The sequence below is a fragment of the Lonchura striata genome, chromosome 8 (genome assembly GCF_046129695.1).
Source record: "Lonchura striata isolate bLonStr1 chromosome 8, bLonStr1.mat, whole genome shotgun sequence".
Lineage (NCBI taxonomy): Eukaryota > Metazoa > Chordata > Aves > Passeriformes > Estrildidae > Lonchura > Lonchura striata.
Window position 1 is genome coordinate 26,312,611 of NC_134610.1, and position 51,415 is coordinate 26,364,025.

General features: G+C 42.8%; 2 protein-coding genes across 2 annotated transcripts; one reads left to right on the top strand and one right to left on the bottom strand.

Annotated features, from left to right (window-relative positions):
- Nucleotides 1-3,774: 3,774 nt before the first annotated feature.
- On the bottom strand, nt 3,775-6,775 carry METTL21A (methyltransferase 21A, HSPA lysine). Its single transcript, XM_021538852.2, has 3 exons — nt 6,570-6,775; nt 5,287-5,398; nt 3,775-4,254 (listed from the first exon to the last, which is right to left on the bottom strand). The coding sequence occupies exons 1-3, from the start codon at nt 6,714-6,716 to the stop codon at nt 3,857-3,859; spliced, it is 657 nt and encodes a 218-aa protein (XP_021394527.2). The 5' UTR covers nt 6,717-6,775; the 3' UTR covers nt 3,775-3,856.
- Nucleotides 6,776-16,708: 9,933 nt separating this feature from the next.
- CCNYL1 (cyclin Y like 1) lies at nt 16,709-50,200 on the top strand. Its single transcript, XM_031505379.2, has 10 exons — nt 16,709-17,025; nt 29,139-29,213; nt 31,458-31,492; nt 33,119-33,219; nt 34,686-34,721; nt 35,454-35,505; nt 38,864-38,983; nt 40,983-41,149; nt 45,487-45,649; nt 48,425-50,200. The coding sequence occupies exons 1-10, from the start codon at nt 16,776-16,778 to the stop codon at nt 48,539-48,541; spliced, it is 1,116 nt and encodes a 371-aa protein (XP_031361239.1). The 5' UTR covers nt 16,709-16,775; the 3' UTR covers nt 48,542-50,200.
- Nucleotides 50,201-51,415: the final 1,215 nt, after the last annotated feature.

The window sequence follows — 51,415 nt, forward strand, 5'->3', positions numbered from 1 at the left end:
AAAGAGAGGACTGTTTTTAATCTTAATTTAATTAGGTTAGAGGTTAAGTTCTGAAAAACACAGTTCCTCTTCCTCCTGATATTTTTAAATCTGTTTTCCGGTACCCATTCTGATGGCAGTTCTGTTGTTTAATAATGTTTGAAAGGCTTATGCCTTTCAGTTTAAATATGCTGCATGTCTCACTTTTAAGCATTCCTGTAAACCATGTACTACTGGTCTTTAGAACAGAAACAGAAGGCAGCAAACACTGCAAGGATCACAACCCTATTATGTAATCTGCAAGGCTGGATCCAAACACTGGGATGGAAGCCAGGATAACAAATTCAGCACTGAGGTAAACACCTCCAGTGAAATCAAGGGGAAGCAGTAAGGTCAACTCATTACAGCTGGGATTTTCTCATTTTTATAATGCCATTCATGTTCTTGCTCAGAAAAACCTACAGTAATGAGAGAGAATCCCAAATAGGGTTAGTCCCTGAGATAAAAATGCAGTTTGGCTTGAATTTTGCACTGAAAAAACTGGGTAACAGATCCCTGTGTAGTCAAGTGTGTATCTTAATATCAGTCAAACATTACCTTGGCTGCAATTGCGTTTCACAGAAGTTTGTTCTCTTGCACATGTTTCAGGGATGGTTTCTCAGTGTCACAGCATGGTTGTGTCTTGCCTGGTCACATTCCTGTGGCTTGGACCCACTCCCTAGAGCGAGTTAATTTCTCAGGAGTTGTGCATTGCCCCACTACTCGGGGATGCATGCCAAACACATCCTTCTACAGGTGAGCTCAGATTCTCTAGTGCTGGGATCAACAGGATGACAGAAAGTGCTCAGGCAGGGTGTTGGTACAATTGCCAAATTGCTGGCAAGAGCTGTTGTCATGCATCATCTCATGCTAGAGCAGGAGCTCCCGTGGGACCCGTGGGTTGGGACACGCGAGTTTGCAGGTACCACTGCAGAGGCTGCTCCCTGTGCTCCCTCAGCAGCAGTTACACCTCTGCTGCTTGTCCTGCACGCCTGGCGTGATTCACTTGCTCCTGACTCACTCCTGACCTCTCCCTGAAGGTAAGCGTGATGGGAATACAAAACACTTGTGAAGCCAACCTGGGACAGCAGAAGGCAGCAGCACTCACTGCCTGGTGCATGTGGGTGTCAGCACTGCCCAGGGGGGATGGACTGCAGGTTTCAGCTGAGCTACCTTCTCACATGCCTGTGCCTAAACACTGTAGCTTTAAATGCAACCAGAACTGGCATGCACATGGTTGCAGCCTAACTGCAGTATTCCTGGCTCTGGTCTTAATCTAACAGGACATGTGTCCCAGTAGCAGTCAAAGAAGGTGTCCCCTTGGGAGGTGCCACTTGCTGGGCTGGGGGGCAGCCACCAAGAGTTCTGCAGGGCAGAGGCAAGGCACTCACCTGAGCCGCCAGTGCCATCTCGTGCTTTTCTCCACAATTCTTTATGGGCAGTAGCATCGCTGCAGCCTTCAAACATACTCCCTTGGGTGTGCATGCAGCTGCTGTGTAACAGCAGCATGGCAAAAGAAGCCAAGCCTGGTCTCCACTGGCACATGCCTGCATTGGAAGGATGGCTGTGGGCTGCAACAGCAGCAGTGGGAAATCTGACACTGAAAACGGTTAGAAAGAGATGGAATTAAACTGCTTTGTTTTAAAAGTACAAAACTGTTTCTATCGTCAAAGCAAGGGCAAAACCCCCTTCTTAGAAGTGTGCAGGTCACTGCACCAGCCTCTATTCTGTGCTTTATTCTGTGCTATTTCAGCAGACTTTTTAGCATGTTCCTGTGATGGCAACAGTGCAAGCTGCTATGGCTGTCAGTGCTGCAAGCTCCAGCCTCTTGCAAGGGCTGAGCACTGCCAGGCTTTTCCCACAGAAATAAAGTTCCCTTGGGCACTCAGGAGCCCAGGCACCATCACACTGCTTTCTGCCAGCTCCAGCCCTGGGAGCCTGAGCTACACATGAGCCTAATGCCTAATCCCAGACGAGTTGGAGACAAGGATACACCTTGGGGAGGAAAAGAAGAAGAGAGGTGAGAACTTAAAGCCACTCTGAAAACTAGAACCAGACAGAGGTGGGAGAGCTCATAATTCTTTTCAACCACTGCTCGCCCAGCTGATAGGACAGAAGGAGCTACACCTGACACATGAGAGCTCATCTCATGATTGTTTTCAATTAAAGGCGCTGTCTTCCTTCCCCCAAACTGACTCCAATTCCAGTTTCAGGCTGCGAATTCCCAGCCAGCTGCCTAAGCACGGTTTTAGTGACACCATGTGGCTTCTGAGGATACTGTTACAGCAAGTGTTCCAGAGCAGCAACTCCCAGAACGGATCCAAAGCCAAGCAAGGAACTTCGCTGAAAACACGCAAGAGAGGTGCCAGGGAGGAAGCACAAACCTTAATGATAAATATGTCATTTTCACATTACAGTCAGCACAGCGTTTCTGGACCGCCAACCAGGAAGTGTGACAGGAGCAAAAGTGACCAAAACATCCAAAATGTCCATGGCCCAAAGCAGCTGCTGCTTTGTTCAGCAAAACTGTTTGCTGTTGCCAGTGCCAAATACATGCACATGTTTAAAGTCTGAACCTGACCTGAGGCTTTTTGAGTTTAAGTTTAAAGCAAAAAATGTTCCACATCCACACAAAACAAGAGAGTAGTAAAGCAATTCCTGCATTTAGAGGTGTAGCTGTCTTCTGTTAGCCCGTTGTTTTCATCAGTTTCACTCTTCCAACACTAGAAAGAGAAGGAAGCGCTGCTGCTGCGAGCTGGATTCCAAGATCTTGTGGGATAAACACACAGATGTGTTTTACAAGCTCAAGGTATGAAATCTGTTACTTAGAGCAGTGCCTTAACCACTGAAAGCACGCTGAAACTTAGATGCTGCCCCAAGGTCCCAAGTAATGCAAGAGTACTTCCCCTCCTGCAAAGACTTTACAGAGCACCCTCCTGTCCTAAATAACAGCTCTCAGAGCCAGAGGGAGCACAAAGGCACAAAGCAGAACATTATCTAGTGGTACTTTGAGAGTCAAGGGCTGATTTGATATTTTACGAACAGCTTGAGTTTCCTCGTTGCACTTTCCCACTGGCACATGTGCATGTGTATCTCCTCCAAGGAGCAGACTCGTTAGGGACAACTCGGAAACCACAGCTGCTTCAGTACTGCAGCTGTAGCCCACTCACTTGCAAATCAGGTAAAAATAACACTGATTTCTAAGCTGGCTTACTTGGCAATCCCTGTTCCCAGTGCCCCTCCAGATTTTGTTCTTTGTTTCACTGTGCCTCCTCAATGCAGCAGTGACAGCAACAGAACAACTTTATAGCATCTGCCTTTGGTTCTTTTTGCCTTTTAAGTGGTTTCTTTTACCACAACTTCTAAGATGCAGAAGTCCTGAAGAGTTAAAGCATTTAGAGCTGGAGCATTAGCTTTTATTTCATCCACTCTCCTACTCTTCTAGAGTTAAGGAAGTGATAAAGGGAAAAAAAAACCCTTGCAATCTCTTTAAGTTTCCCCCAGAAGTTAAATGTGGTTTGATTTCAGACATCAGACCTTTTGATAGAACAATTTTGATGCTGGAGACTTCTGCAACTTGAATCAGTTTCAAAAATTGCATTTGATAAAAAGACAGTGGAACACCATATATTACTCAATTCAGATATGAAGCAGAGATTCAATATGCAGAACAGAAGTACAATCCTGGCTCTATCAGACCCAGTGATCAGACAAGACCATCAGAACAAGAAGCCAGTGAAATAACACAACTGCAACTTCATGCTTAGGAACAAGTGTATTGAGTAGAAACAAAGGGGAGAATTGAACAGCATCAGTGGCTTATTAACAAAGCAGAGAGTCAAAAGTCATCCTTATGACTACCCCTCTGTGCTTTGTAGATATGAACATCCTTACTGGAATCGTAGTGGACCTCGGACACAGAGAAACGCTCTCTCAGCATCTTCAGGAACTTGAGGTCCCGCTCATAGCGGATCCGGCAGGAAAGGAGAATCACTGTTCGCTCTGAGCACAGGTGCTCCAGCGTCTCAAGCAGTTCTGCAAACGTTTCTTCCAGATAAACGATGTCTGCACCCAGGATTAAGTCAAATGCTCCTGGAGAGAAGTTATCCAGGTCTTTTCCCCATGTCAGCTCCTTCACCACTGCTCTGGGACATAGTTCAGGGGGTAGGTTCGCCTGCACATTTGACTCCAGGAACTCCAGTGCTGCCGCCCTGTCTGTGATGGTAACACGGGCACCTAAGGGGACAGGAGGACATGGCTCACACTCACAATCCACATCCCTCAATACAGCATGTGGAATACAATGCTCTAACTCTAGCAAGCTCCTTAGTTCCTGTTAAACATTAACAGCTCCCCTGAGCCGCATTATTAAAAACAAACAAAAGAACAAAAAAAACAAAATCCCCCTGTCTACAGACATGCTATCCTTCATCAGTTACTTAAGAATATAAAGTGTACTCTACATGAAGATTAAGTTGAGTAGGGAAAAAAACATGTTTTCTGGTGCTTTTTCTTAATGCATGAAAGTCAAGGAGTTACTTTTGGCCTTTTCATATGCAACAGAAGAATAAATTACAGGTGTTACAGTTAACCTGCTCCAATTCCGTATTTTTCTATAGGAGAGAGGCAGCTAGAGAGTCTCTTTCACAGGTCAGACAAAAGTTATGCCTGTGTGCTTTTTCATGGCATGACTGTATTTTGTCAAACTGTTTTGTTTCTATGATTTCAATAGGCACCTTTCACAGCCACTAGAGCTTTGAATCAACAAAGTTAACCTGGGAAAGACTGCACAATTTTAACACAGTTAAAAGCAGTTCCTGCTTCTGCCACAGACAGATCAGCAGCAAATCACTTCTCCATGCCCTGTCTGCAAGACAGACTAATGAAAGGCTTATGCAAGCTCGGAGAGTGGTTTCTGTCTGTAGCTTTATCTGCACTGGAGGACAAGTGGAAGACGTGAAGCACAGCTCTTGCTCCCTGCGGGGGAATAGCTGCAGAGCTGAACGCTGCTGAGCTGCCTGCCATGGCAACAGGCGTCAGCCTCAACAGGGTCCCGCCACGGAGCAAACTGCAGTGGCACCAGCACTGCAACAAACACCGCAGCAGCCTCTCGAGTCTGACAAGGAAGGAACAGGACTCAGAGAAGAACCATCACAGTTCACACATGCAGCTTTGGTGCTCACTTCAACACCAGGCGTGTACATGTACAAGAGCTAGTTTTACTACAGTTGTGATTTGCTTTTAAAGAGGTAACAAAAAGGCCCTTACCTAGTAATGTGACCACTATTCCCAGCAATCCAGTTCCAGCTCCCAGCTCAATCACAGACCGATCCCTGAGATCAATGCCTTCCATCTCCAGATAAGCACACAGAACAACAGCCTAAGCCAAAAGACAAGGGCGATTAAGTACAGGGTTTCAGTCATACTGAACACAGGATTTCTGGTTTAACCTGAGAGAGAAGGTTATGGGAAGGGTCAGGTGCTTCAGGTCTGCAGCAAACTTCGTTCAGCACCTCTCTGCCTCCTGTGTGCACTTTTAGTCTTTTTAAGCTTTATGGAAGTTTTTTATAGAGTTTTATGGAAGACTCCTACTGACAAAAGGAAAAAAGAACCACAGAGGTTACAACTGGGATGTGGTAACTGCTCCATGAATCCCCAAACATAACAGGAGATAGAGTTGTATTTGGAAAGGAAAAGTTGTATTGGAAAGGAAATACAATAGTTGTATCTGGAAAAAAATTTCCTCAAAGGAAATTTGAGGGGTTGTCAAACACTAGCGAATGAACACAGTACTGCAAAAGTCCAGAATAAGGTTTCATAGTATCTTTTATGGTATTTCAAAAGGTTTCTGCACAACACTGGTATGCCCTTGGGAGGGACACAGGGAAAGTAAACTAATGACACTTCTAGCTGGTTGTACGTAGCATGACCTCTCCCACAGCAAGTTCTGTCAAAGCTGATGTCCAGAAAGATCAGAAACGCTGTACACCAATTCATTTGAGAAGTTTGCTAAAAATGCTACACTTCTTTTAAACTAGAGGTAAAAGTGCAATTTGTGTGTGGACTGAAATCCAACCTGACAGAAAGCCCTTGGCTTACAGTGATGCTGTGAGCGACTGCCCTGTGGCCTTGGACCCACCACAAACCCCTCTGTTTTGGACGGTTCTTATCCCCAAGATAAAGTCTATCAGCAGTCCTGTTTGAAGCAATAAGCAGCGGGATCTATGCTGTGCTCTGAAGGGTGCCAAGCTAACACCACCAGCCACTGTAAAGAAAGGTGAGTTATCCAAAGTATTTTCTGTATTGGGCACTGGCTGTGCAGGGTTTAGGTGGTGCATCTCCCTTGCATTCCTGCAGGATCTCTTATGGGGGAAGAGTGAAAAATAAAGCACAGTTTAACGTATTCTTTCCTAACATTAAAAAAAAAAAACCTTAAAGCCTTCCCTTTTCAATTCTACGGTAAATAATTTTCTACGGTGAATCTGAAAGCTCGACAAGAGCCACAGGAAGCCACCGACTGCGGAAAAGCTGCGCTTGCCACGAGCACCTACCGCGTCCCAGACCACGGCCGCCACCCCCAGCCGCCGCCAGTCCTGCTGGAGGCGGATGGTGCGGCGGGCGAAGTGGAAGGTGGCCCAGGGGCTGTGCAGCTGCCGCGCTGTCCAGCCGCCTCCCTCCTCGTAGGGCACCAAGGCCATCCCGCCGCCGCTGGGCCCTGCCCGCGCCGCGGGCGGGAAAGCCCCGGGGCCGCTGGGGCCGCTCCGCCCGCAGCCGCGGGGCCGCCGCCACAGCCAGGGGCGGGCGCAGGCGGCGGCGGCTGCGCTCAGCCGGCGCGCAGGGCGGTCACTTCCCGCTGCGCAGGGCCGGGCCGGGCCGGGCCGGGCCGGGGGTGCCCGGAGCGGGGCCGGGGGTGCCCGGAGCGGGGCCGCCCCGCGGGCAGGTGGCGGGCCGGCTGTGCCGGGGCCGGCCCGAGCGGAGGAGCGCCGCGCTGCCTCCTGCGGGAGCCGGGCCCCGGGGGGCTCCTCGCTGCTCACAGCACGCGGAAAGGAACGGGGGAAGGCCCCTCGCCTTGGGACACCGCCAGCTGCCCCCGCAGCCTCCTGCGGTTCCAGCCGTGGGCTTTTGCTGGGGGGGGTTGGAGGGCAGTGCCCGCGAAAGGCGTTGGTCAGCTCTGTCTCCATTGCTGCTCTCCATTGCTGGCGCGGAGCAGGATCGCTGCGCAGCCCGCAGCGCCGCCTCAGAGCCCGTAAGCAGCGCACAGCAGCTCTGCCTCAGTGCTGCACCACCGGGGCAGCACGGCCAAGGCTGCCCTCGGCTGCCCGTGCGGCCCAAACGCTCCCCGCGCTTTGTGCAGCCGTGTTTCTTCACCTTTGGCTCCATTTAATCTGTTGCTTGGCAAAACAACACAGTGCTCTTCTCCTGCGTTACTTGAACTAGCTCCAGAGACTGCTAAAGGCCACGGGAGAGCCGGGGAGGTGTCCTGGCAGCACTCACGCTCTGGCTGCCTGGAGGCACTGCTGCAGGGCCCCACAGAAAGGCACGGTGCCTGCAGCCAGCTCCTCAAACCCTGAGAGGAGCATGGGGCAGCAGGGGCAGGGACGCATCTTCTCTGCCCCATCTCTAGTGGCTCTGTGCCCTGACAGCTCCCGCTGACACTACCGATGGAGCAAGGCCGGCCCTCGAAGGTGGGGACCGTAACCAGCTCCAGAAAACATCCCCTTTCTTTCCCACAGGGACCAGCAAATCTGTCTGGCAGTCGGAGGCAAATGTGATTACATCTAAAAGCTCTCAAGTTCAACAGAGTGGCTCAAGATTCGTGAAAACCTCTGTGGAGGATCATTACAGGTTGCACAGGGGTAGCAGAGAGTAAAGCTGGTTTTACAGCCGCTACTGTAGGAGAATGGAACCCAAAATTTGCCCAAAACCAGCCTATACTTGTTTTATGGCAAATCAGACTTCTCCCTATAAACATGCCAGAACAGGTGTGATGATTCAGTTTTCTGTGGTTTTATGTCCTAAAGTGCTGGTCCCTTGCTACTATTCCTGCTTTTGAGAGTTTGAAATTGCATGTGCTATTACCTTGATTATTATTTATTATTATTTATATAAGTTGTGTGGGAAAAAAAGCCATGAGAGTCATTACATTTGAAATGAGAACTCTGGATGACTTTTTGTGTCACCTACACTCTGCCTAAACTACATCAGCAGGCAAATAGAGGGAAACTCCCAAATGGCACAAAGCTTCCACCTCCTGCACCATATGCCAGCCCAGGGATCTCCAACAAGAATATGGAGGAGTGTGGCAAGGGTCCAGTGCTCCCAACTGCCTCCTTTCTATCCCCAGATGAGTTTTCTTCCCCTACAGTATTTCATAAGCCCAAGTTATCTGGCTGAATAGCAACTAGAGTAAAAAAAGGCTGCATGTGAAAATACATTGTTCCTGAAGATGATAATGCAGTGAGTGCTTTTATCTCAATAATGTGATTTTGTTAGTCAGATATCCCTGAATATCTCAGGAGCGCAGCAGGTTCTCTACCAATCCTGCCCTGCTTCCCAGAAATATTTCCCCTTCTTACCTGATAAAGTTGCTCTGATACTGACCTCACAAGCCTTAGACAGAAGATCAGAAATTACTTTCCAGATCATAATTGGGCAGTGAAGCTATTAAGAGAGAAGCAAGTCCACTAGAAGTTTAGTATGGGCCCTGATTCCCCGAATTCATTCAGAGCCTATATTTACCTTCTCTACACCTTTTCACATCCATTTTCTAAGAAAATGGAGTACCTGGGTATTATAGTGGCAGAGAGACATGCTTGGTTCTTTCTACCTTTCCTGACAGTAAAAGGGACAATAAGGAAAACACAACAACACAGAATTGTGGCTAAAATAGATGTCCAAAGATGGAATGCCTTTCTTCCAGCAGGGCTAAAGCTCAGCACAGCAGTGAAGTGGTGAGAACGTAGCCTGGTTTGGATTTTGAGCACTGCAGAGGGCTGTAAGGACACCTAAGCTGCAGGTAATCTTGCAAAGTAGGAAACAGCTGATTTTAAGGTAAGCAAGAATGATTTAAAGTATGAAGAAACACTGATTCAAGTCCATTCTTACCTCATTCAACCACTTGGTAAAGCAGGTATAATGTAGCCAATTATGAGTAAATCCCACCACCTCGGATTTGGGTAAGCTGCTCAGGGTGATTAATAAGAAGCGTTTAAGCACAGTGGTCCTTGAAATACTTAAAAGATCAAAGAAGAAAGTAAGTAGGTAAGACAGAAATGAGTACAAATTATTTTGAATCTATACTAAAATAACTCTCTTACTGCAATCTTCTCTTTGCTGCTTAGTATGTAAAATTCTCTCTTAGAAATGAATGTGACAGTTCTTGTGGTAGCTCTGCAGACACTGGATGCACTGCATGTCTACGCATGGATTTTGGAGACATCCGTAATGGGAAAATACTGCATCCCTCACACAGTCTCCGGTTACCAAGGCAAAGGCAGATATAAATAGAAACAATCTGATTTTTTAAAAATTCTATCTAGAAACCTGTGTTGTTGATAACCCTATGACAGCAACGCCTTATTCCAAATGGTTCTGTTCTACATTTGTGTGGAAACTTCTGGCTTAATCCTTTCCTCCTGAAATAAACAGCAGCTACTTCTGGTTGTCATTCCACTGAAATATGAAAATTATCTTGGAAGTAAAGTTTGGACAAATAGTCTGTTTTTCTAAGAGCTTTCATCAACCAAATGAACAAGAGATAACACAAAGCTTGGAGGAAAACTCAGAAAATAAAGCAGTCTTTCTCCCTATGTATCACTGTAAGTAGCCATTCAGATGACTAGCACTGAAATTATTTAACAAGTTTTACATTTTCATCTTCACCAGTAGAAGAATCTTCCAGATTCTCCACACCAGTAAAATAGAGGGGTGGTGAATCACTTGCTGTTAAATACAAAGGGAATAAAGCAAAGATTAATTTGGTTGATGACAGCTTGCAGTTGCAGAATCAAGACAGCCTCAGCTTGAAGTGATTTGAAACTGATGGGGTGAATTAAAAATAAAAACTTTTGTTTCTGCAGAAACTGGTGAGTTATCAGTAGACTTTAGAATTTGCTACTTCTGCAAGATCCTTGCAGGAAAAAGTGAAATCTTGAAATAAATGTATAATCTAGTGTTTCATTTTCTTGTAACATTAAACAGTGGAAGTAATGATCAAAAATATGAAGATGTATAATTTCATAAGTGCTTGAGTTGAAACACAGGAAATTTCTAGACCATCTGAAGAGGGAATTGTTCCCATCGGTAATATTACGTTTATGTCTTCAACCTTGCATCTTGATAAACTGCCACATATAATCACCACATTTATTAAAATGTCTTGTTATAGAAAGATCACTTATTTTTTAGTAGGATCATGTGAGTGAGCTCTCAAAGGCCATACAGGTCTGAAAGCTGACATTGTTCTGAAGTTTTAGTTAAGGAACAAAAAGCAAATGGAGTAAGCTCTTCTTCACAACTAACTACTAGATTTCCAGCTGCACTTCATTAGCTGGAAACCTCCCCCCACTTTCAGATGTTCCCAGAGCTACAGCCTTACCCACATCTCCAGCTGCTGAACTTCCAGGACACGAGATGCTGGTGTCGGGTCTTGGGAGGGGAGAGTCCATAACCCGTGGAGCAAGACTGACACGTGAGCAGACGCTGGAAAGGCTGCTCCAGCAGCACTCCTGGTGCACAGGGCTGTGGTGGGGAAGTGGAAAGACATGTGGCAGGGGAAATGCTACAAAAACCTTCCTTTTGTGGAGTCTGAGTGTGGATCTAGAGGCTTAACATTAGGTGGATAAATTTATTATATGCTCTATAGGTGCAGTGTTTTGCAATTTGAGAGGAAATTGCAGTGCAAGCAATGTATTGTATTAATTTAAATTAACTAATTTTAAACAATTTAAAAAACAATTATGTGGACAGGCAGACAACACCTATAGCATTCATACAGATGCAAAGGCATTTCCCTCAGTGCAGTTGTTACCCTTTCAAAAGAAGGAAGAATCAAGCATATGAAAAATGAGGGGGATTTGGTGTTATTTCTAATGGTAATGCCAGTGTTTCTCAAGTCCTTAGAAAATCAGACAATAGAGAAGATGGAAGAGTTGTGTCTAAGCAATTTCAGGTACCTTGAAACTAACTGGGAGGGCCCTTAGCACCACTGTCCAGGCTTTGGTGGCCCAGAGTTGGAATTAGAACTGCAGAAGGTTACACTAAATAAGCTTGCTGCAGGACTTTCACATGCACAGTTAGGCTTTTCTGAGAACAAACTATTTATATTAAAGTTTATGTTAAAATACTGAAAAGTATTTTCCTTTTCCACATAAGAAATCTGTTTCCCTGACCTGCAGTAACAGCTATTTCTAATACTAGAAAAATCAACGTGGTGGTTCTACCAGCCCAAAGTACAGCTTTGCAGGTCTCTTGTCTTGGCTCCAGCACACCTCAAATTTTCTTCTCAGGTACTAAGCTTCATTAACATGAATTTAAGTCTTTGGGAACTGTCAAGCTGGTTTTATTTTACCTGGAGACAAAACAAAGGTAGGAGCAGAAAAGAGGAGCTAAGATAAAGAAAGGTTTACTCCCACATGCCTGTGCTGTTGGTGTTCCTGCAGCGATCCAGATGCTCGCATGCCAGCCAAGCAGCTTCTGCATTGCCTGTAATGACACCTTAGATTGCAGCAAAGGCAAAAGGAGGGATTTAATCAATGACAGCAGCACTGCAGTCTGTCGTTATGCTTTCAGGCATAAGCTGTCAACAGCTCCCCAGCCCTGGTTTGCTTGTATTCACTGCTAGCCAAGGTAGTACAGGAGATTTAATATTGTGCAAAACATTAGGGCTACTAAAAATCCACCTTGGGTGTTTTGGATAACCTCCCTGGTTACTTTTCTCCCCCAAACATTGGAATATTCTATTTCCCTAACTACTGTTTTGCTCAGGGATTTTTCCCCTAAATGGCTGTAGTCTTAGGTTACTTGTCAGCTTCAGAAGACATCACACCTGCAACATTTTTGTCCTGTCAGCTGGTAGTAGTTTTCAAAACAGGATGCCAATTTTCCCCCTGATTATTTCCAAGTGAGACACAGAAGTCTGAGCTTTTGTTTTCAGTTGGTTATACAGTTCAACCTGGTGATTCATTCTTCCTGCAGCTACATTTCCAGGAAAAGACAAAGCCCTGGCTCTTCTCCAAGTTATCCAAGTAAGATCAGAAAGCACTCCTTCCTCAGCTGTGACACTTTCTAAGAAGGGAGAAATTGAACAAAACACATCCCAGAGTTGGTGTCTTCACCCTGCAGACAGGCAAGGAGGTGCATGGCCTTGGACAGGCATGTGCAGTACCAAGTCAGGGTGAAGATAACAGCAGAGTTTACTGGATTTAAGATTCTCAGCCCTGTGAAGCACAACCAAGAGTGTGCAATGAACCACTCTCCATTTCTGAGACTGATGGTGACTGTGAAGCTGGATGGTTTATGGGAAATTCTGCAATTTCATTTCAGGCCTTTTAGAAGACTTTAATCTTCTTGTTGCAGTTGGTATGGATAAGAAATATGCTTGGAGTTGGGAATTTTTCAAGAGTTATTACTCATAAAGAAGCTGGTAACTTCAGCTTCAGACCTCTCCTCTTAGGGATACTGCTGCTTGGAGATGAATGGAAGCCTGGTTTTGCATAATGAGGCAAAGGATGACACGGTTGTGTGGTTCTGAATGCAAGTGCTGAGATTTCAGAGAGGGAGTTAAATAAAAACCTGCACAACTCTACCTACGAGGAGCCATCGCAGGAAATGTAAAGACTTGTCTGAGAAGTGCAAGCAGACAGCAGCTCTCATTTACTCAGCAAACAGGCCAAGTAAAGAGACAGAATTACCTCCCCCTGTAAGCCCACAAGCCAAAACACAGCTGGTAGCACTAATATTAGTCGTGTCAAGCCTGGTAGTCTTCATTTATTATGCATCCTGCAAATAATTATACATATAGTTAAGTTTATAGCTCAGAAGCTGCATTTAGTGGTTGGCAGGGTGTGCTTCTCAGTTGGAGTAGTTGGCAGGGTACTGCTCCTCTGACCTCATTGGACTAACATGAGGAGCAAGTCTGGTCCTTTGTATAGTCAGAACAAACCACAGCTCTTTCTAACCTCTGCATATTAGGAGCAGAGGTCACTACTCCTTTGGCTGTCATCACAATCTGATTTAGGCTTTGTTTCAAGATGCTGTCTAGCCTTCCTTAAAGGCTGTGTGGAGTTCTTCTGAGGTTTGCAGCAACTTCCTGAGAGGGCTTAAATTAGGATTCATTTCCCACATTTTGAAAGTTACTTTGCTTTCCCTTTTGTGAAAATTAAAACACGGGAGAGTTGCTGCCCACTAGGTGCCCTGCTCAGACACAAGGAGTGGTAATTGAGAATCCCATGGCACACACCTCTCTTTCTGGAGCAGGAGGAAAAGAGGTTGAATCCCAACAGTCCATACAGTAAGCTATTTTCAGCTCAGCCATTCATTATTGCCACGATCCACCATCCAAAATGCCTGCTTATGCAAAATGTGGATCTAGGTATGTGCTGCCCATTGTACATCAAAATAACTGATTTTTTTAAATAATGGAAACTGTCTGATGATTCACTGGGGTAAATCAAGCAGAACAGTAGAAAGGTGAGACAGAAAATAGGAAGAGAACCAGGACCAGTAATAAATCATGATAGAGGGTGTTCAGTGTATTGCTACAGCAGAAAGTCAACAGAATATTAAGCTGCATAAATAAAAGATAATGTGTTTCATTTCTGCAGGGTGTTACTCATGCTACACCTATTAACAGGATCGCCTGGTTCTGCAGAAAATACACATAGCAACAGGTTTTGTCATATTATCCTGGTAAATCAGATCTGAATTAAGACTTTAAGAGTTACTTTGCCAAAATGGAGCAGGAAATGAATATTCCTTATCACTGTGGCTAGATGAAAACATGCACATATATGGAAAATTACTCTTTACTGGTGTACTGAGGTATGTGGAAGCGGAAGCTTAACTTCTCCTGGAATGACAAGGAGGTGGGACAGTTTGCTGTTTCTGTGACTTCCAGGGATTAAATTCAGCTTCCTCTTGCTTAAGACCTACATGAATAAGTCCTCACAGGGAAACAGACTACTGATTTCTTTCCTCCCTCTGCATGTTTGTATAAATCCCGATACTCTACAACAGCACTAGCGCAGGGGAAGAGCAGCCTTCATCTCTCCCCCTTTGCACAATTATACACTGAGAACAAGTATGAAACCCCATGGGAAACTTCAGCCTCTGGTGTGAAGGCAAAACCTTCACACCCAAACAGCAGTGAGGCATGTCACATACTCCAGCCATTCCAAGTTCCCAGCATTTTTCACCTATTGGTACAAGTATGTGAATTTTTGCCTGTTGGCCCAAATGGCTTGGTCCTGGTGCTCAGCTGCCCAGTGAGCCACTCTTGCTCACTTTCTCACCCTTGAACAAGGATTTTTCACTGCCCAAAACCACAGCTTTGGCGAAGGATTTCCTTGAGGCTGCTCCACAGCTGAGAGTTAGCAGAGGTCCCAGCAGCAAGCTGTCCCAAGGCACTTGCTGCAGCTGCACCTCCCTGTGCCGAGGCCAGGCAGCCCCACAGCTGCAAGGAACAGGCGGCCCTGGCTTTAGGCAGGGACACTCGGCACGGCTGCTGTCCATCTGAGGGGTGCAGATTTGCCTGTGGCTCCTACTGCTGCTCTGCATGGAGCAGCTCACCTCCATTGGCATGGAGCCCCTGGAAAAGACCCAGCCGTGCAGCAGGAGTGCAGCTTGCTCAGCCTCTCCAGCTTTTGAAAATAGTCAGCCAGGTGCAAAGAGTGAAGGAAGGTATTGCTCTTCATGTGCAAGAGTAAATTATGCCAGCTTTCATATTAAATAGTGCAGATGCAAGCCAACTCTTATTCTTGCTTGAGAATTAATTACTTCAGTAAGTCACGCTAATCCTCTAGCTTCTTTCTGTTCCCACCATCCTCACAAAAAAATCAGTGGGTGCAATGCCATAGGGAAGAAAACACCAGTCTCTCAATTACTGTTTTTCATTAAGCCTCTTTTTCTCTCCGTGGTTCAGGTCAGTCTCCTGTTCCATCCAATGGTTAAGCCCTGGCCTTTCCTAGAACTGGGAGCAGGACTGGCTGGCCTACAGCTTTCTAAGCAGAGTGCAGAGGCTGCAGAGGGACTTCAGTTGGCCTGAAGTGGTTCAAGAAGTGCTGAAAGCAAATCTTCCCCAAGGCCTTCCTGTAATCCACAGCAAGGTCAGATTCCTCTGGAGTAACAGGGCTTTGCAAACTGTCAGTAGCATGTAGACAATCTTAGCTAACACAATTTAGAAAAATTGCTGGTAAGTGAAAAGGTATCATTCATCAGTCTGAGGGAATAATCCCCATATAAGACTATAAATCATTTGGTTTGTCACTTTATTGTGCCTGGGATTAAGTTGTACAAATTCTGGAAACACAGCATCTCTGACTTCCTCTCTTCAAAGAAACTACACATGGTTTGCCCAAAAACTCCATGTTTGTCATCACACGGGACAGCCAACATGAGGATTTCTCCTGCAAAATTGAGTAAAACCCCGAGCCTGCTTATCTTTGGAATGACTGCCCCCATGATAGCAGAGTTTTGTAATAATTTTGTGTGTTCCTAAGTCTTCCGCAGACCCATTCTTCTTATCAGGGGCCAGAGTTAAATTTTTGCAGCGATAACGGGTTGTTTCATTGTGGAACAACAGCATGTTTGTGTTTATCAGGGCCTCTGACTGCTGTGAGTATCTCGCCCTCTAATCCATCTTCCCTGGAGCGTATTTGAACATTCCAGTCCTCTGAGGAGCTCTCAGGTAGCAAACACGCAGCTGCTGGGGACTTCCAGTGGTCCCGGGGGATGCCGGCGGCCCCGTGCAGTGCCGCCTTCCCGGACTGCCGGCAGGCACCGCGGCCCAGCAGCGACCTGAGCGCGCAGCGAGGGCGGGACGCGGCACCGCCGGGGCTCCGCCGCCCGGCCCGGGAGCCCTCCGGCCCCTGGGAGGGGCGGGAGGAGGGACACGAGCGGCTCCAACTGCGGCGGGGCTGCCGGCGCGGCAGCGATGGCGCTGTGGCTCGTGTACCTGCGCGGTGCAGTGGCCGCCGCAGTCCCGGGGCTGTCCCGGGGCAGTCCCGGGGCTGTCCCGGGGCTGTCCCGGGGCTGTCCCGCATTCCCCCCGGCCGCTCCCGCGGCGCCCGCAGCACGTGCCCGCCCGGCCAGCGCGAGCCCCCCGGGGGCGGAGCCGAGCGCGCGGCGCCGAGCGGGCGGGGCCACGGGGCGCGTCTGAGGCCTCGCGCCGGCCGTGCGCGCGCGTGCGCGCGGGGAAGGCGAGGGGAGGGGAGGACGGGGCGGCGGCCGCGTGATGAGCCCCGCGCCCATTGGCGGAGCTGCCGTCACGCGGGGCCGCGGCGGGAGGCGATTGGGCGGCGGCGGCGGGGCGGGGCCCGGGCTCCCCCCGGCGGCCGCTCGCGCGAGGCCTGTGCTCGCCGCGTGCGGGAGGCGGCGGGGCGGTCGCGCGGCCGTGGGGGCGGGCGGGGCCGCGCGCGGCCGGGGCGGGGGCGGAGGCGCTGAGCCCGCCCCGCGCTCCGACCCGCCCTGCGCCCGCCTCCCCTCCCCCGGCCCAGCCCGGAGCCGCGCAGCCGGGGCCCGGCGGGGGAGCGCCGAGCTCCATGGGCAACACCGTCACCTGCTGCGTATCCCCGGACGCCAGCCCCAAGCTCAGCCGGGCTCGCGGCGGCGGCGGCGGGGCAGCACCGGGGCCCGATCGCTGGGCGGACGCGTACCAGGCGGCGGCAGCGGGCGGCGGCGGCGGCGGCGGCGGCTCGGGGTCGGCGGAGGCCGAGTCGGGGGACTCGGATCCCGGCGGCGGCGGCGGCGGCCCCCACCTCCAGCACATCAGCGACCGGGAGTTCCCGGATGGTGAGCGGCGGGCGGGGAGCGGCGGGCACCGCATCCCCGTGCCCTCGGTGCCCCCGCTCCGCCCGGGCGGGCACCCGGGGGGCACTGGCGGCCCGAGGCGCGGCCCCTTTGTCCGGCGGCGGGGCAGCAGCGCGGTCCCGCCGGCCCCGCGGGGCTCGGCCCCCGCCGCGCCCCAGCCAAAGTTCCCCGCGGCTGTCACGGCGCCGGCACAGCCCCGCGGCTCCGGGCTCGGGCCGGCACCTCCGCCCGCGGGACGAGCCTCGGGCCGCTCGGCCAGTCCCCGCCCGGGCCGGGAGCGCCTCCCCTGCCGGGCAGCGCCCAGCCCTGCCCGGGTCCCGGAGAGGGGTCGGGAACGAGAACGTGGCACAGCCCCCGGTGCTCCTGGCTGAGGTGGGGAAGCGTGGCTGCTCCCTTCTCCTTAACTATGGAGTCGTGACTCGGTCGTAGTGTTCGGGCAGATCGCAAAAGCTGCTGCATTTCCAGTCTCTGTTGAACAGGAGGAAGGAAGAGGGTGTGTGGGGAGTGAGGGAATTAAGAATTACAAAGATTGTGTGCATATGACATCACCTTGGCTGGACGTGAGTAATTTAGCCTCTTGGCTGTGCAGGGTTGTAACTGTGGACTCATGACACCGGCGTTCCTTGTCGCGTAGCTCTCGGTGTTCCTCATTTGCTTTCCTTGGACTGATGGGGAAGTACGCGTGTGCTGCTCGGCTCCCGCACAGACCCGCTCCGTAAGGCATCATCTCCTCCGGGGCCGGGAGCGCTGCGGACTGTGCTGCGGGAATTCCCGGGCCTTGGGACGGCTGCGGGGTGCTCCTGTCTGCCCGGGCGCTCACGTGGTGCTGCTGCAGCCGCACGGCGCAGTCTAGCACCTCATGATATTTAAAACTTAGTTTAATTAACATCTTGCTATTCCCATTCGCAAATATAACCACACCTATGCGAAATATATTAGCTTGGAAAGAGAGAGCCTGCCTGACATCTTTAATGTACGGTGCATACAGTAACAATAATCACTGTAATCCATACTCTTCTTGAACTTAAGAAAAAAATTTTTGCTAACGGACTCGCTGCAGAAGAGTGTGAGGAGACCTTCCAAAATGGAATTGTTCAACTTGCAGGGTTCTGCACAGCACCATATGGTGCAGCTGTTCCAGAAATGACATGGAACAGTCAGCCCCTTGGAGCTCCTCTGAGACAGCTGTGCAGTAGTAGAAATTATGTTTGCTGCCTAGGAGAAATAAACCTTTATTTTTGCAGGAAGATTATTACAGAATTCTCTCTCAACTCATTACGGGAGGAGGAGCTAAACTCTAAAGATTCTAATAAGCCAAGTAAAAATGCCTAAGCTGAACAAATCTCCTCAGGAATAAGGGTTGTATTTGTTTGAATCTTTACTATGTGATCATGTCAGCTGTGCTGAGTAACAGATTTAATTGTGAATTCATCTGTGTTTCAAGACTGGCCTTGAAGTAGAGAAGTATTCATTTTTTTAGAATTTGCAAGCCTGAATAAAAGTGTATAGTCCAAGAATAAAATACTAGCTATCTATCAAAAATTTTACTTTTGTGGCTATAGAAACTTGAGTCTTGAGGCAGGAGGTAATCCTAAAATTAGAACTGCATAAGTGGTATACGTTTAAGATGATTTTAAAGATCACTTTTACAGTGATATGTGGTTCGCTATAGCCCTCCAAAGTTGATGTGCTGCAAATGATGGATTATATTTGAAGTTTTCTGATTGATGCAATTCTCTAGGGGTGCAGAAAGTATCAAAGTTTGATACCTTTATTAAAATAAAATTCTGGATAGTCAGTCTTAGAAGTAAAACTCCTTGTGTTGATTTTTGTATGCAAAAATGTATGCACTCTGTGGATAGATTTGAAGCAGTTAACTTCAAAATGTAAAGCACTATTTTTGAAGTTTGAAATCAAGTGTTACAGGCTTTATGAAGAAGTTAGAAGCGAGACAGCTATCTGTTTAATTTAATACCTCCTATGAAAGACTAAATCTGTAATAAACCAGATACCTGTGCTTATTCCTCTTAAACTCTAGGATGTAAAAGCTGTTGGCATACCCAAACCATACAAAGAGCCTGCACCTTTCTGTGCTCTTGACTACTAGAAAGTATTCCTTTCATTTTGGGGATAAAATGTATTTCTGTAACTGATTATTGTATAATATCATAGGCTAGCTAAGATGCAAACTTCATATGTAATGGGAGCGAGGCTGAGAACCTACTAACTGCCCTTTTCTTAAACCCTTTGGCAGGGAGAAAGGAGAAAGCTGCAAGGAAAAAAGTCAAGATCATTTTGGCTATTTTTGTTCCATGCTGCCCAGTTCTAGGAGTTTCTAAGAAAACAGCTAAATATATCAGAGAGCTAGCATCCGAATGGGATGGAGATGCTTCATTCCTTACATTTCTACCTCTGTGCTGTTTGTTGTTCTAAAGTCTTAAGTACTTTTGCACTTGTTTTGCTAAAATTTAATGTTTTTGTTGTATCAGGAATGCAGAAGGTTCCAAGAGAGATTTGGATTTTTTGTTTTGTGTTGTTTCATAGCTTTGTGTTGCTCTTCCATAGCAAGTGGAATGTGTTCCCCACAGGTCTGTGCTCTTAAGTGAGGATTATTCTGTAGCTTCTCCTTAACAGGCACTACTTTCCAGATAGCACTGCTTAGATTGCCTGTATTAGAACAGAAGGAAACAAGAAAATTCTCACTTAAAATGGACAAATTACGATGTGGTGTTTATGTATGACCAAAAAGTCAGTGGTAGGTGGAATGGAGCTAAAACACCGTAAAACTGAAAGTCTTATGTTTCAACAAAGGTTAATTCAAACAGGAAAGGTTTGTCAGATCCTCTACTAAGAGAATTTAAAACATGACCTTGTATTTTATGGCGCCCAAGATCCTGAGCCATAACCTGTTTGGTACACACTTTCTCCAAACGAGAAATAAGCCTGAATTTGTGATTTGATATGCTAAGGCAAGTTGGATTAAGTAAACAAGGAATAAATATAACTTTGAAAACAGAAGTTTCTTCCAAATACGTTGATGCCTACTGCTAATATTAAATATCAAAGTCTGCCATGAATCTAAAGCAGCTAGTTGACTTTTCAGCTGAGCATTAAGTGTTCCTTAAATCAACAGTTCAACACAGTTTGCATTGACCAAAAAGGCTTTCCTATCTAGTTTTAGTAATTGTAGCTCTTTGATCTTAGTATGCCATTTGGGCTGTGGTGATTGGATTGGTGTTTGTTTGGGTTTGTTTGGTTGTTTGGGTTTTCCCCTCCAAAATGAGTGTCTGCTAATCTTTATTTTGGGCTTCCTTTTTATTTCCCTGAGATTTTTTTTTCTGGTTATTTGGGGGAAGAACTTATGGCTGGCACTTTCTTGCTATATCCCTATGTTTAAACATAGATATACTTCTTGAAAAATTCTTTGATCCTTGGATAAAACTAGAACAAGACCTTGCTTAGATGTTTCTCACTTGTACTTGAAATCATCTCCCTGCACTGCTGCTGTTCACCAAGTTTGAGCAGAGGTTTGCGCGATTCCCTTGAACCAGGGGGAAGAGTGTTGCCCTGCTGGAGTGGTGGGACAAAGCCACCTCGTACCCTCACCTGAATAACTGGAGATGGAGAATGACAAGGGAAAAGTCAGTCAGGGATAAGAGGGAACAGCAAATGGGATCAGGAGAGGAGCTGATTGGAATGTGATTGTCACACACTGGTTAGATGGGAAAGCAAATGGAAGAGAGCTTAGAAGAGGAGAGTTAAAAGGGATGTAGTGAGGTTTACCTGGCTAGTGCCTAGAGTAACTTGAAAGCTTCAGGGTGTCTGCATGCTGCAGTTATTAAATAGTGTTGAAGATGAACAGATATTTTGTCTATAAACCTCCTTGCAGAAGGTCTACATACTGCTCATTTGTTTCTCTTATATAATTTCATCTTATTTCAGGAATGTGGGTGGAGGTTTTTTCCTGGTTTATTTTTTTAGTTTGAGATTTGTTTGTTGTTGGATTATTTTTAAAATCCTAGTTAAAATGTTAGTTAAGTTAAAACAGTTTGGTGCAAAGAATCAGCTTTTTGGTGCCAGCAGTTTCACCACAGGGGAGGCTTAACCATCTTCTGTTGGTTTTTGTTCCTCTGTATTTGAAGATTGGTAGCTGCATAGGTTGAAAAATACTGTTGTCTGGGCAAACATGAAGCCAGAGCTAAAAACCAAATGATGCCTTTTCTTAGTATTCCCCCTCCTTTTTTCCTTGTTGCTACTGAGTTTTTGACCTAACTTAGACTCAGGCTTGGTTCCCATAACTGTCAATATCCCTTTCCAAAAACTGACTAGACATTCATTACAAAGGTATTTGTAGCGGTTGCAGATAGTCTGTGATCTTGACAAGTATGAAGTATTGGACTTGCTGTAAGCCTGAAGCACCTTCCATGTTGTTACCTTAAGAAGCTTGATGCCATGGCCTCTAGAAACAATCTGTGAAGTACCTGCAGTGGAAATGACTGAATCACAAAGTCACCCAGGAACAGCAACGAAATTTACCTACAGAATTGGGAATTTGAAAAAAAAAAATTCATCAGTGCAGTATTTTTATTTCTGTTTTTTATGCTTGGATGCTGCTGGCAACTAAGGAATCCTTTATCCTTTTTTTTTCCCTTCAGGAAGTCTTGGAGACTTTTGCAGCAAGCAAGTAAACCTTATGTTTTTAAGAGTAGTTGGTATAGAACATATGTACATGAAGCTCATGTGGAGGGAGACTGATTTGTGTTTCTGGTGTGTTTCTTCAGGCTTTCAGCATAACAGGTATTGAAAGGAAATATATAATCAGAGAAGTTTGATGAGACTTACAGAACTAAGGAAACTGAATTCATTTTTAACTGATTCTGTGAGACTTAACTCTAGCATCCTTATCCTCTGCTGGCTTTCTTCAGGAGATTTTCTGTTTTCCCTCCTACCTGCAGGGTAGATGTAGAACAACAGAAGTTCTGTGGCTAGAAGTATGTGTTCTCTCAAGTGTGATCATTGTGGTGAGGTCATACCAAAAAGCTGACTAACAGGGGAATGAACTCCTGCACAGCCAACAAAACACAAAACCCTACTCCTCCCAGATTCATATTGCACATTAAATTAACATTTCTAGCCATGTTTCTTCCACATACAGGGAGAAGAAAAAAGTTACTGTGGGAAGCAGGAGGGAAATTATACCAAACATTAAGAATCCAGACCTTGCATCTGTAGATCCTTGCCAGCAAATTTATGTTGAGATTTTTAAACCCATCTGTTTTTTTTTTTTTCATTACATCTAGAGTTTGAATGTGCACTTTTATTTCACTCATTAGAAAAATAATGTTTTCAGAAGAAAACTCTGAATGTTTTGATTTCAAGAGATAAGTGAGGATGGTAATGATGTAAAAAATCTTGGTGCTATTTCTTTAAATGTGTAGTAAAACCAGATGAATAAAATTGAAGCTTTTCCTTGCAGGTGGTGTGAATATCAGGATTACCTTAACAGCTTACACAAAAATCCCCCTGTCAGCCAGGTAGTGTTCTACAATGTTTGATGAGCTGTGTGTGTATAGCACAGCTTTGCCTCTGTTTGGAGTTCTGAAAGGGTCTCATATTATTGCAGTAATCAAACATTGCTGATTTTTTTCCAGTATGAAAGCTAACACTGGCTTGTTATGAAATGTGTCCGTCAGGCTCAAATAATAAACTGCTGAATGCCAGTATATTTCAAAGACTAAAACAAGCTTTTCTGTAAAGCTCTTGGACATGTTTTGTTACGTGGATAGTTATTTTTCTTTCACAGAACAGACTGCAGGTGAGGTCCAGGCTTCATTTGAAATTTGCAAATGTGAACAATTGGAAGAGGTGAAAAATGTACCACGTGCCAGTCCATCAGGTGGCATGTGACACCAGCAAACGCTGCAGTGTGTCTTGCTTTGGTCACCTGCAGGCACAACCTGAGACTGGAATTTCTGGTACTCATCTGTTCCGCTTTCTGAACTATGGCTTGGAAGTGAGGCAGAGAACATGTGAGGAGTGTTTCCTTGTGCCTGCTGTTGTCAGCATGGATCTAAGATTCTAAAATTTGATTACTCTTTAATGTATAGCTAATTTTTTTTTTTATGGTTTGGTGGTTTTGGTTTTGTTTTTTGGGGGGCTGGGAGGGGTTTTGGATTTTTTTGTAGGTTTTGTTTTGGTCTTGTTTTGACTTATTAGTTAGAAAATTAGAGCTGTGGACTTTGACTTTAACCTCTGGTGATAGTGAGTTGTGTTACCTGTGAAGGTCAGTGTGGGGAATAAAAAGTGACAGCATAGAACTAATTCTTTCTCCTTGTCCTTTAAATGGTCCTAAGTTAAATGCAGTACAGGAACACATCCCTAACAAAATGTTAGTTACTTCTGCATTCTAGTTTGTGAGCTACTGTTTTCCTTCTAATTCAAAGATAAAATCTTAGGGGCATCTTGTTTACTAGTGTTTTAACTTGTTCTGCTTTTGCTGTGGAATTTGGGGCACTCCTGATAGCCTGCCTTGGCTGAAATCTGTGGAAGTGGTTATAACCCTGGCATGTACATCAGGAAATGTGTGGAAGCCTCCTGAGCTCCGTTTGGTCCCAGAAGGGGAGGGTGGGTGTTGTGCTGTGTGCAGTTGAACAGATCTCTGAGCCCTGTTTCCCCAGCAGGGGCTGTGAACAGGGTGCAATAGGATCACGTTGGGATGTCCTGTGGAGGCTTTACAGAGTGGTATGGAGAAATTAAAGAACATGTATTAATATGGTATTGAGTTTTTTTAATCCACAGAAAATAACAAATTACTTAAACCCTAGGTAGTCTCCAGTATTTTATATATATATATATATGTGTGTATATATATATATATATATATATATATATATGTATGTACTTTTGCTTTCTGAAGTTAGTTTCTCCAGCCCAACTCTACAGTGTGGTGTAAAAGAGCAAATAATCCCTTTCTAATTAAGAGAGCTTGTTGTGTATTGAAGTAATTTCTGCATCCTTCAGAAACATCAGTGTGTACTTAGATATGTGCTGGGTATTGGTAATGATATTACTGTTTCTGTAGTAGTGCCACAAAAATTAACTGACAGCTATTAAATAGCTTTAGAATATCTCTGTTGTGTCTATTGTGTAAATTCACAATATTTAGAAATCATCTTTTAACAATCTTTCAACAAGGAGAGTTGCAAATAGAAATTAACCTATGTGTGCCAGGCTCTCTAGTGCATATGGAGTGGCTGGGACAAATAAACAGAGCAAGTTAAATGCAGAAATCAGAATTGTAACTTTCCTAAAAGGTTCTGGGAAAAGAATTAGAGTAACATAATTTGAAGGAGAAATAATTTTATATTAAATTATTGTTAGGAATAACAGACTTTCTGAAATTGATTGGCAGATTAGATCATCTAATTTGTTATAATTTTTACATCTTTATTGGGAGTGTTAAGTGGCTTGTATCTTTACAGCATAAGGTAATGAAATACAAAGGAAACTCAAGCATTAGTCACAGCTAGTAAGTCATTGAGCAAGTGACAAAATTCAATTTACAGCAAAGAGATTATTGTATTATTTAATGCTTTAAAGTTGTGCTGTATCAAAATGTTACTGCTGTCTAGCAAAGCAAAGGATGGGGCTAAAACTGCTAAAGGAGATGTAATAGTTTATTGTTCTGAAGTAGTGAAATTGTCAAAGGGCTGCTACTTAGTGTCATCTTTGACTGTCAGCTTTATTCACAGGATAATACGTGTAGCACGATGCAATGTGTAAAATGTGTTTGTAATAATTAGAAATCACCCGTGGAGGTGTGTAAACCGTAGATAAGTAGCTAGCATTATAAATTCCTAAAACCTACACACATTCTTAGACAGCGTGGATAAAAGTAATGTCTTTATGTGGGTTTTGTGTTGTGGAAAGGATGTGAGACCTTGAGCTAGGGCAGAGGATTGCCTTTACAGCTGATGTGATCTGCCCTGTGGGGAACTGTTTGTGCTGAGATTGGCTGAGATTGTCTGAAGTGCAAGCGAGCTGCAAGGGATTCCTCAAAGGGGGATCTGTGGCAGAGGGAAGCAAGTTCAGCCTTCTCTCTGCTCCACCTGGAGGCAGGGTTGATCTGACAGGCTTGGTAGTACACATGAGTAAATGGCTCTGAGAGATGCAGAGAAATATTGTCCTGCTCTCATAGACCTAATTTCTGGTGGGAATCTTCCCTTCTCACCCCTTTATCACTAAGTGTGAGTGTCTGATAGAAAGTGTGTTGATTTCTATTGAGTTAATAGCCTCTAGAACAAAAATGTTCTGGGCTGTTTTCTTGCTTTTTATATCATCCTGTATTCCTCTCATTTCTTTAATTCTTGTTTCTGCGTGTTTTAATTCCTATTATTCCTGTTTATTCTGTGTCATACATGTTTGTTGTGGGGTTTTTTTTGGGTTTTTTTATATTAGCTTAGTGTGAAGCTTGAGTTTTCTGTCATACAACTTCTAGTGCAACTCCTGCTCAAGGCTTACCCTTACCTTCAGGGCTTTGGACTCATAAATGCTACCAGGATGAAGTATTAGGAGTTACGCTTGGTTGTGAGTCAAATTGTTTGCAGACAGATTTATCTCTTCCTTTGCCTTTCCTTTTGCTGTTTCCCATTAAATTTTACCTCTGCTCATGCCCTTATCTGTCTCTTGCTTTATGTTTCCTTCAGCCGTATTGCTGTTGCTTTTTGCTATTTCATGAGCAACACTGGCAGTTTAGGACGAGCAAATTACATGGCTGCTTTTTCCATTGCTTAGAAAAAAACATTGTCCAGGGGAAATGGCACAGGCAGGATGGTTAAAATTCTCTGGCAGCTTATATGGGGAAAACTACAGAGAGGTGGTCTGTTAAATGCATCTTTCTTTGCAGTCTCTTGCCAGACCAAAGCAGGTACACTATGTCTGCTTGTGCCATGTTATCCTGGAATAACAAACGCAGCTGCAGTTGGTTTTGATCATTTCTGATGTGATTTCCTACTGAGATGATGTGTCTTGTACTATTAGTACCTTAACTCTGGTTGTATAATCTGTGTTGTGGGTTTAATGTGCTATGGGTGCTGTTAAACCTGGCTTCATCCAGCAGAAAGCTCCTGGTGACTGGCAGAGCCATTATGGAACTGGAGCCACTGAAGTCTATGATCCTTTCAGTTCTGCTCCTCTCCTTAAATGTGTGGGTCTGCTTGGTTCAGGGGTTGACTCATGTGGCCTTGTCAATTTTTGTGTCATCAGTGCATGCTGCAGTGCTGTGCATCTTCTTGCGTGGAATGACAACAAGATACTGCAGACACTGCTTGTCTGGGATGAAAGTTGGTTATGTTCATTCTTGTGCTTTTAGTCCTAGACCTGATTTCTAACATGTAAGAGGCATGGATATGGGACTGGCAGAGCACAAGAAGAGGCAGAAACAGTGTAAGAACTGAGCATTAACAAGTCACATGGTTTCAAAGTAAATCAAAACCATAGGGACGTCAAGATAGTAGTGTATTTTTTAGTGAGGTGAGGGAGGATGGGTGTTATCCTCTACTGTCTCTTCCCTGGGAAAAAAAAATCTGTCCTGTTTAATATTTATCAGTGACCTGGAGGCGGTGATGGAGGATGCCCAAATTGCAGATGACAGCCAACAGTCAATGTGCTGGAGGCTGCTTATTCAGAGGGACCTGGACAGCACTGGGCCAACACCAACCCTATGAAATTCAGCCAGGAGAAACATGGAGTCCTGTGTTAGGAGTTACTGACTTCAGTTGCCTTTTAATTCACTTCAGTTGCCTTTTAATTCAGTTTTCCTGTGCTTTTTCCTCCCCAGTTTTCCTTGCTGCCTTTCCCTAAATATGGCCCAAGACTTGTACAGTCCTACAAGCTCTTACCTACCATTCCATAGTGAGTCTCATAGGCCTGTAGGTATTAGTCCCCCAAATGGGAAAGGTGGTCTAGGCTCTGTGGACCCTCATTGGAAGTTTTCAAGGCTCATGTTCTACCAAAAGCTGATTCTGTTTTCAGCAAGAGGTTGAATTGGAGACCTCTGAGATCCGTTCTAACTTGACATACCCAGTTATTCTAAAAATTAATGCTGAACTGTAAATAAGTAAGTTCTGAGTTGTTTGCTGTGTTTGCATCATAACTTGCTGATAATAATCTATATTTTAAGTCTGCATATTCCAGTCTTGTTTGGCCTGTTGATGATACTTCAGTCACTTGTACGCTGGCAAAATACTCACGCTTCTGAATCGCTGTTTGTGTTGGGTTTGTTTGTTAATGCAGTGCTAGCATTAGAAGCTGTATGCTGCCTCTTAAACATAATTTTGTTAAATCTGTGTTAGAAACTTGTCAGACTTGTGGACAAGTTTTAAACAAGTTATACTATTTTGTTAAGATGCAACAAGTGGTACTTAAAATGTGGGAGTATGGCATGATAGCTATTGCGTGCTGGGGTTTTTATTTTTTCAGAGAATCAGCTGTGTATCAGAAATACTTGAGGTATGAGCTGCAAGGCAAATTCTGCTCTAGGGCATCTAAGCCAGGACTTTTTACGTTTTGCTGTATGAATAAACTCAGGTATCTGTTCACTGTGTGCTGAGAATGAGCACAGTGAGGTGACAGTAGAAATACTGGTTTTGAAATTTAGCTTTTTAAAATTTCATAAGATGGTCTGCTTTCATGGCTGACTGGTCTTTTTGAGAGGAGGGGAGAATTCTCTTTTGAACACTCTTGGTGTTCCTAAACAGATGTTGGCTACTGTACTTAAACAGTAGAGATTGAGAATTATGTGGCCCACATCCTCGACTGGTGCCAGAGCAAGAGGGCTGGACTGAGGTCAGCAGTGTTGCAAAGCCCAGCCCCTGCAAAGCACGGGAGGTCTGACAGGGTGTTGTGCACCAGTGGGACTGGGCAATGCGGAGTGCTGGGGACTTCTGCAGTTACGGTCCCTTGCTGGAGCATGGGGGCTGTGGCTGGGTTGTGGGGAGGTGCAGTAGCACATTCACACAGTTAAAACTTCAGCACCCAGGCAGCCTGTGGTTTGGCAGAGTTCTGTTGGTTGAGTGCATAAAAGATTATGGGGTCTTTTAATTAAAAGTTGATGGCAATTCTTAGATGGCGTTTCTTTTTAGGGGTGTGGCAGCTGTGTTGGTGTCCCAGATTGAACACTGCAAAGTGCAAGTGTTCATGCACAAATATGTGTGCTTGTATGGCTGGCATGGCATAAGAGTGACAACTGTAAATGGATGCAAAATTGCCCTTTGCAGGACTTAGAGGATCACAGCCCTAGATTGTGTTCTTGTGTTCACATAAGTCACTGTGTCTGCAGCATGACTTCCTTGGAAAAGCTGTTTCTTCTGTCAAAGCTAAGGCAGCTCCGAATTTCATCTGGACGGCCACAATTTCATCAACCAACATTTGTGATCACTTTCATCTTAATCTAAGGGAGCAATATATCCTCTTCTAATGCCATCACTGCTCTGTTGTGGCAAAGGATTAAAGCAGTCGTTTGGTAGTTTTAGCTTTACATGGTTTTATTTGAAATTCCAAAAGAACTGCATAGTTAAGCTTCATGTTTTGATATTTATCAGAACTGTAAATGTTACTTATTAGGTTCTTTTGTAAGACCACAGAGATTGTTTCCTGCTGTATTTGGTACATAAAGCATAGAGGGAAAGACTACAGAGTTCCGGAAAGATAAGAAAAATTATCAACAGTGATAATTTTCTGTTGCTTTGGTATGTTTTTTTTTATTATTCTCTTGATAAAGTTCTCACTTTCTGCTTACTACTGAGCACATGCCCCACACCCAGCTATCCTAACATGCAGGGGCACAGATTGACTTTTGAAGATAAATGGGTTTTTTGAGATCTCCCTGTTCATTTTTTTTTTCCTCAGAGGGAAGAATGTAAAATTTTTATTAATCTTGGCAAAAGTACAGTTCTGTTTCAGAGAGACAACTCATTCTATGTGACGCTGATCTCGTTTCCATCACTGTGCTTGAGCAATTTGAGGCTGGGTGGGAATTGTTGCAGTTATCATCTTTTATTAAAGGTATCTCCTTTTTTTTGTCCTTCCTATTTCAGATTTAGCCTTGGAATCTAATCCATCTGATCATCCCAGAGCAAGCACAATTTTCCTGAGCAAGTCACAAACAGATGGTAAGCTAAGGTTTTTTCCAATTTAACAAAAAACAGGAAAAAATTGGAAAAATAACCAAAAGTAACTGCTCAAGAACAGTGCTTCAGTTCTTTCAAAGCATAGCGATTAGTAATTTATGTATTTACACAGAAACGTGTTTGTGAACCATTTTACTTAACACTTAAAATCACTTGATCTTTAAAAGCTTAAGTATCAGATTTCAGAGTGCAGATCCTAGTAGTCTGAAGGAGCAAGGGTCTCTTCATTAGTGTAATTCAAGTTTCAAGCAATGGTGGGTTTTTTAACAACCAAGGACTGTTTCAAAAATTGTTTTAAAAGGAATTGTAGTTGGAAAAAAACTATGCTTCTTTAATAAATAAGAAGTCTCAGCCATTAGTCTATACCAGTTGCTTTTGCATATGTCGTTTTAAAATGTTTAAATAGTTTCAGAGGATAAATATTCTCCAATCCCAGTTTTAATTATATAGATGTATTGGGAATCTCAATTTCTTTGCAGATCCTTTATTTACATAGTAACTCAATTTTCAATTTTTGCAGATGCTGTTTTTACATAGTAACTAAATTTTGAAACAATTACTATAGCTTGTGCATTCCAAAAGGCTGTTAGAAACTGGAGGCATTTCTATATTGCACATATAAAAATTCTGTTGTCAAATTCTGATAATAGGATATTTTGAAGTTGCAACCAAAAAAAAGTTTAAGATAATATTTTTAAAATGCTGTTTCTTTTATAGTTGGTTCTTGTTTGAAGCACTGTTTTTCTAAGAAAGTGATGCACTTGAGGTTGGATGTGTTGATGGAAAGCTGCAGTGTGTCTTTTAACTTGGCACAGCTTTGCCACAGAAAATTATTTTGACAGGTCTGTCAGTTGCTGTCCTGCTATTCAGTCTTGTGGCAAGTGGTAGAATTGTCAGTTGTATCAACTTTGCAGTGCTCAGATAATCTGTGAGCAGTGGGAACAAGCACTAGCTGGCTCTCCAGAAAAGATGATACCAAGGAAATGTAAACACCTCTTTTTTTTGGGCCTCTAAGGTCAGTCTTCAATAGCCAGAGGGTGTGACCTGCTCATTTCAGACACCTCTGAGATGAGCAGTGCTGAAGGAGCAGCTCACACACTGACAGAGTTCACAAACGCTGTCACTGTGCAGCCTTCCAGCCTTGCTGCAGAAAATGCCCAAACTAGGTGAAAAGCCTTCTTGGGGCTAGTATTGCTTTTAATTGGATTTTTCAAATAAAATGTATTGAATTGCATAGACTTGTGTTCATGTAGAAAAAGGCTTCTCTAGGTGAGGTAGTAACTATTAAACTATTGTCTGAAGTCTGTATTAAATTAGTTAATTTTTATGGAAAAGTTGGGCAGAATAATTTATTTTCTAATTTTCCTTGTTCTTCTTTAGTTGACCTTCCATAGAATTAGTAAAATTAATATCCATAAGTTCTCTCTCAGTGAGATGTTATCAGGATTGAGTTTTGATTTATGAAGAAAGACTAAAAAAATGTGGATACTCTTTTCCAATTGTCAATTTTTCTACATATGTAGGAGAATGTGTCCTGCTAAAGAGTGGTAATGATCTGAAGTTAGAACTTTGGAAATGTGCCTGTCCATGCTGGTCACATTTGTGTACTTTGTGCATGTATGCAGCTCTCAGCACTCCCTAACATGCTGTTGTATTGCTGCTGTCACAGCTGGAAGTTTAACCTTGCAGTCTCTCTTGAAAGACTAACACAGTTTAAAATTATCAAATGACGTGGTTTCAGTTATATGATAAATAGGTGCACAGCTTGTGCCAGCATCTCCTGTATATGAAATAACCTTTTACTTTCTGCAATAGGAGAAGAGAGAACACCTAAAAAATGCTGGGCACCTTACTTCCTCCTTGTGTGCCTTTGGTAGGCTCAGGGTGTGCTGGTTTTGCTTCTGCTTGCTGTTGGATGTTGGACATTCTGTTTGAACTATCTGAAATCATCCTGGTTTTCATGATACACGGCATCTTTTCAAAGCTGAGACCTTTTCCCCTTAGTGTGATGGGAAATAGTTGTTCCTAAATGTACATGTGGGTAGACAGAAAGACATGTAGCTTACTAGCTTGATAAAACATGGTGTTTTTTCCTCCAACTACTTTTCCAGATACCTAAAATAATATTTGAAACTCCCATACTTCAGAAAACTAGGTCATTAGAATTACTTTATTGAATGTAAATTGGGAAACTTTTCAGTTCACGTTTTTTTTCCTTCTTTCTAGTGCGAGAGAAGAGGAAGAGTAACCATATAAATCATGTAAGTAAATTGGATTCTGTGTAAATATTAGGATATGGGCCAAAGACAAATTCAAGGAAACAACTGTAGTAGTTCTAGGTATATAGTCTTACACATGTTCCAAATCCTCCTTAGAAAGGTAAAACTGAATTATCTTCACCCATCTCTAAGCAATAAACAGGTCCAATATCACAAAGCATAGAATGGCTGATGTCAAAATAATAAAGATTAATTTTTGTTGTCAGTTTTAAGTGTTTCAGAAAGAAAATATAAGCCAACTTGTCTGTATTTTTTTAAACAGAAATAAAACTGCATTAATTTCCTAGCCGAGATGACAAGTCTTGAAAGACTGCTGATTGAGTATTGCCACAAGACTTATTTTAGGAAGTGTATCCAGTGTGAAAAGAGAACAATGAACAAATATCATCAGTATGATAAACAAGTGATACTCCATTAGTTTTAAAATCTGAAAATATGCTCTGAGCTTCTTCCACAAATACTAGTTGGTTTGGGCATTTCACTTACAAAACAAAAGCAAAAACAAAAAAGATGCAATGTCATTAATAAGTGGATAAAAAATCATTGGCTAGTAAAGGTAAGAATGGAAGTTAGTAACATAAAGCTTAAAAATACCAAAAGTGTCTGCTGATAAAGTACTGGTAAGATAATGGTATTTGAAGTATCTTATTTTGCATGACTATGCAAAGAGTGGGGGTCATTCTTTTCCCTTTTTTCCTCTCTTTTTTGTTACAATTCCAGCTTTAGTCTGCCAGTAGTGAGGTGAAGTGTGATTGGAGTGTTTTTGCTGGCAAACTTCAGTGGGAATGGGAGATATTCCTAGGCAACTGTTGAGTTTTGAAGGGTATCAACATTTTTGTATTTAAGACTTTCAAGTTTTAGACAAGGCATTTTAAAAAATTCTGGTGAAAACTAATGAATCTTGAATTGTTTGATTAAAATTCCTCCCTCAATTATGACATCCTATCTCTAGTGCAAAGCATTCTCTGAAAATGCCTGGGTAGGGTTATATTGGAAGACTTCTTACAATACAGAATGAACAAGATTAGGATGGATGATGGAGCATATTGCTGGCTCTAAGTAATAATAGTAAAAGTAAGGGTAATAGCAGTACTCTGTTTCCAGATTCCAGATGCTAATCAGGATATGTATGAAGGGAGCCATGTCAGGAAAAGGTTACTTTTTTTTGAAACTGTAACATGACAAACCCCCCAATGTTAAACTGGATAACCAGAAACTGTAAAGATGTAGGGTGTCAAAGAAGGGAGAAAGTGATTATGGAGTCACAGGGAGATCTAATAGAGTACATCACAGAGAGTGAAGACTGGGACACAAACTGACAAGAATGGAAAGGGAGAGAACTGAGAAAATCAGGACTTGCTGCTTTAGCCCAGCTTTTTCTGCTGTAAATTATCTAAAACCATGTTGTGTACTACAAGGGATGGTTTATAAATTTATCTTACAGAAAGGAACTAGATGGCTATAGGGTAGCTTGCATTGCAGCAGCAACCACTTGAGGTGTAAAGCCAAGTATTCAGTGTGCTAAACAAAAGCTTACAGAATCACTCTTCTTGAATGTATTTCAGTTCTTTTCTTCTTTTTTTTTTTTTTCTTTTTCCCCCCAACAAGGTTTCTCCTGGGCAGCTTACGAAAAAATACAGCTCATGCTCAACAATATTTATAGATGACAGCACCGTCAGTCAGCCTAACCTTAGGAGCACAATAAAGTGGTAAGGACCCTTGTCATCAACAAGGGCTTGAGTGGCATTGTAAGGGTTATTTGGGATTTTCTGGGGGTCTTGTCTGTTCCAAAGCCAACGGCACCCTTGAATGGGAGAAGCACAGCACTACTTCTGCAGGTTGGTCACGGAAGGGGTGTAGAGGTCTGGACATTGACTGCTGGGGCGAGTTCTTGTTTCAGTCACAGAGCTCATGGATGGTCCCATTTCAAAGTGTGCTCATCCTGCACTTGAGGCAGGGCAGAAGCGTGTCAGCACTGTGGGCTTGAAAGTATGTGTTGAGATGGGGAGTTTAGGTCACACTGAAAGCCAAATCAAGAAATTCTTGACCTGGGAAAACTTGAAATGGATTTTGTGTGGAGTTACAGGAGAAGTTGCAGGACTGTGTTTGGTACTTTCAAGTGATATTAGTCTGCCCTCTAGTTGTTGAAAACCAGCATATTGCTGACTTAGGGTTTAGCTCTGGCCTTTCTGCCTGTTCTTCACGTACTTGTTATTTTAGGTAGGTGATAATTATGTTCTCCAATGGAAATGGCTGCTATTTTTCTGGGTACCAGAAAGTCAGTTATTTGCACTTAGAGGATACCAGCTGAGAATTGAGAAGAGTTTTCATCATGCTTGAGGGGAACGGAAAGCTGAGTAGATCAAGACCAAGAAGGCTTTACTGAATAGTGTAGTAGAGTTTGGAAATGTCTAAGTTGGTTTGTTACTTTAAAATTTGGTTACAGACAAAGGTATGCAGCATGTCACTTCTCCTTTTCTAGAGAAAAACAAAACAAAAACCAAAAATTATGCTTGTGCCATTTTGAAGTGTTGTACACTTGACAGCAGATCAGAACTTTAAATGATAGGGTCCTGTGACGGCAGTGCTCCTGTTGCCACCATGAATGAAGAATCTGAAATTTAGCCACAGTAGATGTTGCCTCACTTAGCAGAGACTGAAATCTGTTCTTGTCCACTTCTTGGATTATGCTGGTATAATGCTATCTTTCTTACTCTCTTTTATAGACAGTTCTTAAATTAGACAACTAGACAGGGTTAAAACATCTGCAGAATCTCTGCAATGGTGTATGTAACACCAAGGAGAACTTACATTTTAGTTGGGAATAGTCTACATTTTCGCTAAATACCATCTAATCAGGAAATTAAGGTATATGTTGAAAATGTCACTTAACTCTTATTTTGTTGCACAAATATCTGATATCAAATATCTTTTACAATTAATCTAAAAGTAATTTGGCAGGCAGATTTTATTTGGCCAATTTCTGTCCAGACAGTTAAACATCAGAAATTAGATGTGTAGTGCTTACGGATGGGAGAGGAAGGTCACTGCAAAATGGATTTGTAACATTCCACTGAATGACAGCTTTTGTGTTGGAATAGTGTGCATGGAAAATGCTTTGTTAAATCTTTTTGTCTTTTTTTTTTTTTTTTTTTTTTTTTTTTTTTTTTTTTAGTGTAACATTAGCAATATTCTACCATATAAAGAACAGGTGAGTGAACTCGTCCTTTGCTGAAATATAATTACTTTCTTTTAGAACCAGGGATATAAAATCACAGACTCACTAAGACTAGGAAAAAACTCTCAGGATCATAGAGTCAAATATGGCCTTGGTCACTTCAGTGACAGCTGGTGAAACTTAAAGGAGGTGAAAACTCTGGCACTTTATGCTGTATCTGTTTTCTCTTTGTACCCCCTCTTGAGCAGCTGTGGAAGGGTTAGTAATGCACCCATCCAATGGCACATAAAACTCCAAAACAGGGAGGGAGGAAAACACACTTAACTCACCACAAATTAGCCTTTGGACTTTGTTCAGCTTTTCCTCAGTACAGAGGTATTAGTTTTGGTGGGTGAAGGAAATCTGTCCATGTACAAATCACTCTTGCCATTACAACGAGTTCCAGCATATGCTTCTGAATTACAGCTGACTTTTTGAAGTAATGCTGTTAATGAGTTTCACCTTGTTTCACGTTTTGGGGAGAACTTTAGTAAGCATAATACAAGAACATGGAAAGCTATTCATGGTTTAGCATCTTAAATATTTAATTGTAAGGACTCATCATTAAATGCTTTGCAAAAATACAAAGTAGCTCCATACCATATTCTAGGGAAAGTTGAACTATAAAATATGTCCCTTGATCCTTTTCAATGAACAATAATTTTTAGTAGAGTGTAGCATTACCAATTAAGTCTTATTGCTAAACCAGAGACTTTTGTTTTGTAGAGATTCTGATAGATCATTGGATATTTTTGATGAAAAATCTCACCCTCTCACAGTAAGTAATTTTTTTTGTCCTCTGAGTGTATATCAGTAACATTTTGATTTATATGGTATAAGTCATAAAAATGTATTAGCACCAGGCCACAATCAAATTGATCTTAAATTGTGTCTTTGTATATAATACAAAGTGCAGTGTCTTCTGAGATCAGCTAGATCATGGATAGAGCCCAGTCTAAATGTTACAAGCTGTGTTTGATTTTTATGCTTTGACTACATATAGAAACAATCATGTGCCCAGTTCTTTTGTATTTCGTGTCTGAAGTTTGTTGTCCGTCTCTTTTCTCCCCCTCTTTAATAACTGCTTTATTAGAAGTGTTTTCTATTTCTTTAGGAAGACATGGTTAGTAGATATGGGCCTAACCTTTTAAATGACTGCGGACAGGAGAATGTAGTACATGAAGCATCACACAAAGTAGGCAACAGTGAGTTTGGCCTTTTAGAAACTGGAAAGGCAACATTTTAAGGCAAATACATGTAAGGCTGCTGGCAGTAACAGCAAGGAGCATTTGGGATGTGATTTTAATGTGTCTGGTCCTGGTGCACCTTTTTAGACACTCTTAAAGATGCAAAACCTCATAGTACAGGGAAGCTCAAGAGTGGAATGTGTGCTTTTCACATTCAGTTTGAGCACTCCTAGCTTCATGCCTTACTTTGTTTTTCTTGTGAAATTAATTTAGTAAAGATTCAGCAGCTTTAAAAATTGAACTTGCTCTGGCACTTACCTGAGTGAATGCAGTATAGCCTATTTAATGGATCTCACTTGTTAATAAAGAGATTTTAATAAACAAGTTAGTATTTTAAATTTGTTAAAGTTTCATCCCTAAATATGAACAACTGTGCTAGGAATTGTACAGTGCAATATAAGTAAATACAACTCTTTATTCAATTTTTTTAAAAAAGGACAAGAGCTGTATTCAAGATTTCTTGTATGGATTGTAGCACTTCAGATCAAAAAGGGTGGACCAAAACTATGTTACGTTGTGGTTGAGACGGTCACAATTCAAAGCAACACTCCATTTTCAGAAGGCTTCAAGTCTTTTTTATTCTAGCATGCATGCTTTTTATACATTCTTTAAAATCTCCTAGGTTTACACTTTACTCATTGGTCAGAAGAAACAAAGTGCTTATTGGATTAGAGAATTGCAGGTTTCTCTTATTTATCCTTCTCTCTTTCTTGGTTTCTATGTCAATGACCTTGGTAGGAAATTCTTTCAGGGGTAAATATGGATCCTCTTATCAAACTTCTCTCTAGCTCAGAGAAGTTGCTGTAAAACCTCTTCCACAAATTTAAATGCCTGAACCTATTGTTTGACATTCAAAATTATTTATGTAAAATTAACTCCATCAGACAATTTCTTTATTTAACAACCTGACATCCTTTGATCCTTTCATATACCCTCCCTCCTGTTTAATGAGAAGAAAATCATTGTGTCTTCTGGGGAACACTTAAAGGTCTCTTCTATCTTACTGCAGCATACAGACAGAAATAGAGCCAGAACTGATTGTCGCACTTGTGAGGGAAAGGCACACATGGCTTGTTAGTTTCTATAGCAATGGTGTTTTGCCTGGGTACCTACTGTTCCTTCAGAAAGGTTAATTAGCAGGAAGAAATCTCTGAACACTTTGTCTTCTAAAGATGCACTCACAAGGAGTCCAAACCCGGCTCTGTTGACCCTAATGGGTCCCAGTTACCGGTATCATGGATTTAGTCACAAATACCAGTCTTGGTGCTTCCTTTCTCATTTCCAGTGTCTTGGTTTAAGACAATTTAAAAGGAGAACACTGGAATAACTTGCCTCCCTGTATAGGTTCAACTAGTCCCTTCCTACCAATAAGAAATGAACACAAGTAGATGTAAGGGGAAAAAAACCCAATTTACTAACAAACAAAACAGCAACAGGCAAAATCTAACAGTAAATAACTGCTAAATACCAAACTGCTGAATCTCACACCCTGTGGGAACAAGGAGAGACCCAAAATGCCAGAAATACCCTTCCCAAGATGAGAAAGCCATTAACTGCAGTCTCTCTGAGACCAGGAAAAAAAAAAAACACCAAAAAGAGAACCCAGAATGGGCAAATCCTGTGCTCAAGGCAAGACCAAGCAGCCATCAAAGCCAAGACCACACAGCAGCAGGGCCCAGCTGCCTTCCAGAGCCAAGTTTAAAAGCACCTGGGATAGCACCCAGCCATCCCCAGCTTCCTGCAGCAGGGTCCTAAAGCAACAGTGACAGTTTTTGGGCACAGATAGATGAGGAATACGATACCATTGTGGGTTATCTCAGGACATACAGTCAGCAAAAATGTATTTCCAGATGTGCTTTTGTACCATGTGTAGCACAGGAATGAGCAGTGTTCCTGCTCATGCTGTTCCTAATGTTGCATGTCCCCCTTGCAGAGATAACTTCTGTTGGTTAGTGGTGTATTAGAAGGTTCTGTGAGCAGTACTAAGTTAACTTAACTCTCCATTTCACTTGACAGTGCTCCCCAGCTATTTTAAACTACAAAACCACAGGAAGACACTGCTTTACTTACCTTACAACCACTAGCTTAGTGTCAAGCAGGTATGCTGTTCTCAGCTGCTGTCCTGACCATACTGTAGGCCTAACTTGAACTGTAGACAGAGATCTATTCAGTATCTTGCAGAACCAGTGTGCAGAGTTGGAGCTCTTGAAGTTTCATCCCTCCAAAAAAAGTGCTAAATATCAGAATGTATCTCAAACACTTACTTTAGGATTGCTTTTACAGACTGTTTATTTCTGAGCTTTTCTTCTCCCCTTTGTTTAGAAACAGTTTAGCACTGTGCCAGAGTTAAATCTAGTAGTTCATTGTCTTTCTGGAGGCTCTCACGAGTGAGTCCTTTGAAGACAGTGTAAATTACTTCTTAGTTCTGCACGTCACAGAATTATTGCCACGTGTTCTTCAGTGCTTCCTCAGCTGGAAGAGGAGTCTTATGAAGTCTGTTAATTTTGCCTTTTGAAGAGCCATTGTTTCCCTGGTGTGTATATACCTGTGATTTTCTTGCTGGGAGAAGCATTTTTTTTTACATCTCTTCCAGTCTGAAGAATGTTCCATGGACAATAGTTAGCACCTAGCAGTGATGATGGTAGTTCATTCTCTTTCCTGTTGGCCCTACAGATGAAACAAGTGTCCAGAAGAGAGATACCACCTAAAGCTACTGTGTTTTATTTGGAATGTTTGCAATATTGCAAGGCTGCTTCTTTCAGGGTATAATTCTGTTCTGCCTCTGTAACAGGAAATGGGTGTATACACCTCGGTGAGAAGAAACAACCTGTTCTTTAGAGTCAGTGTTAAGTAGACAGCTTTTCAGTAATTCCAAAACCTTTCTTTCAGCGGGAAGAAGTGCCAGATGACTACTACAAGCATGACCCTGACCACAAGCACATCTACCGGTTTGTTCGGACGCTCTTCAGCGCGGCGCAGCTGACGGCGGAATGTGCAATAGTGACACTGGTAAGGGCAGTGCTGCAGCTCGAGCTGTAGGAGGCCTTTCCCCTCTCATTAAGAGATCTGCCCTGAACTGGCATTTAAAGAGTTAAAGAGTATCTCATGAAACCCTATTAATGACAGCACAGGACAAGTGAGTTCATTATAGATTGCTAAGTAGTCACAGAAGTGACTAAATAAAAGGGCAGTTCCCTTTTCTGTATATAAATATGTAATGCTTAATTACTTGCCCTATAAAACCCTGTTTGTCTCATAATACATAACTTCCTGAAGAAGCTTGAGTAGAGCAGAACAGTGGGATGCTGTAAACAGTGGGGTCTGATTAGATCATACACAAAGACATTTTTTATTTCAGTGTGTAGAGGGGAAGGTGTTAGTTTTGAGTTCATATTAACCACAACTGCCTCAAGGGATCAAGAGTCAATCCTTTAGGAACTCTAGGAGAGGATCTTTCTCATTTTCATGTCCTTCAATCATTTCCATCTTTCTACCAAACTTTTTTTTTAATTAAGCCAAAGAGGCTATAACTTTTTTCCCCATGTGAGATAGAGGTACTTAGAATTTAAGAACAATATTAAGATAATAATCTCATTACAATGCGTTGTTTGATTTCAGAAAGCATGATGGATAAAAAATTTATCACTGACAATGATTATATATATATAAATTAAATGTGTGTGTGTGCGCATGTATATATGAAAGGAAATTTAAATACCATAACATGTATAATTGCTATTTTAGACTGTCTCTCAAACTACACTTTGTTGCACACTAAACTTCAGTCTTCATTGTGGCTTCTTTCTGAAAAACAGTGTGAAAGGAGAACAGAACTGTCACCAAAAGACAGTATAGCAATTAAGCAAACTTAGCTTGAGGGACTCCCTTTAATAAGGAAGTGAGTAATTTAAAAAGCTAAATATTTACGAGCTGTTGAAACTCTGAAAGTAGTTGAAGGTTTCTGCTTTTTCAAAGACAGGCGAGCAATTTTGACAGAACAAGATGACAGCTAACCCTGGGCAAACTATGTGAAGTGTTTACAAAAAATGGAGTTAGTTTTTAAAGTAAATTTTACCACTAGATGGCCCTGTTATTATAGGAACACCTTTAGGTTATTTGAAGGCTACAAGCCAAGAATGCAAGCAAGAAAGCATGGAGAGAACTCAGTGACAAAGATTAATCCTTCCCTTAGCCCTTAATAGGTGGAGCTTCCCTTACCCACTAATTTATCTGAAGCTACATTAGAAACTTGGATTTAGATGGGAGTATAGAAAATTTAAAAAAAAATATATTCAAATTTGAAAGTGCATATTTCTTAGTACATGGATCATTATAGGAGTGTGAATAGTAGAGAACTTTGAAGGAAGAGAGGGAGTTGGTGTGAGATCTCATGGGAGGAAAAGACCAAGGCACATCTTTGGACTTGGGCATGTCTCACTGCCGAAGCAGTTGGTGATGGAGATGAAGGGATTGAAGTCTGTTCTACAGGGTAAGACAGAAATAGCACTAAAGGCCTTTCATTGTGGAAAGACAGTGATTAACACATCTTTGTCCCATCACTAGAGACCAAATGCAGGTTTTAGCACTTCCTGTTAAGCTACAAGTGCTGAACCTTAACCAGGATGAAAGGCTAATGTGATGTTGAGTGATCTGCCATCCAGGCAGGCCCTAATGAGAACCTGCCAGTGATGTGTGACTGGGTGACAGAGCTGTAGCAGTGCCTCCCTGAAGGAGCAGCACTCATTGCTCAGAACTCTCACCTCACTAGCTATTGTGCAACCTGGTGGTCCAGCTCTTGGGGGAAAGTAAAAAAATGGAACCTGTAACTCCTGAAAATTTGGATTCTTAAGTGTAAGTAGTTGATACATATGTTGACACGCTTAACAGTAATAAATAGTCCTATTGGACTGGCATGTTTGCTACTCAGCTCTCCTCCAGGTCTTAATTACACACATTCAGTTGTGGGGTTTTGTTGTTTGTTTTTTTTTCTCTCTCTTTCTTTGTATAGGTTTATTTGGAAAGGCTTTTAACCTATGCAGAGATTGACATATGCCCTAGTAACTGGAAGAGGATAGTCCTAGGAGCTATTCTGCTGGCTTCTAAAGTCTGGGACGATCAAGCTGTGTGGAATGTGGATTATTGCCAAATACTGAAGGACATTACTGTTGAAGACATGTAAGTTGCAAGGTTCAGGTAGTATACAATGGTGGGGGTTTTGGGGCTTTTTTGTGTGGGGTTTTTTTTTTGTTTGCTTATGGATTTTTAAGCAACACGTGATCATGCTGAAAAAATCTATTTTTGTTGCTAGGATATATATATAAATATATGAGGTGTATATTTAGTGTCTGGCCTCATTCTCTCTTTCACCTCAAGAAACTTTGGATAATTGCCCTACTTTGAGACAAATCTCTATTAATAATTTTAATGACTTGCATGAGTGACGTCGAAGTTAGTTTTCTTTACCTTCTTTATCTCAGTGATGAGCCATGGAACTAAACTGCCCAATTTATAGTCTTATCAAAAGGTTTTTTAGAAGGGAAAAAAGAGTGAACTAAATTTGTCCCCTGCCTTTTCTGTTTTAGAATTTGAAGAATTGCAAGGTAAAGCAAACTTGGGACTTTCATGTGTGCTTGTGTATCCAGTTAAGGCCTAAACATCTCAAGGTCTGAACTCTGGTGCTGCTGGTGGCAGGCAGGTGTTGTGTGGGTAGTTATGGTTGCCTGTGTTACACACAGCCACTGCTACAGCTTATCCTCTCTGGGTAGGTTCTTAGATGTGCTTACAGTACTGAAAACAAAGTCCTCAGTCTTAATACTTTTTCTAAGAGAAGGCTGTTCCTTAGATGTATTTTTGTCTTAGATGTCCATTTCTGTTTTTCAGAAATTTTGAATCTGCTGTCTTTTCTTGCTGCACTCAGCTTTAAGCCAAATTCTGCAGTATGGGAAGATATTCATCCTCATGGCTCCAGGCTCATACTTTGGGCTGGAGGTGTGTTTATGTGGAGTGTAGTTGGCCCATTAGGTTTTCTGTTAAATTCCTTCTCACAAAGTTGAAACATTTATTTGCTAGCTTGTTCTCCTGTTTCTCTTATTATCCTAGGTAAAAATGACACAAATCCAGCTTAAAACACCAGGCTTTCTGGCCTTGCTGTCATGACGTGCTTTGTGTGTGTTTGAGCTTAATCACAGTGCTGTGCCCTGAGCATGTGTCCAGGGCTGTGCAGTGACAGTTCTAGCACAGGAGCAGGCTGAGCTGGCAGAGCTCTGGCACAGCACTGGGAGGCTGGCTGTGTCATGGGGCAGTATTCTTGCCCTAAGCTCTCTTCCCTGGATTCAGGCCAAACTAATGTTTCAAATACAGTAAGTAATTATTCATTTGGGACTCTTTAAGAGGATGAATATCTAGTTTTCATCCTTTTAAGTGGGGGACTGTATTTCTAAAAATGAGGGACCAAAACAATTTTTATTATTTAAATTATTTCACATCTTAAACAGCAACCACTGTGACTTGTTTTATACATACCCCTTACCTGGGAGTTCTTTATCTCAAAATGCAAGATATTGCCAGCCCTGCTTTCAGGAAAGCATGATTAGTGATTTTGTACAATGTGCATCTCCACTTAGCCTGGCCCCAAGTACTCATCTATCTGAGGAACATACTTTAAGTATTGCTGCAAATAACTCTGAGATGGCTGAAGTGGGGTCAGCAAAGCCAGAAGTGCTGGAGTGTACATCTTACCCTTTTTGATGTCTCTTCTTCTAGCCCTATTTGGGGCAAACCAAATTGATAGCACAGAAAATATCTGTAACAAGCAGGATATTTATGCTCCGCTGCCAGTGCTGGGTCTCCTGAAATTGTCAGTACTTGCATTTTCAAAGCAGTGATGATGGTAAGGAAAATACATGGAATTTAGGTGCTTTTTTTCCCCTCCAATTTGAGGATGGGATTTTTGTAATACCATCTCATTTGAGATGATTTAGACCTTTGAATTTAGGTTCCTGATAGTGGCACAGGGTGTTGTTCTTCCCAGGCTCTGCAGCTAGGCAGACTTCACCATTCCTTGGGTGGATAACATCACCATTATAGGGACCTTGGAAAAGTGCTTCAAATACTTGGTAAAGTCGTTTTAAGTTTACAAGCCTACTTTCAATTCATGGTTGGTACATAGTTATTGTGAGTTTTAGTAGCTGCAGTATTTTTTAAACCAGTCATTTGATAATGAGTATTCCAAATACAAGAGTTAGAGAAAATAATTGGCAAAGGATTTCAGTCACAGTTGCATTCTAATGTTGGAGATGGCTGGTGATGCTGCCAAAAAATCCACCCAAAATCCCAGCAGCTCTGCAGCTGAAGACTTCTTGGCAGGATTCTACCAGGTGTTGCTCTCTGGGTGTGCCATTCCTGTGCAGGAACAGCCTACCTACAGGAACTGGTGGCAAGTTTTGTTTGTGAGCTCCTCTGTACTCTCCTCTTGGCTCTCTGTATCTGGAATGATCTCACTAACCTGTGAGATGCTCTTGTTGAACCCTCTGCAAGCCAAGCACAGGGGCTGCACCACTCTGGAACCAGCAGAAGGTTTTATATCTGATTTAGTTCACCCAGTTTGCAAATCTGTGTGTGTGTGCTTACAAGCCAGGCACCCCTTGTGAAGGCAGCACAGGTGCATCTCCTCCCCACCAAACTGTCCCCCCACTGCTCAGAGTTGTGCTGGCAGTACCCCAACAGCTTTGTTAGGGCAGGAGCTGGGGGCTCTCAGGTTCTGAAGGGATACAAGATCCAGGCCTGGCAACTGCCACATGTGGTCATTTGCCTTTGCCTCATCCTACTCAACATAGCTGAAGTGTTTATCTTAACAAGCCCTTTTCTATTTTCCCAAGGCAAAGGTGAGGTTTTTTTAATAAAAGACATTTTTCTTTTGGGTTTCAGGAGATTGATTTTTTCCCCATTAGAAATAAGTTAAACAAAACAAAAAACTAAGGAAATTCAGTTGACATTTGGAAGTCATCCTTTGTCAGAACTTGCTAGCTTTGATGAGACCAAATTCATTATTGCTGAAAACAGTACAGCTGCTAATCTTGCCATGATTGTTTGTAAGGGGACACATGCTGTTCACTCTTTAGGCTACATATATTTGTAAATAAGGCACAGAAAATACATGGGCATTATCCTTTCCCAGGTTTTAAACCACTATTAATAGACTTGTTAATCCAATGAAGAATTGTATTTATACAGAATTAAAATGTATTAGCCTAGTGAGTACAAAAGGGGCAGTGAAGAGCATTTACTTACAGGGTAAATCAAGCTCTGATCAGCTGATCATCAAAACATTATCTGATTTACATTTCTATAGGCTTATGACCATATGAACAGGAAATTAATTTTGGCACTAGGTTCAATGATACTCAAGTCTGCTATGCTAGAAAGAAACACAAAGCTGCTATTCATATTGAGACCCACCACCCAATACAGGACAACACAGATGATTCCTTGATTTCTTTGACCCCCGCACTGATAGGTAAAGCATCCATTTTAAAAGCTCCCAAAAAAGCAGTAGCAAACTTGATGCTGACTTGGTGCAACTCATCTTCTGGTGTATTCACAGCTGGCCTATACAGCTGCTAAATTCTGTTGGAGCAGATTTGCTACCTGTAGGGGCTGTTGTTGAGTTGTTGAACTGAATTGTTGCGTTTATGTACCACCAGTTTCTTTTTAGGTAAATTTCTAAAATACTGTTTTTCCTCTGTAGAACATCTCTGATTTAGCTGACCACATTACAGTAGCTGAAGTGTTTTTTTTTCATGTCATGGCACTCTCCACGCTTTCCTCCAAGTATTTTGCCCAGTGAAAACAGACAAGAGAGTAAAACTGGACAGTGCCCTTTGACATAGTACTTTTGTTATCCTGCCTAATGCTATTGAGGAGAAAATTCCTTCTCCCACCTAATGCTGCTTATTTATTTATTTATTGGAGATGAATCCATGTTGCTTCAAGAGGCTTTTTTCTGTGAGATAATAGCAGCAGCTCTTCATAGATCCATTTGTTGCCGTGGTGATCTGCCTACTCCTTTTGTTAGTCCGCCTCTGCTTCAATAAACCCCCTTCCTGTTATCAGGCTGGTGAAAATGTCTGCAAGTTCTTCAGAGCTAATAAACAGCATACATCATTCCTTTCATCTGATCACTATAGTGTGGGGCCGTATGAGAGTGAGAATGGCGCATGAATTGTACAGCTGCACTAATGGAACTCGGAAGAATGAACCTCCCCGCTCAGCCCAGCGAGTGCACGGCAGGGCACTGCCTTCCGCGCCGAGCCGGAGGTGCCAGGACTCAAAACCTGCACCTTGTTTCCAGCACCAGGGAATGAATGACCTGTCTCTTGAAACTAATAATGCAGAGCTCTCAGTGACCTGTTTCAAAGTTGCTGGGTTTAAAACAAGGTTGAGGTCTCTTCAGCTTTTCAGCCAGCTAAAACAATCTTTTTTTTCCTTTGTCTCCTGTCCCTTACGCCTCCTAGGAACGAGATGGAAAGACACTTCTTGGAGCTGCTGCAGTTTAATATCAATGTTCCTGCCAGTGTTTACGCCAAATACTACTTTGATCTTCGCTCTCTAGCAGATGACAATAACCTGAGCTTTCTGCTGGAGCCTCTCAGTAAAGAGAGAGCACAGAAGCTGGAGGTAAATGGTCTGAGAGTGGCTGAGCAGGGGACTCCTCTGTCTTGTATAAGTAGTAAGAGCATCTGTTGCTAATCATGTTAAGTGGCAGTTAGAAAAACTAAAAAGCTTTTAGATTAGTATATTATAGGGTAATTTAACCTCTTTATAAATACAGTTAGCACTTCTAAAACCATGCATAGGCTAAGCTAGAACTCTGAGAAAAGGAAAGGTTTTGGAAGAGATTACAAAAGTCTAGCAGATAGCAAAATAAAATGGATGCTATTTTGGGAACCGTAGTTCTAGGCTACATATGATTGAAAGGATTAGTGTCATGAGTAATGGATTGTCTGTCCCTCCCTGGTCACAGTCTGTATTCCAAGCACCTAGAGACAGTCACACTCAGACCCTTCTAAATACTACCAGCTGAAGGTTTCCCACTGCATCCCACTGCACAGCTGTTTTTAGAGGGAGCACTCTTTCTCCTCTCGTGGTTTAATAAACAATTTGTCTGGGGGCAGCTGCAGAAATAAGTTTTGGCTTCCCACCTTTCCAGAGAAATGTTGCTTTAAGATAAACTTTTGGAGTAGCCCCTTCTTGGGAATCCTTCAGAATGCCCAGGGGAGTGTAAATGCAGATTACTGTCCCTTTCTACTCCATAGAAAAGCTGCCCTTGTGGGGAGGCCCTGCAGCCTTCTTGGCATGAAGGCTCATTTTAAAAAGCTTTAATTTCTGCAGAGTCAGTCTTCCTAGTTGCTGGAGGTATGCAAGACATTTTGAAAATATACAAATTACCTGGGTTCTCAGGGAAATTTCTTGTTGGATCAATGCAACCTTTCATCTGTCCAGGTTTAATTGATGACTCTGCATGTTGTTTTGTTGACCTTTCAACAAAAGCATTACCACAGGCCCTGTACACACTGATACCACAGTCCCTTTCAGAGAGGGGTGTGCTGCAGATTCTTGGCTTATATTGTTCCATTGTCCACCCCCGATATTCTGCCAAGGGCTAGGGATTTTATTTTGTCCCATAAGTGCCTGAACTTCAGGAGTAAGTGGGATCCCTCCTGGTCCTTTGGAATGATAAGTATGATATGCCTATGAATTCTTCTATTTACAGTTAAGCAGTGCAGCTCTTCTGCTTTGTCTCACCCTTGTTACTTGCACTCTAAGCTAACACTGTCACTAATTGTAAATGTGGTTGTAGGGCAGTTCATAGTCCACAGGAAATTGTTTACTGAACTGCTCAGTGCCAGGGCATAAGTGGATGATTTACAGATTGTGAGCCTGTTTTGTTTCTTCTTTCTTAGTATTTGGGGGCTTGGTATTTAAAACCAGAGTAATTTTCAGACCAATATGTAATTTGCTATCATTCACTTACTAATGCATGTATATTGAACATTTTGGGGGTTAATTTTGAAATGTGATAAATATTTAGATTATTTGCTAAATTTTTTAATTCTACCTTTTGGTTAGAAGCACATAAGCAGCTGATAGGAGCCTGTATAAAGCAGTGAATTAGTGAATTCCAGAAACTGAAAACTGATTTACACCATATGGGCAACTGGGGCTAAATATGTCAACACAGGTTGCTGTGTGATTGATGTGCTAGCATTAAAGCAGGATGGAGAGTCTGTCTGGTCTTGCACCAGGAGCTCATGCCGCCAGTGTCTCAAAGAATGCCACTCTTGAGCCAAATGCATGCCTCCAGAAGGTCGGCAGAAATAAATGTAAATAATTATTTTAAAATACACTTAGAACTTTATTCATGCTCAGAGTGCTTTTCACCTTTTGAACTTGCAGAACACTGGGCTGTGCTGAATGGGTGCTGCCTTAAAGGGAAGGTGTAGGCTTGTAGCTGATCACAGGACTCTGAAAGTTCATCTGGTGATAAGTGGTAAATTATTAATGGAAGTAAATGTTCAGGGCTGAAATTCAGTTTGACTTTTTTATTACAGGTATCCTTATTAATTTGCATTGATAATGCCTGAAGGCTCCAATCAGAAATAGGCCTTGCAAGGGAGGAGACACAGTATTTTTTTGATAATTGTGTTATTAGAATTTAAATAATTCAGCTTGTTACTAGAATAGCTAGATAAGCAGGGCAGAGGCAAGCCAATAAATGGGTGAAAAAGCAATTCAACACTAGATTGTCTACACGTGCTAATATTTAATTGCTATAATAAAGTACCATGGCTGCCCTTCCATCTCAGATCATGGGGGTGATCCTGTTACGAAAGAATAAAGAATATGTTGGGAGTAAAGGCAAAACAGACACCCTAGTAGAAATTCATTTCCTTGGCTTGCTTACCCTGAGTGGCCAAGGGTAAGATGTCCAAGGGAGCACAGAAACATTTTCAGTTTGAACCTTTTCTCTCAGAGAAATGCCTGTGTGAATTTCTGTGCTGTTAAAATAAAATTTTTGTGCTGCTGCATGCACCAGACCCAGCTACTAGGGGTGATTTTCAACATAACCTCCACAAACTTCAGTCTGAAGGATCCAAGTTTTTCATTAGAGAGTGAGATTAGTGAAATAAGGAAGATACTTGTATGTGGAAACCACTCACCTTCTTTAGGTCTACCTTTCTGATGGCTGGAATTCATGTTTACCTGGGGACAGACCCCATTACTATTTTCCCTGCAGAGTAGGCCTTATTTATTGTCATTCTGGATAAAAGCCAGAAGTGTCACTGCTGCAGAGCACCTGTGCTGTTGGTATTGCACTTGTAAAACCTCCCATGGAACATTGAAACTTTCCTAATGTGGACTTTTCATTTTGTGTCTGTCTGTGGTGTCCAGGCAATCTCCCGGCTGTGTGAAGACAAATACAAAGACTTGTCAAAAGCTGCTATGAGACGATCTTTCAGTGCTGATAACTTAGTTGGTATCCGCCGTTCTAATGCCATCCTCTCCTGAGGAGAGAGCAGGGTGCAGCACCAGGAACCAGCACCCACAGGAGCCGGAGGAATCCACCACTCCATGCACACGAGCCAGCGGTGATGGTGTCTTCCAGCAAGGGGAAGTGGGAGAGTCAGCCCAGGGAGCCCAGAGCTTGAGGAACATACTTGGTGCAAAAGACAAGACCTTTGTCAAATCAGCTCTCTCCTCCTCCTAATGTATCCAGAGGTGCAAAAACAAACTTGTCTCCCCCACAGACGTTTGCTTACTATGTAGGCCTATAGCTGTGAACTCTTGAGGTTTTTAATAATAAGTAGTTTTAAATTTTAGAATTTAAACACTAACCACATGACTATAGTTACAATGTTCTTCCCTCTTCTCCCCTGTCATCCAGAGTCTTCACTGCATTTGTATTTCAGGTCAGTGCAGTGTTAACAAAAACAACACATGGGACTCCTAAAGTATAAAGCCACTCTGGAGCTGAAGAGTAGCATAGACTTGTGTTGATGGCTTTTCCCTGGTTTGGCTACTAAAAGCTGCTATTATTGGTGATGTGTTCACACCAAGAAGCTGCCCAGCAGGAAGGAATTCCATCTCTGCACCCATAACTTCACTCCAGTAAAGATTGTCAAAAGACTTTGAATGTTTTGACTGGGGGCAGAGATATGGTTTTAATGTATTGTTAAAATGTATAGGGTCCATGCTGCATTTCTTGTGAATTATGGTGCTTCTCTCATTTTCTAATACTTATATTGCTCTGGAAGAGATGTAATCTGTGTATTTTTCTGAGGCATTGAATGAAAAAGTTGGTCTGGAAACATCATCACCATCCCAAACAGTGTAGCAATCCAGTGGTGAATGGCGTGTGTGCAGCACTGCTTCTCTGAGTTCTACTGCAGATCTCTTGTGCTATATACAATGAGTTCCTAAAGCTGATATTGTGCATCCATCTGACTCTCCTTGGGTATCCAGGAAACTTTCAGGAAGTTTCCAGGAAACTTCCTCCTGGTTTCCTGGAAGGAAGTTACATTCATAATGAGACAATAATGAGTTTGAGAATTCTGGACTACCTATCAAGGTAGATGAAAAAATATTGTGTTCAACTGAGAATTATCAAAAAGCTTTCTGTAACCTTTTTTTTTTTTCCAAAGTGAATTTACCTTGTGCAACTGCTCTAGAGGCTTGGGGTTTGCTCTTTCTGAGACTTTAGAACAGAGCTTACTTTCAAGCTCTGAAACTGAACTCTAAACAGGATAAGTATTATTATAGACTCTTCCTGTTACAAGTCTTTGTAGTATCTTCCCTTCTTGGATCCAAATAGGTTCTAGGCAGTGTCCTAGGAGCAGATCTCCCTCCGAGTGACACGGGTTTTGTGCACTTCCTCTTACGGCCAAGGCCCAAAAACTTACACTGAACAAACAAGTCCATCTGCCTTTGGGCGTGGGGCTGTGTGAGTGCCATCATCAGTGTGGCTGCACTCAGCTGTTCCAATGCTGCATACAGCCTTTTGCAGTATGCAAATGTGCCAGCCCCTGGCTCCCAAACCCATGGGACTTGGCATTTCAGGTATTGATCACAATTCAATACTGAAAATAACACTACATCTTCAGGTGGTTTTCCTTTCTCATGTTTGTATTAAAAGAAAAGCTAATAAACTCTATTTTAATTAAAGATAAAGGTGAAGGATGTGTTCTGTACAGCTGTTGGATTCTACTGCCCTTCAAAAAAGGGGAAAAAAAAAAAAAAAAAGAGACCCCAGTGATGTGTGTTAAGGCCTCTCCATGCCCTATCACCATTCAGCCTATTCCCCCTTCATTAAGTCCCCATAGGCTGGCAAATGGCTGGGAGTAGGCAGCAGACGCCTGGGCAGGGTGCAGATGGCTGCCCAGATCTTGGTCTTTGGATTTAGAACTTCACTTGGGCTGCTCGAATAAACCACTCACTGACAGTTTCTGTGCACTTCAATGGGCTTTAAGTAGGGCTAGTCTCTCTGGAGGCAATTTGATGGTTTTTAAGTCCTCCCTTGAGGAACACTAAATTGGAAGCTACAAGTGACCAGCTCCTGGATTGACTTGTGACCTAATTGCTAAAGAGCTTTGCTTCCATCAGCAGGGCCGGTGCCTTCAGCTGTGTGGGATCAGTCTGGTGCACTCTGCTGTGGGGCTGCCCAAAAGCAGCCACTCACTGTGAGCTGCTCAGAAGAGACTGGGGCCACTCGTTTCCCTTTTTTGCCAGATGAGATGGAGACTCTTCCTGCTGATCTGGGTGGCAGGTGAATGACATCTCAAGCTGATGGCTGCTTCTGCAATGCATCCTGCAGGAGACAGCTGCTATGAACCTAATTTTGCTTTGAATATTACCTGGCTTAGTTTTACTGTAGCCCAAAGCACATTATCAGTGGGATTTTGGTCTGCTCAGCAGATACTAAGCAGGCCTGAACTCCAACTCCACTTCTTGGGATGAAAAAACAGCAATTATTTTTAGCATTTAGGGGTACCATTCATTCTGGTACCCCTAAAAGAGTTAGATTAGGGAAAACACAGCTAGTGTATTTCTTAGCTAAACAATAAAAAGTAAACCATACAGCTCCTTTTTGAAGTGCTGGGCAGTAAGAATGTTTCAGAAAGAATTGCATAGAGGTGGTTCTGCTGGACAATGAACTGTGAAGGGGTAATACCCTTCAATTAGCACTACTCTATATGCTGGCAACACTTCTATCAAAGAGGCAAAAGAAAAACTACAATCATGGTCAGAATACTGAAATTAAAGAGACTGTTACCAATCTCTCCTCCCAGGGAAAAGCAACTATGGGATCAATGTACCTTGTTTCTCTTAATCCAATAACTGAATAATTTAATTAATAGCTGAATTTAATCTATGTTGAGGTGACCT

Excerpts from the sequence above, each read along its gene's own strand:
- CCNYL1 (XM_031505379.2), top strand. The coding sequence starts at position 16,776 with ATGGGCAACACCGTCACCTGCTGCGTATCCCCGGACGCCAGCCCCAAG. Across the intron at positions 35,506-38,863 it reads AAAAATCTCACCCTCTCACA|CGGGAAGAAGTGCCAGATGA; the intron begins GTAAGTAATTTT and ends CCTTTCTTTCAG. Across the intron at positions 45,650-48,424 it reads AGAGAGCACAGAAGCTGGAG|GCAATCTCCCGGCTGTGTGA; the intron begins GTAAATGGTCTG and ends TGTGGTGTCCAG.
- METTL21A (XM_021538852.2), bottom strand. The coding sequence starts at position 6,716 with ATGGCCTTGGTGCCCTACGAGGAGGGAGGCGGCTGGACAGCGCGGCAG. Across the intron at positions 5,399-6,569 it reads CGGCCGTGGTCTGGGACGCG|GCTGTTGTTCTGTGTGCTTA; the intron begins GTAGGTGCTCGT and ends CTTTTGGCTTAG. Across the intron at positions 4,255-5,286 it reads AATAGTGGTCACATTACTAG|GTGCCCGTGTTACCATCACA; the intron begins GTAAGGGCCTTT and ends CTGTCCCCTTAG.